Consider the following 72,089-nt stretch of genomic DNA (forward strand, 5'->3'; position numbering starts at 1 on the left):
CTCGATTTTTGTTTTGCGTTATTACAGTGAGAGCATCACAATCTCATCCTCAGCATGGCATCACACCATCCTCATTTTAGCTATTTTCTTGGAGCTCTATAGTTTGTTGATGTCTTCCTCTGGTTTTCTTTGATTTACCTATTTCAAGCTATATTATCCATTGTGGTTAGTGGATTAAACACTGGATCTGCAGGCTCTCTAGCCTCAGATCGGTGTCAATCATTCATTTTTTTCTTCTCCAAATGGTCAATACATTGTTATCGTTGCAAAATTTGTGGCTTCCCTTGCCTGCGAGAGAGAGAGGAAAACGTTTATGTGAGTCAAACTTGACCAAAATTTTGAAAATTGTTTTAAAATACTCGCCTCTGTTTTTGAAAATAGCGGAAAAATTTATGGGATGGGGCTCGACCTGTCGACACGAGGTTCGACCGTTCCTGCCGCCTTTAACAGGGGTAATCGAACCAAGGACCAAAAGTATGCTTGACTTAGTTAAATCATCAAAATCGTGTTCTATCCTAGATGCATAGAGAATTCAAGCATGTGCTATGAAATTTTGTAAAATGTAGGTTGGAAAACATGATGTATGCTCAGAAAATGCTTTGGAGTTGAAAAGTATTTCTCAGAAAAAAGATGGAAATCAACTTCTCAGAAAATTCTGATAAAAGGATTTGAAATCTCGAAAAAGTTTATAAAGATTTGGGAAAATCATGAATAGATGAAAATCCTGGGAAAGTAGAAACGATTCTTGAGAAAACACTTGAAGAGGAACTATTTGTCAAACTTGAAAACTTTCTTTGTAAAATGACTAAAATTCATTGGAAAACTCTTTGGAGAAGGAAATCAAAACTCGAGAAACTGAAATCCTGAGAATATTAACCTTGAAATATTTGAAAATCGATTTTGATTCTTGAGAAAGATGAGAAACTCCTTTTGAAAATGAATCTTAAGAAAAGAATATTTTCCAGGGAAAATCATGGGAAACTTGATTTGGAAAATCCAACTTCGAAAATTTTCAGAGTTTTTTGAGGACTCGATTTCCGTGGAATGAAATTTTCTTGAGAAAAAGCAGGTGATTTCGTGATGCAAATGACTCGAATGGATGAATGCCCTTTTCAGAAAAATATGCAATTTTAGGATTAAACTAAGTAGAATTATCGCATATTCCGACCATGGCCGTAAATATGTTTATAATTTACTTAGTTAACTCTAAAATATTTTGTAATCATTGAAGACATGCAGTGAAATTTTGGAAGATAGCCTAAGGGTGTAGGCTCGGTGTGACTAATAGAAAGATGTTGAATCTGGGTCTCGTCCATATTCCGACTAGGACCGTAAATATGGACTCCACCGAGTTCATCAACTCCCTAAGAGTTGGTGCACGTGCCATTCGTGTTCATCCATAGTGCTTTTGAAATAAAATGCATGAATCACATAGTCAGGATATTACAGAAATCAAACTACATGATATGCATCCTAATCTAAGTAGTAAAAGTAAATATTATTCCAAATTTGATTATTACATATCTGACACAAAGCAAAATAAATGAATAAAAAAAAAGAATACAGAGTTAAAAGAATCAGCATCCTCCAGATTTTCCTGCAAAAGTGGGTTAATACGAGGAGTGGACATACAAGATACCCAAGGAAATATATATACATATATATATATATATTTATGTATATATTTACATGAAGATATATATACATATATATATATGTTTCTATAATTGCAAATCTAAAAAAAATTCAATTTGCACCTATGTTGCACAAATGAGATATATACTAGAATATTGGATGACTGGAAGCATGAGGATATGCTATGGAATGCCATAATATGCAACAATGTTTGATGATATACAGAGTCAATGAGATAGACACACATATGAGAAATGACAATATCTACAGGTGATGAATGTAACATACATGCACATACATGTAGTAAGTTAGGCATATATACAGGGATGGGTAACGGATGGTTGATATATAATCCCATGGATGCTGTTGCATTTCTAAACAACGTAAGGTATGGTTGTTGATGCTGATATCAAATGCTCATTATACCACAACATGATCTAAATTTATGATATAGTGACTTACAGGGAGGGAAACATGATATGAAAATCAAATTACAATATGAACGAATACAGGTGATATGAAAATCAAATTACAATATGCTATGAGTGGTTAATATCATAGACTTTATATGAGGCTCTTTGATGTGTGTGGAGACCATCTATACAGTAGGTGAAGTAGTAGCCTATGCCATTTATAACATAACAGGTGCAGAGAACCAACTGTGGAATGAAATGAACATGGGCGGTGGCAAAACTAATGCAAATGGACATAGTAATGAGTTGAAACAAATGAGTGTGACAACATGTGGAGGGCCTACATTGATACAACTATCAGCTACTGTAGGGTGTGCAAACGACTTCAAATGAAACACCAACCATCGACATAAACATGCGGGTAATGTAGAAGTTTTGTGGAGTTTAACTGACTTTTAACCTTGCAGCCATGTGCTAGCTTTTAGCAACTTGGGGGTCATATTGTCAACAAGAGCATGCCCTCTTGCTTTTACAAGTTTTGGCAACAAATATAGATAAGGTACATGCTACTGATGGTACAGAAATGAAACGGCAATGCATATGTATGATAAGAGAGTTACAACAATAAAATAAAATGTGTACATTGTGATATACCAATATTGAAATGACAGTAAGCATAGGGAATGAAAGGAGTCATGCAGCAATGAATGCTATTATTTACCATGGGAGACCGGGTGGCTGATGAATAATAGGGAATATTCAGGTAGATAAGCAGTGAAATGAAAATAAGTTGATCACTATGGCACATACAGGTAATGGAATGGGATCACAATAGTATGTAGGGATTACCTGTAATGGGTAAAATTGATGCATGTGATAAGAAATAACAGACTGATGCTGAAGATGTTTTACATGCAAACTAGCTAACAATTGACATATAGCAAAAATCAGCAATAATGAAATCTGGATACTCAAAATCGATGTTACTGATCATATATGGCGACTGCATGACCGCATCATTTTACTATTCAGCATTTTCATACAGACAATGGTTATAATCACCAGCTGCATGGTTTCTTCGGCTGCAAATATGATGTCCTCCTAAATAACAAAGCTCGCCAAGGAAATTATGCCATATAAATTTATGGATCGAAAGATATCAAAGTAGAAAATAGAATAAAACACCCTGTATAGTGTGGACACCCCAAATTTTTCAAAAGTTTGTAAATATTCCCTTTTTGCCCTTTATCTTCATTTTCTGGGTAATTGAGTCACTTTTAAATATAAATCCCATATTATTTCTCAAGTTTTCTGAAATTAAATTCATTTTGGGTATTTGACTCAAATTTGGATCCGGATCCAGATAAAAGATCCGAATCTGAGCTTCATTGTCCAATATTTAAAATCAAATTCTCGAAATTTCCAAACTACCCTCTTGAAAAGCTCAGACAGTTCGTCCGACATTCGTTTGGATCCATCACATTGTATTTCTCGATTCGAGTGTCAAAACTCGAACATTTTCTCAAAACCTGGGGCCAAACCCCTTCTTCTGAAGAAATTTCCCCAAATTGGTCAGAAATTCTCAGAAAAATACTCTTGTAAATATTTCTCAAAAAAATACAAAAAAATTAATGTTTAATCTTTATTTTCTCGCAAAATCTTAGATTTTTATTTCAAAAAGTACAAAAAAAATGGAAAATGCAAATAGAAAAAAAAAACAAAAAAATTGGTTTTTAAAAATCACTTTTAAAAACCATTCTTTTGCAAAAACCTTTTGAAAACCACCCTTTTGAAAAATCAGTTTTTTTTTTTTTTTGAGAAAACTTCTTTTGCAAAAATTTATTAGGAAGCGCCCTCTTTGCAAAAACTTGAAAGTAAAAGGGCCCCCTTTGAACCTGTTTTTGGGGTTTCTTTGAGGACCCTTGAGGAGAAAAGGGGATGGCCTCTTCTCTCGACCTCTCTCGCCCGAACCTTCCATGGCCATGTGCGACCTCCCTCCAACAGCCGATTCTCCATCTCTCGTCCATCGTTAACAAACCCTCCATGAACCCTCCGATCACCCATGGCCTCCCTCAGTCCATCGATCATTAACCACCACCTACTCGATCTTTCTGGTCACTCTATAAATACCAGGCAGCAAGAAAGCAAAGGGATCGAATGACATTCGCTGGTCCCCCTTCCTCTTGTCTAATCCCCTTTCTCTCAATCGACTTTCATCTTCCTTCAGCGGAAGAAGCCCTCCAGGATAAGCACGAAGCCTTAGCTCCCCTTTTCAGACCTCCCCCTCCAGAAGGACTCCAGCCGATCCCTGCAGAATCAAGCACATCCGGTGGTGCTGGATTGTTGATGGCAACCTCAGTCCGTCCCGTGCGAAAGTAACGGGACCCTCATCATAGGAAATCAGTGATCCATCTCCCTCCATTGAACTTCTCGGGGTTCAGTCTCTATTTTCGTTCAAAATCGTGGTGATCCGTTTGGGTAAATACTCCTTTTCCTTCGATCATTTCCTTTTCGGTTTCCTTTTACTCTTTTTAGATCCCTGTTAACGCACTATTGAGTTCGTTTTGGGTTGCTCATAGCAACAATCAAAACCCTCTCGTGCAACATTGAAGGGAATCCTCCAAGTTCCCACATCTTTCCCTCATTCAATGTATTTTATTTCTATTTTAGTCCATAGTCGTCTACTTCATTTCATTTTATAGATTGTGTTTCATAGTCATTTACTGCATTTCGTTAGTTCCAGTAAAATTCGACTATCCTTTGCTTCATGTTATGGGGTTAGAGTTGTTTTTTTTTTTCATGAACTCGTTTTATGTGTAAGATCCTATCTGGATTACTGTAAGTAGATTGCAGTATAGTTTAGACTAGATTGTGCAAAGTTCGATTTGTACCGGATCCCACGTCAAATCTGCTAAGATCATTCGGCTAGATCAATCTGGAGTATCGATCTGTTACATTTTCTTTTATCGATTGTTACATTTTCTTTCTAATACTATGATTTCTCATTTTACTCTGTTTCATAGAATTCAGATGCCTCTCTACACGCCATTGGTCGCGTTCTTCTTTTCCTTTTTCTCTCTCTATCAGGATACTATTTAAATCTGATCGATTACTTGAATATTAATGGATTGTACATAAGCTTGGGAAGGTCTTGGATAGTTAACCTGATCATCGGATCTCTTCTGAACACTGACCATCGTTGATTGGTTATTTTACTATTAAGTTTCTGCAGCTTCCGTGAATTCCTGGTATTTAAGTATTACCTGAAGTCAATAGAGATTCCTTCAAAAGGGAATCTAGTGATCAACAACCTCGAAACTGTCCAATAAGCTGCTCGAGAGGGACTAACCATGGATCTGGATTGATTCCTGTCAGTTGATTCCCCTTTCGTGAAGGTTGAATACAGGCAACTAAATTTTTTATTTTATTTTATTTTGAATTTGCCTCCACTCTTCTGTTCCGCAATTTGAATTTATGTTAGTATGCTATCTATCTTGTTATATTTATTACAATCGTGAGAATGTTCTTTGCTAGTTGGACGAATCACAGGGAAGCCAACACCTTGGTTTGCGTCATGTCTTCATGTATTAAGTGTTCCGAAATTATGTCATTACCAGATAAGGCTGTCTCTAAGGCTCAGTGGTTTTGCATACCTCAAGATATTAAAGCTTACACCAAAATTTCATGGTCCTCATTTGTTTACTTTGATATCGTTTATATTTTTTATCGCATCTACATATCTTTATTTCTTTTTTTTTTAAGTTTCATCATCATTTCATCAAGCATTTTATTTTAGGCAATCACTTCTTGTATCGTTTCCTTTTGCTCTGAAGATTTATACTCTGGAAGGTAAAAGGATCAAGCACAGTTCATACCTGTTGTTTGTTGCACTCATTTCCTTATCACAATACCATGAATCTGCTCCCATTATTGTCAGTGAATTTCTGCTCCCACAGGATTCATAGGTGATTGGTTTCTTACGTTCTTTGTTAAAGCATGATCAGTATACAGGAACTACCCTCCTTGTCATCGTACATATATCAGTTGTAGAGGAAATGCCCAAGACAACCTTTTTTTTTTCTTTTGACTCCATGCGACAGAGAGTCAAGGAAGTCACCATGCTTCAGCTCGCGCAGGAGATGATTCAAACCCGGTCTGCTTCCCATAGGTCATAAATCCTGCTAAATGAGGAAAACATGCATTACTTGACAGCTAGCACCCATCTTCCCAGCAATGCTTTTTGTTGATGCCTGCTATAAAACATTATCTCTTGTTTGCCCACCCACTTTTCCTGTGTCATCTCACCTCCACTATTCATTACACAGCACATTGCACCTAGTGAATATTGTTGTTCAACATTTGCCTTCCCTGTGCATTGCATCCATCTCACGCATCCAAACACCTCACAACTGCAACAATTAAAGTGCATTATACACAGCAGTACTTGTATATTGTCATTGTCAACTGCTACCCATTGCCTATAATCAGTTTCAACTCCACTATCTTTGCCTTATAGCAGCCCCTGTTGTTGCTACATTCACTTTAGCTCTTACCATGGAATGCCGATCATGATATCTTTGTACATAGGCATGCCATTCCAGCGTAAGACATTGCTTCATCTTCATAATATTGTTGCAATACTTGCAGCAGTGCTCCCTGCTCCAATTTGCCATCCGAGTACTCTCCTGCTGTGGTAACGTTACCATCTTAATCGAGGTAGCTGGTTCATTGTATGTGTATCATAGGTACTCTCACTGCATAAATCTCCATTTCAGCTTGGTTCATCTACACCAACACCCATCATTTCATTGACATCTCACTTACTGCGTTTTTTTTTTCACAACATTTTCACTTGCATATTGCTGTGTACAATTTTTTTTTATTATTATGTTCTCTGTTGTATGGCACCACTTTCATGTCATCCTTATGCCATGTGTGCTCACTGTAGCCTTATCACCTACACATTGCATATTGTCTATATGTTGCTGTTCATTGCAGCAGTTTTATTCCTTGTTTATCATACACATATTGTCATATGCATCCTCCTAACGTGGTACAGATGAAGCATTCTATATTATGTATATACATTCTTTGAGCATACTACATTCACATAACTCCATGAGTATTCCTCATTTGATATAGGACCTGTCCTGTATACTTGTTATTTGATATAGGTACATCGTTTCATACAAGCATGATGCTTAAGTGCATGTACACTTGCAATTTCCATAATAATGAAAATGCAGTGATATTCATAAATACATCTATTTTTAATATAGATATCTCATCTAAATCATAGGCAGATAAAACTTTGATATAACACATCCCTCCATTCCATTTCCCTTCTTCTTTTACACTAACTTCGTTTTTTTGCAGGAAATATCGAGAAATCGTTGCGATTTCTTCAGATTCAGGATTTTGTCATTTCCAAATTTGTAATAGCTAGATGTAATGAGAATTTACATTTCCGGCTTTAGATAGAATGAATGAGCATTGTAAATATCATGAATTACTTGTTCTTCATGCATTTTTCTTTTGTTTCTCAAATTCTCACAAATGGAAACACGAATGACACGTGCACCATTTCATAAGAGGTAATAAATCCTAAGTTGATGATTTACATCAATGGCCATAGTCAGGATGTAAACAAAACTTAGGATCTTTATCTTTTATAAAATAACACTAGATCCACACCGGATCTCTTTTCAAAATTTATCATATTTTCCTTAAATATTTTCTCCTTTTATCAGAATTTAACTTAAAATTAACTCAAAATATATACCAATGGCCATAGTCAGGGTATATTGAGGGTTCATTTCATTTTAAATTCTATAAAAGCGCCAAATGTGTTTCATTCCTCACCTGAATTTAAATATAGATTATTATATAATACATTCAATGACCATAGTCAAGGATGTATTATATCTTCAATCTTATTTTAATTCATTTAAAGAATGAAATAGCTTTTCAAAACCCAATTTCAAAAATTTAAATTCATTCATCATTTAGGATAGAATTGCATCATATTTTCAAAATTCTTTTTCAAAAACCCAAGTGATCGTGAATATCCTTCTTCAAACTTCTATCCCAATTCATCAAGTCTATCCCATTTTCAAAGTCCAATTCGACTTTGAATTCATCTTATATTCAAAACTCAACTTAAAATTCCATTTTAAAGTTCAATTTAACTTTGAAGTTTCTGATTCATCTTCAAAATCAAATCAAGTTTATCTTCTTATATTCAAATTCAAAATCATAAGTTTGAGATTGATTTTGAATCTCAAAACTTGACCCTTCCTAAATTTTTAATTCAATCTGGGTTTTCAAAACCCAATTCCACATTTGGATCTTAGACCGCGGATCCAATTCCATTCTAGGATCCAGAACCCAATTCTACTTTGGATCTCAGGCTTCAGATCCAAATCTATTTTTAGGGTCCAGAGTCCAACTCTACATTGGATCACAGACTTCAGATCTGATTCCATTCATAGGATTCAGAATCCAATTCTACTTTGGATCTTAGGCTTCAGATCCAAATCCATTTTAGGATCCATAACTCAATTTCCATCTTGGATCTTAGACTTCGGATCCAATTCCATTCTAGGATCCAGAACCCAATTCCACATTTGGATCTCAGACTGCGGATCCAATTCCATTCTAGGATCCAGAACCCAATTCTACATTTAGACCTCAGACTTCAGATCCAAAATCCATTTTTAGGATCCAGAATCCGATTCATATCTTGAATCTCAGACTTAAACCCATTCTTTAAAAGGATCCAAAATCCAGTTCCAAGTCTGGATTTCAAATCCAAGTCAATTTCCAGATCTCATTTAAACTCCCTAAATCCATTTCTATTCTTAAATACCATTTGATTTTCCCAGGTTCATTCTAAAATTCAAATTCAATATCACTTCAAAATTTCATCTTCTTCTCCTAAATCCATGATTAAATTCAAAGTCCATTTCTGACTTTGAAACTTCATTTCCTTTTATTTCAAAACTTTAAATCATTCTTTCTCCAAGTCAAGATTTATTCTTCCAAACTCCGATTTACTTCAAAAACTTAGAACTTCTCTGATCTATCTCAAGTTCTAAGTTAGATTCAACTATTTCTTCACTCCCTTATCAAAGTTCATCTCAGAATAACTTGGAAATTTCCAAATCAATTTTCGAAAAGAGCATACATCCTTGCATTGCACAAGCATGATTCTTTGTGCATTTAGATCTTTAGGATAAATTCTTAGGTAATATTTAGGCAAAGCAAAAGGCATAGATTCGACCCTTGGTTCGATTACCTCTGGTAAAGGCGCTAGGAACGGTCGAACCTCGTATCGACGAGCGAATCCCGTCTCTCCATTTTTCCTGCATATTTTTCAAAACGGAGGCGAGTTAAATTTCTAAATCTTTTTCAAATCAAGATCAAGTGAGACCGCGCAAAAGAGTTCCTCTTCTCTCTTTCTTTCTTTTCTCTTCTCTTTCTTTTCTTTCTTTTATTTTCCTCCCTTCAAAAAGGAGGAGAATAGAGGTTAGAAAAGGAAAAGAGAAGAGGGAGAAACCAACAAGAGTATAGGAAAAATTTTGCGATGATCACATATAGCCATAATAAATCCATAATCTGTTTTTAGCTAATATTTACAGCAACCTAATAGATCGAAAACATAATGTTGCCACTGCCCTCAAATGGCCTCACTAGTCTCATCATCAGCAACACACTAAGAATCTACATGATGGATTCGCAACTGATGAGGGGATACTGATCTTCTTTCCAATGATCACTGTATATTTACTAAAAACAAAGATAGATGAAGGCAGGACATTGAATGTCTGGCATGGCACTTCATTATAAAACAAAATGGAGGAATACAGAGAGATCATCAATATGCTCTATATGGATATGACTATTACGTGAACTGAGACATAAAACGAGTCAAGATAATCACCTAAATTAACATTAATGAGATAGAGTTCAGAATGTAAGACATGATATTGTAAGGTGCTGGAATCAGCTGGTAGCAATGGTGTTCTTCCAGATGATGACCCATCGTCATCTGGAATTTCAGAGTAACATTTAATACTTCAAATTGATATTGAAGCTCAAAAGAAAAAGCATTGAAGCCCAGAACAGGTTACTAAGATCTCTTACACACGACCACTTATGAAACATGAAGCATGAAGCATGAACCGTGTTAGTATATAACATAGAACCTGAAAGCACCGAAAATGTATGAAATCATAAAAAAGAAAAACGATGCCAGGCGAGATAGAATGTTAACATAGTGGAAAGGGGTAATGAATTTACATGTGGTGTCTTTGTTAATGACACCCTTTGTTGTACGATGAGTCCTACTGGACTATCATTTAACCCATGATATGCAGATGTTATTGCCAAATGCGTATGGACCTAGGGAGACCCCTAACATACAGAAGAAATGGAATGAATGTTATGAAGAACACCTGAAAAATGAAGACAGTCACACGAAAATGGATGGATTATCGTTAATGACACAAAAGTTTTTATTCACTGCATTTTGCAGAAGATGACATAAAATAAGATCCTCCTTTTTACTCTTTTTTTTTGGTAAAGTGATACTCTTGGACGAGAATGCAATCAACGGTACACCAAGTAAGGCAACTTGGACATGAAACTGAAAAAAAAAACACGAATTTGCATATGAAACCTTACTCCTCAATGTTATGATGCTGAAACATGGCTGATGGAATCTTTAGGGAAACAACAATTTAATCAAAACACGGTTATTCACGTGAATCGACAACACCATTGCGAGGTGTGATCGATTCCTAATATATGGAAATGAATAGAGACGCAGGCCACATCATTAAATGTAATGGATCCGCAACATGTATGGTATGAACATGATGCATATTTCACCTAAAAATGAAAGTAAAGAGTTTGTACCTTGTTTCAGCAGGAGTTGAGAGGATCCCTTCCTTTTGAGGGTTCTGCTGAAGGTTGATCGTGTAGATTGAAGCTCCTAAATGCCAGCCGCTAGAAGTTTGTCTCTTTGAAAGGCAATGAAAAGACAGAGGGCTAATAATCGTAATGCCAAGAGGAAGGAAAAGATAGATTAGGGAAGAAGAAAGGGGGTTTGAGAGATGGAAGGAGAGGCAATTGGGGGTCGGCTTCCTGCTAGCCGAGAGGAGAAGGGGCGAAAAGGGAGAAATGGTTGATGGAGTAAAAAAAAGGAAATCGCAGATCGGGCTCCTTCTTCCCTCCTCCCTTAAAAAAATTGCAGATTGGGGCCTTTTAATAAACGACCTCCCCTTCCTCCACAAAATCCGATCTTTTTCCCCCTTCTTCAACCGGTTTTGATAACCTTTTAAAACAAATTTTTTAAATATTTTGAAAGGCTCGCCGTTTTGAGAGGGGGACGGCTTCTTTTCTTATGAAGACTTTTGAATTCATTTCACCTAAAACTTAGGTAAAGTGAATTTTTTGGTAGGGTTTTACGGTGGCTCCATTTGGGGCTGAAAAGTAATAAAAAAAAAACAAAATGAGTAAACCGAGTTTTTAAGGTGGTCCCACCTCAACTGGATTTGAAAACTCTTTGAAGTAAAAAAAAATGTTTTTCTTTGCAGAAAACTCTAGTGGGGTGCCACCTATGTGTGGGACCACTGACTATTTTGTAAAATAAATAAATGAAAATTGAAAGGAGGGTTTTATAAATTGGTGCCACCTCTGGATGGGCGCTGTTTTGAAAATGAGAGAAATTACTTGAGGATTTGAGTGTGACACCGCTTCAAGGCAGGTCCCACATCATTTTATTTAAAGTAAAATCACAATAAATTCTTTTTGGTATTTTTATAATTGTAGGCTAGTTTAGAAAATACGAAGTAAAAATTGGTTTGATTTCAAAGATTTAGAAGAAAGTGGTCCTTCGGGGCAAAATTTAGAAAGATGCAGAGATTTCATAAAGAAATTCAGAGTCTTTTTGCAAAAGTTTTAAATAAAGTCCTCTAAATTTGAAATTGTGTCCCCCTTTTTCCAACTGACGAGATTTGAAAATCAATATCAAAACTATCCAGATTGTTTTCCTGAGAAAACTTTTGTAATTCGAAGTCCTGGGGGTTAAGACAAGGGAAACCGACTATTTTGAAAAACCCAGGGATTTGAAATCACTTTTAAAATATTTAAAACTCGAATCTGGATCGATAATTTTGAAAATCAGGAGTTCTAGATCTCAAAATGACATGTTGTGCAGTGAAATGATATGAAATGCTCATGCGATGATATGCAAAGACATATCTCATGAAATGTCATTCTGAATCAGGAATTGGAAATTCTAGTTTCTTGTCAAAAATAGGATTTTGAAAATTTGCAGCTTGAAGATATTTTTGAGTCTAAATAGAGAAATTTTGAGACTTAAGAATGGAATTTAGGACTTTTTGCAAGGTTCAATCTCAGAAAAAGACCATTTTGCCCTTTAGTGATCTCAAGGAACCAAAATGTGATGATTGGTGGAAGTGTCAGGAAAGTGAATGAAAATTTGGGGTGTTTACATACGTCCAAAGCCTCGGGAGGTTCTCTTCCTCTTTCCCAGAAGATCGAGAACCTCGCCCATGGCATAGTCAAGATGCTGAAATTCGGATATTGCTCAAACCGATGGTGTATAGGCAAGCATGGCTCGCCATAACATGACCTTGAAATGAAAGATGAAGAGGACTTTTTCTTTATATATTTCTGTTATATGGGTCCAAATGATTTGTTGGAGTGATCAACGAGGCATCAAATGTGAAAAGGGTGGTGACGACAATTACTAAATGCAGAAAACCTTTAGCAGGCTTACCTGATCATTACAGAATCTGTTTTCCTAACTACGCCATTTTAGATCCATGCCTTTTAACGAATGCAGGTTATGGTTCAGGTTGCATTTTGATCTTACACATTAAATGGAATGATGAGGGCCTTTCTTGAGCTCATAAGGAACCATGATATTCCTGGATATTGTGTCTGATTCTGTTAAATTATCATGGCATGTGCCTCCATTACATATACTCTCAAATCAGTTCCAATAGATAAAGGAGTTCGTCAAATAAATTATTTCAAGATGGTCATGGACGGCAGTGTTGTGGATTGGCATGGAGATCTAGCTATTGAATGTGATCTACAGTCTTCGTTCCCTGTGGAAAGAGGTACAAACATGATCGCTTGTGCAAGTTTGAACAACAGAGGTGCTGGTAAGTTAGTATTCGGTTGAATAGCTCAGAAAATGTTCAGATAGCTCTTATTGGTTTACTCCCAGTGTAAAAAAAAAATGTCATCAAGAACATGTTAGTCAATTCCGAGTTCACACAGTAGGATTTTGAAGGAATATATTTGTGTAGCAGCCATTTAATAATTGGAACTAGATATATCAAAAGCTTGTTCATTTTGATCAGCATCAAACGTGAGTGAAATAAGCTATTGATTTGTTCCTTTAGTTTGAAACATTTGCATTATTCATTATTTACTTTCTGTACTGGCTTTCTGAAATTTTCTAGAAGTTTTGTCCATTGGAGGTTGGTTAGGATAGGTTCTTTTTGTTTTTCCTGTTTATAGTGTTTGTCCAGGACATTTCTAATCAATATAGAAAAAAGGTTTTTGTACTTCATATCATGGTGACCAAGCAAATCTTTTTTTTTAGCAGGGTTTTCTTTTTTTCTCCAAAATTGCAGAGAATTGGAACATATCGTTAATGTAGTATCATTTGATAGCTTGTTGTTACACCATCTGGTCCTTTTTCAAATGAAGTTTCACTGGATATAAAGTCTGGGGAAAGTGATAAATCTAAAACATCTGATTTTGCTTGAACTGCCACATCATAGGTTTACTTAATGATGCTAAAGGAAACCGTGTTTCTTTAGTTGGGTCTTGGGCTTGTCTATAGTTATAACATGCTTGATTACGTTAACCATCTTCAGTTCTTAGCCATAGTCATTGATAGAAATAGAGGGAGTCATCCAGGTACCAGAGTTACCTTGATAAGTTAGCTGTTGTTGCTATCTAAAATACTTGTCATTGAGAAGACAAGAACATCAAACCCATATATGAGTTGAGATGGGGACTTCGTCAGAGAGGTGATGTGTCTATGGGTGGCCATATCAACTACTTACTGTGATGGCCAGGCCATCCTGTGGTGATGATGGGGAGTTGTTGGATAGTGTTTTCGATATGAACACTGATGGAGTCCATGGGTATGTCTTTCTGGGACAAAAGGAATTTGCATAATGTAATCTACATTACAAAGCTTTGTACAGGTGATGTTGATTTTTCCTGTTTTGGAAAATTTTGGTATATGTATCTAGTGGTAATATGTTGTAGTAGGTATACATACTCCAAATTGGCATATTAATAGTCATGATGCACTACATTGTTTTCCCTAACATTTTTTTTATGAGATACAAACAAAATTCGTGTATGATGCTTATATTAATATGCAAACTTCACATTTTTCAGGTCTTTAGGTTGCTTTCATGGTTTCATTTATGGATATTTTACATGAATTTCCTCTTTATATTGCTCACTGTTGTGTTTTCACAGTGGTTCACAATGAACCACTGTGTCCCCTTTTCTTCTATGGTAGTTCAGCAAAAAACTGCCATAGCTGCTGTGTTTTCACAGTGGTTCACAATGAACCACTGTGTCCCCTTTTCTTCTATGGTAGTGCAAAGAACTACCATAGTTGTGTTTTCAGAGTGGTTCATCCCCTTTTCTTCTTTGGTAGTTCAACAAAGAACTACCATAGCTGTTGTGTTTTCATAGTGGTTCACAATGAACCACTGTGTCCCCTTTTCTTCTATGGTAGTTCAGCAAAGAACTACCATAGCTGTTGTGTTTTCACAGTGGTTCACAATGAACCGCTGTGTTCCCTTTCTTCTATGGTATTTCATCAAGAACTACCATAGCTGCCATGTTTCACAGTGGTTCACAATGAACCACCGTGTCTCTTCCTTTCTATGGCGGTTCATCAGGAACTACCACATTTCATGATGGTTCACCTTGGACCATCCTGGCTCTTGCTTTCATCCATTGCATATACCCTCTCACATATAGGTTTTTGTTTGCCTATGGTATTGCCTATATATATATACATGTATATATGCATACTTCCTCATAAACACAGAATATGCTAAGTGCATCTTTCATTTAGCATGAGTATAGCATCTTAAGTTATAATTAACCATCTACATTTGCATTCATAGCCTAATTTCTTGCACTTCCTTTTATCTTGGCATTGTGCTAACTCCCTTCTTTTGCAATAATATGTGAAAAGTCGAACTAGAAGCTTTTGATATTTTAATTTTCATTGTTGTAATAAGCTAGACATTAATGAAAAACTCTACATTTCCAGCCTTAGATAGAATGAATGAGCATGTAATTATCATTTGTTTCATCATTTTCCTTTATTTCTGAAAATTCACAAATGGGAACACGAATGGCGCGTGCACCATTTTATAAAAGGTAATTAAATCCTAAGTTGATGATTTGCATCAATGGTCATAGTCAGGATGTGAACAAAACTTAGGATTTTCATGTTTTATAGAATAACACTGAGTCCACACTGGATCCTTTTAAAAAAATCATCATACTTTTCTAAATATTTTCCTTTTTTATCAGAGCTTAGTTTAAAATTAATTCAATATATATATATATATATATATATATATATATATATATATATCAATGGCCATAGTCAGGATATATTGAGAGTTAATTTCATTTTAAACTCTATAAAAGCATCAAAATATGTTTTATTCTTCACCTGAATTCAAATATGATTATTATATAATACATTCAATGACCATAGTCAAGGATGTATTATATTTTCAATCTTATTTCAATTCATTTAAAGAATGAAATATGCTTTTCAAATCCGATTTCAAAATCTTTAAATTCATTCATCATTTAGGACAGAATTGCATCATATTTTCAAAATTCTTTTTCAAAAATCTAAGTGAGTTCCTTCAAATATCTTCTTCACTTCTCAAATCAACTTTCAACTCCTGTAAATTCAAATACCATCTTCATATTCTAAATTTAAATCCAAAGTCCAATTTGACTTTGGAATTTCAAATTCATTTCTATATTCAAAATTTAAGTTCCAAACCAAATTCAAATTCAAATCAACATCTCAAAATTCAAGGTTCAATTTAACTTTGAAATTTTCGATTCATCTTCTGATTTCAAATTCAAAATCAAGTTTATTTTCTTATCTTCAAATTTAAAATCAAAGTTTGAGATTGATTTTGAATCTCAAAATTCGATTTTTCCTAAGTTTTAAATTCAATCTAGGTTTTCAAAAACCCAGATCCATATTGAAAAGTCCCATTTGGGCTTTCTGATTAGAATCCAATTTCACTTTGGATCCAGATTTCCAAAATCTACTCTTCATTTTGGATCTCAGACTTTAGATCCAACTCCATTTAGGAATCCAGATTTTCAGAACTCAACTTCATTTTGGATCCCAGACTTTGGACCCAGTTTCAATTAGGATCCTAGAATTCAACTTCATTTTGGATCCCAGACTTCTGATCCAATTCCATTTAGGATCCTAGAATTCAACTTTTTTTTGGATCCCAGGCTTCAAATCCAATTTCATTTAGGATTCCAGAATTCAACTTCATTTTGGATCTCAGACTTTAGATCCAAATTCCATTTCGGATCTCAGCCTTCAGATCCAAATCCATTTAGGATGCCAGATCTCAAATCCAAGTCTATCTCGACTTCCAAATTCCAGAAACCAATTTCACTTTCAAATCACATATGACCATCTTAAATCCAATTCTATCTTCAAACTCCATTTGGATTTCTCGAATCCCATTCTGATTTCAAAACTTCGAATCTGGAAATTCAATTTCATTTCAAATATTCATTTCCTCTACTAAATCCAGGTTCAAAAATTCAAAGTTCAAAGTCCATTTCTGACTTTGAAACTTCCTTTTCTTTTCCTTTTATCTCAACTTCAAATCATTCTTTTCAAAAACAAGATTTATTCTCCTAAAATCTGATTATTTCAAAGACTTAGAAACTTCAAATCTCCTTCCTGATCTACCTCAAAGTTCTAAGTTAAATTCAACTATTGAGAAATCATTTATTCATTCCATCATCACATTTTCACTTGGAAAGTCTCAGATTTCCAAATCATTCTTTTCAAAAGAGCATACATCTTTGCATTCACACAAGCATGATTTTTTGTGCATCTAGACTTAGAATAAATTCTTAGATGATATTTTAGCAAAGCAAAAAGGCATAAATTCGAGCCTTGGTTCAATTACCCATGGTAAAGGCGCCAGGAACGGTCAAATCTCGTACCGACGAGCGAATCCCGTCTCTCCATTTTCCCACAAATTTTCAATACGGAGGCGAGTAATTTTAAAACACTTTCAAAATTTTGGTTAGATGAGACCCTGCAAAAGAGTTCCTCTCTCTTATTTTTCTTTTCTCATTCTCTTTTCTTTTCTGTCTTTTATTCTCCTTCAAAAAAGGGAAATAGAGGTTAGAAAGGCAAAGAGAAGGAAAAGAGGAACGAGAGGGAAAATTTTGCGATGATCACATGGGGCAACCTATCAAAGAGCAATGACAGTTAATTTTCATAACCAAATGCACAAGAGCATGGATGCCTATGTGGATGACATCCTGGTCAAATCAAAAGGAGGAGAGGATCATCTCGATGCTCTCAGCCAAGTTTTTGAAAGACTCATTCTGTACAAGTTGAGACTCAATCCACAGAAGTGCGTCTTCGGGGTAGAGTCAGGCAAGTTGCTTGGATTTATGATCAGCAAGAAAGCCATAGAGGTGGATCCTACCAAGGCAAAGGCAATCATTGATATGCCGCCTCCCACCAATCTAAAAGAACTGTGAAGCCTTCATGGTCGCATTTAGTCGATTCAGCGCTTTATCTCCAATTTGACCATGAGATGCGAGCCCTTCAATCACTTGTTAAGAAAAGAAGTGAAGTTTGAGTGGGGACCAGAATGTCAGCTTTCATTTGGGCGCATCAAGCAGTATCTCCTTAATCCGCCTATTCTGAAGCCACCAGAACTGGGGAAGCCACTTCTTTTATATATTTCTGTCAATCAGAATGCTTGTGGTGGATTTCTTGCGCAGTATGAGGAAGGCAGCCGGATAGAGCATGCCATCTACTACGTAAGCAAGACTTTCATCGACTATGAGAAGAGATATTCTCAGATGGAAAAGACATGTCTAACCTTAGTATGGATGTGTCAGAAGCTGAGACATTATCTGTTGGCGTCAGAAATCAAAATTCGGTCAATGCTCAATCCTCTCAAGTACATCCTTGAGCAGCCATTTCTTACCGAACGAGTTGCAAAATGGCAAGTCCTAATGCAGTACAACTTGGAGTATGTATCTCAAAAGTCAGTCAAAGGACAGTCTATCGCAGATCAGCTGACAGATTTTCCATTAACAGAAGAGATCAAGGCGGAAGATGATTTTTCCGATGATCGCATCTGCAATATTCAGGAGTCCCCAGTTTGGACCCTTTTCTTTGATGGAGCCAGAAACATGTCTTGTATAGGGATTGGGATCTTGCTAATCACTCCTGAAAAGGAGATGATCCCTTATTCCCTCAAGCTTAGCTTCTAATGTACTCACAACATGACCGAGTATGAAGCTCTAATGCAAGGCCTCAAGATTCTGCAAGACTTCAATGTCAAGAGAGTACATGCTTTTGGTGATTCTTTGTTTGTTGTCAATCAAGTTAATGCTGAGTGGCAAGTCAAGGATTCAAAATTGATTCCCTATCAGAAGATTGCCTTAGCTCTCATAGGCAACTTTGAAGAATTTCAGCTCAGTCATGCCAAGAGGGAATATAATCATATAGTCGATGGCCTTGCCTGTTTGGGTTCCATTTTGTCTTTTAAAGACAGTGAATCTTGTCGTTCCTTTGAGATCGGCAGACTTGATCAACCTGCCTTCATTTCAGCTGAGCAGGTAAACCAAGCCACTCAGAAAGAGAAGCCTTGGTACCAAGACATCAAAAACTTTATTGAAACTGGTGAATGTCCACCGGAAATGTCAAGAAAGGAGCAATGTGCAATCCAGCGCATGTCCGCCCGCTATTTCATCCTTGCCAATACTCTTTACCGTCGTGGGTTCAGTTCTGAGTACGTCAGATGCTTAGATAAGGATGAAGCCATGGAAGTTGTCCGAGAGGCACACGAAGGAATTTGTGGTGGCCACGTCGGCTACCAAACACTCGTCAAGCAGATTATTCGGGCAGGATATTATTGAAAAACCATGCATCAAGATTGTCATAGATTTGTGAGAAAGTGCATCAAATGCCAAATGCACGCATCTTTCATTCATGTGTCAGCCGCATATTTGCAGTTTGTAGTTTCTCCTTGGCCTTTTTCGATGTGGGCCTTCGACGTAGTGGGTTCAATCACTCCTTCGGCATCTAATGGCCACAAATACTTTCTCGTAGCTACAGAATACTTCACAAAATGGGTCGAGGTTGTAACTCTGTGAACAGTAGAAGGCATGTGGTTTCTTTTATTCATAAGAATCTTCTTTGCCGCTTCGGCGTCCCACATGATATTGTTTCAGACAATGGAAACCATTTCAAAAATAAAAGGATGAAGACCTTCTGTTCAAAGTTTAGTATTCATCATCATTTCTCGACTCCGTATTATCCTCAAGGGAATGGCCAGGCAGAAGCCACCAACAAGATTTTGATCCGCATTCTGGAAAGAACTGTGGAAAGAGGCTGTGATTGGCACGAGAAGATGCACGATGCACTTTGGGCGTACCGAACCACCATTCAGACTCCAACCAATGCTACTCCATCAGAGCTTGTTTATGGGACTGAGGTGGTATTACCTCTCCACGTTCAGAAGCCCGCGTTTAAATTTGTGTCGCTCATAGAACTCTCGCTTGATCAGTATCAACAACATAGATTGGTACAACTCGACCTGTTAGACGAGAAAAGACTCAAGGCAGCAGAGCACGCTCAAGCTTATCGCCAGAGGATAGCTCGGCACTATGGCAAATCAGTTATTGAAAGAAGATTTAGAGTTAATGATCTTGTGCTCAGATCGACAGCTCATCTCAAGCATCGACCACGGGGCAAGTGGTCACCCAATTGGGAAGGCCCTTATGTGGTTAAGGAAGCATTGCCTCGCAATTCATACAGTCTGATCAACGTAGATGGAGTGAAACTGCCAGACTCTATCAATGCTCTGCACCTAAATAGATTTTATACTTAAAATGCTTGTTCTAGCCTTTTGTACTCTTCAAAGAGCCTTTCAATGAAATAATGATTTTCTATCAATTCTCATATTTTCTCCATGATACTGGGGCATTTTATTTTGATCTACACTTGTCTTCCTTCATCATGTACAGGCAGGATTGGACAAACTCTTTTTCTAAAAATCTTATCAAATTTTCAGTTAATCTTGTTATCTTTATTAATTGCATTCATTTCATTTTCCAATTTAATCAAATTTTCATCAATTTATGATCTATTTTATCAATTTTTGTCAAGTTTTATCAAGTTTTCATCAATTTTATTAAATTTTATCAATCTTTCAACCCTTTCAGGTTAAGGGATAGACCTGATGCCTCTTTTTCAAAGAGGTATTCTTTTATTCGTTTACCCTTTCAGGTAAAGGGATAAACCTGACTCTCGTTCTTCGAGGTGTTCCCATTCTGGATAAGGGCTAATCCTGAGACCCCTCATAGGAGCGATATTGCTACCTATGAGGATTCTTTTGCAAAACAATTTTCGTCAATCTTTCTCTACTTTGTAATTTTTTATCAATTTCTCCTTATTATTTTTTCTCAAAAACTCCATTCTTTTTCCCTTTTAGGTTAAGGGATAAACCTGAACCTCGTCCCGCGAGGACCTTCTTCCTTCAGGATAAGGGATAATCCTGAAGTCTTTTCTCATCGATTTTCTTCTTAATTTTCTACCATTTTTTTTTATTTTATCAATTTTGTTGATTCTTTATTAATTTTTTTTTTATCAATTCTTTTATTCTTTATCAATTTTTATTGACTCTTGTCGTTTATTCTATTCCCCTTCAGGATGAGGGATAATCCTGAAACCATTATAAATAAAATTCAAATCTTAGGCCATCTTGGGTCAAGGATGTTGAATCACTTTCTCATTTTCGTCATAATCGTCGGAATCTATTCGTGCCTTTTGTCAATCATTCTAGAATATGACTCCCAGTTTGGAGTTATTTCCTTTCCATCTAAGTTCCGACTCAGGTTTTTGTTTTATTTTTATTTTTCTTTTTAAAGGTCTGAGTTTTGACTTTGGTCTCATATATATTCTTATTTCCGGAGTTGCGAGTTCTGACTCGAGCTTCCTTTTTGATTCGATGTTCACATTGGACCAATTGTTACGTCGAGAAATTCGAGTTCTCAAACTTGATTTTCTCATTCATTCTTTTATTTTTGAAAAAACGGGTTCTGACTCAGGTTTTCTCCTTTTGTATATATTCTTATTTTCGAAGCTTCAAGTTCTGACTCGGGCTTCCTTTTTTATCCGATGTTCGCATTGGACCGATTGTTACGTCGAGAAATTCGAGTTCTCAAACTCGGTTTTCTCATTCATTCTTTTATTTTTGAAAAACCGGGTTCCGACTCGGGTTTTCGCCTTTTATATATATTCTTATTTCTAGAGTTGCGAGTTCCGACTCAGGCTTCCTTTTTTATCCGATATTCGCATTGGATCGATTGTTACGTCGAGAAGTTTGAGTTCTCAAACTCGGTTTTCTCATTCATTCTTTTATTTTTGCAAAATCGGGTTCCGACTCGGGTTTTTTCCTTTTGTATATATTCATATTTTCGGAGCTTCGAGTTCCAACTCGGGCTTCCTTTTTTATCCGAAGTTCACATTGGACCAATTGTTACGTCGAGAAATTCGAGTTCTCAAACTTGGTTTTTTCATTCATTCTTTTAGTTTTGAAAAAATGGGTTCCAACTCGGCTTTTCTCCTTCTGTATATATTCTTATTTTCAGAGCTTCGAGTTCCGACTCGGGCTTCTTTCTTCTTTTTTGATTCGATGTTCGCATTGGACCGATTGTTATGTCAAGAAATTTGAGTTCTCAAACTCGGTTTTCTCATTCATTCTTTTATTTTTGAAAAACTGGGTTCTGACTCGGGTCTTCTCCTTTTTGTATATATATTCTTATTTTCGAAGTTTCGAGTTCCGACTTGGGCTTCCTTTTGGTTCCAATGTTCGCATTGGACCAATTGTTACGTCGAGAAGTTCGAGTTCTCAAACTCAGTTTTCTCATTCATTCTTTTATTTTTAAAAAACCGGGTTCTGACTCAAGTTTTCTCCTTTTTATATATATATTCTTATTTTCAAAGTTTCGAGTTTCGACTCGAACTTCCTTTTAGATCCGATGTTCGTATTGGACCAATTGTTACGTCGAGAATTAGAGTTTTCAAACTCCATTTTCTCATTCATTCTTTTATTTTTGAAAAATCGGGTTCCGACTCGAGCTTCCTTTTTGATCCGATGTTCGTATTGGACCGATTGTTACGTCGAGAAATTCGAGTTCTCAAACTCAGTTTTCTCATTCATTCTTTTATTTTTGAAAAAACGGGTTCTGACTTGGGTTTTCTCCTTTTTGTATATATATTCTTATTTCTGAAGTTTTGAGTTCCGACTCGGGCTTCCTTTTGGTTTCGATGTTCACATTGGACCAATTGTTACGTCGAGAAGTTTGAGTTCTCAAACTCGGTTTTCTCATTCATTCTTTTATTTTTTAAAAACCGGGTTCTGACTTGGGTTTTCTCCTTTTTGTATATATATTCTTATTTCTGAAGTTTTGAGTTCCGACTCGGGCTTCCTTTTGGTTTCGATGTTCGCATTGGACCAATTATTACGTCGAGAATTTGAGTTTTCAAACTCGATTTTCTCATTCATTTCTTTTATTTTGAAAAACCGGGTTCCGACTCGGGTTTTCCGCTTTTATATATATATATTCTTATTTCTGGAGTTTCGAGTTCCGATGTTCGCATTGGACCGATTGTTATGTCGAGAATTTGAGTTTTTAAACCTGATTACTTCATTCATTCTTTTATTTTGAAAAACCGGGTTCCGACTCGGGTTTTCTCCTTTTGTATATATTCTTATTTTTGGAGTTTTGAGTTCTGACTCGGGCTTCCTTTCTAATCTGATGTTTGCATTGGACCAATTATTATGTCAAAAATTCGAGTTCTCAAACTCGATTTTCTCATTCATCTTTCATTTTTGAAAAAATCGAGTTCCAAAACTCGGGTTTTCCATTTTTATCATTATTTTAAATATCCGGGTTCCGACTTGGGTTTCTTCTTTTGTTGTCGTTTGAAGCTCCAAGTTCCGACTCGGACCTCCTATCAGATCCAACGCTCGTGTTGGAACCGATTGTTCCTTTGAAAAATCAGATTTTCAAACTCGGGTTTTCCATTTTATCTTTGTTTTAAAAATCCGGGTTCCAACTCGGGTTTTTCCCCTTTACCTTCCATTTTCGCGATTTCGAGTTCCGACTCGGATTTCCCCTTTTGATCCAATGCTCGTATCGGACCAAAGTTTTTTCTTACATTCCCTTTCAGGTTAAGGGACAAACCTGAACTTCTCCTTCAGGATAAGGGATAATCCTGAAACACCGACAATCATTCTCGCTTCAATTTCCAAACATCTTAGGTGTGTCGGCCTCTTCTTCAAAACCCAGTGCTCATACTGGTGTGTTTTTCAAAATCCAGTGCTCGTACTGGTGTGCATTTTCAAGAATCCGGTGCTCGTACGGGGGCATTTTCAAAATCCAGTGCTCGTACTGGTGTGCATTTTCAAGAACTCGGTGCTTGTACTGGGGCATTTTCAGAATCTAGTGCTCGTACTGGTTTTTTTTCAAAATCCAATGCTCGTACTAGTGTGTTTTTTAAAACCCAGTGCTCGTACTGGTACATCTTCAAAACCCAATGCTCGTACTGGTACATCTAGCGCTCGTGCCAGTGTTTGGCTGACTGATCAATTGGCCCTCCAGGTTTTGTCTTTGTACTAACCAATCATCAGCAATTCAAGCTTTAAATCTCAATTTCAACCTTCGGGTTTCCATTTTGTCAAAAATCAATCTTTTCTCTTGCGAAGGACCCTCTTCAGGGAGAGTTCGAGGGAGCTCGTTCATTTCGCATGCAACCATCTTTCGTTCACAAGGACCCTCTTCCAGGGAGAGTTTGAAGAGACTCGTTTTCTTTGCGAATAGTTTGTAAAACAACAACCAACTTTACACAAAAGAACCCTTTTTCTAGGAAGAGCTTCGACGGAAGCTCATTTCTTTTGTGGTCTCTGTTTTTCTCATCTTTGGCCAACCCCTTAACAGAGGACCCTCTTCTAGGGAGAGTGTGATGGACTCGTTCCTCTGTGATACTTTTTCAACTTTGTTTTCGACCGCCTTTTCATAAGAGAAGCCTAGAGATAGAGAGTTTTGACGAAAACTTAATTTCTCTTCGAAAGTTCCGTTTTGCAAACACCTCCTCTTCGGGGAAGAGAGGAGTATTTTCAACTTCCCATTCAGGTAAGGGCTAAGCCTGAGTCTCTCTTTTTGGGAAAAAGAGAGGAGAATTTTGTCATGGATGTGTCGATTCGATGTCAAGCAATTACTTTCATTAAGGATTCCAAGAATATCTTTCCAATTTTCTATCAAAAACCATTGTTGATCTCAAAGCTTTCATCGCATAAAGAATTACCTCAAACTACCTTTAGTATTATTTTCAAAAGGACAAGACTTTTGCGGAAAAAGAGCAGAATTCAAGCTTTTTCTGTTGGTCAACCAAGATGATGAAGAAAAATCTTCGATATGACCAACAAAGAAAAAATTCGATGATGTTGAAAAGCCATAAGTGAACTGATACTGACCATATCTATGGCACATTCTTAAAGATCATTCTTTTGGCAGTAAGACAGTGGAAATATCCTGGGCAGTAAAAAGAACCTACCCAATCCATATCTCCTCAGTCATTTGAGCTGCAATCAAATATCTGCAAAAGGGATCTCTCAATTGTCGTCAAGACGAAGATGAATATGCAAGCTAGATCTTCGGGGCCAAAGAAGATTTGGATCATCTTCGAGATGAAGGTGTTTGTGACGGATTCTTCCAGGGAACGTTCAGATCACCGCCAAGATGAAGGCGACTGCAATGAACCTCCCGACAAACCATAAAAGATATTTGATTTCTGCTATCATCTAGAGATTTCAACCCAAGAAACAATATCATCAGTATAATACCTAAGAAAAAAAGAAGGATCGGAGCATCACCAAGATGAAGGAGTTTGTGACGTACCCTTCCCCGAAAAAGAGAGAAAAGTCAGGACATCTCTAAAATGAAGGATGATGTAATAAGAATCCCAAGAAAGCTCCATGACTCAAAAGAGTGCAAAAAGATCATCATGGGAAAAGCCCTAGGATATCAAACTGCTCGAAACTGTCAGGAATCATCTTTATCTGTCAAATTCTTTTATCAATATCTTTTCACTTAATTGCTTTTATGAAGCTAAGAATATTTCCTCACTTTTAATATCAAAGAAATTGATATCTTCCTTGAAAAAACTCAACAACAATGAATTTGAATTTGATTCTTGATTCTATGGAGTTAGCCCAATTGGAGTTAGTACTCTAGGTAGAAAGATGTGATATTTTCACACATAAGCACAATTCAATCATTCTGAATCAACTACAATTTTGGCATCTTATTGGCAATATTTTCTCGTTATCTCAACATGAAGTAAGAACTTGATGTTCGTTTTGATGTATCCTTACGTCATCCCTTGCTAGGACTGAAAAGTCCTTTCCTTCTGTCTGATCTGAGCGCTCTTAGATCTGCACACTTTCCCGTGTTCCCCACTATCCCGCCATAGACAGTCCTCGCTCAGGATAAGGGTTAAACCCGAAATTTCTGCAAAAGGTTTATTATTTTCAAAAGCTATTTCAGTCTCAGCAATGAGGCGCCCAAGATCAACCCCTTTTCAAGATTTAGGGACCCCCATTTTCATCATTTTGCAAACCCCTCTTGGACTTTGTTGTGCGAAGTCTAGAGGTCCCATCACAGTTTCCTCGCTCTTCAAGGATTCTGTATCCATTCAGGCTAAGGATTAAACCTGTTACCTCGCTCCTCAAGGTATCGCCCAAACCTTCTGCGAGAGGTCATCTGTTTTTAAAAGCTGATTTAGTCTCAGCAATGAGACGCCCAAGATCATCTCTTTTCCAAAGCTTTAAGGAACCCCTTGTTTTTCTCTTCTCGCAAACCCCTTTCGGATTTGTTTGTCCAAAACTCCGAAGGTCCCATCATGGTTTCTTCATCCGAGGATTTCGTATGGTCGTCCATTTCAGGTTAAGGGTTAAGCATTAGCATCGCTCCACGGGGTACTTTCCATTCAGGTTAGGGTTAAACCTGAGTCTCATTTCGACTAGATATCATTTCTAGTCCCATCACGGTTTCTTCATCCGAGGAGTCTGTACGGTTCCCCCCACTCAGGTCAAGGGCAAAACCTAAATCTTGTTTAGACGATGTATTTCTTTTTGTCCCATCACGGTTTCTTCGTTCGAGGATTTCGTATAATCGTCCCTTTCAGGATAAGGGTTAAGCCTGAACCTTGCTCATCGAGGTATTGTCCCTTTCAGGTTAAAGGTTAAGCCTGAACCTCACTCCACGCGGTATCTTTCGTTCAGGTTTGGGTTAAAACCTGAGCCTCGTTTCAACGAGGCAATCCTCCCAGTCCTATCATGGTTTCCCCCATCAGGGAATCCATGCTTTGCATATCCATCCAGAAAGGATCATACTCGAGCTTTATCTCATGAGGCATTTTTCTCAAAAATGTCCCATCAAGGTATTTGTATATTTCTTTTCACAATCAAGTTAGGGTAGAACCTGAAAATTCCTCTTGGTATATCTTCGTCCCATCCAGGTTAAGGGCTAAACCTGACTCATTCCAAAAAGTCGATATTGTCTCACCCCTGAGACTTGATCAAAATTCTTATCTTCTGCTATTTTGGGACCTTTATCCAAAGTCCCATCACGATTTCCTCATTTCTATTATTCAGTCATCTCATTTTCGAGGATTTCGTCCCCCCAAAACCATTCAAGATAAGGTGCTAAGCCTGAGAAAATCATATCTTTCTAAATAAATTCTTCCATACCCAGTTCAGATCCGCTGACTCGGGCATTTTTCAAAATTTGGAGTGTTTTTCTTTGCCACTAAGCTTGGCTTACAACCGGCTTAGTAGCAAAGAGGGCCATCTGTGAACGCCCCAAATTTTTCAAAATCTTATAAAAATTCCCTTTTTGCCTCTGACCCCCATTTTCTGAGTAAATCGAGTCATTCTCACTCAAAATTCTAGTTTATTTCTCAAATTTACTGGAATTAAATCAATTTTCTATATCTGACTCGATTTCGAATCCGGATCCAATATCAAAATCCAAATCTGAGCCTCGTTGTTCAGTTTTTAAATTAAAATTACAAAAATACCAAAAATAGTTTTTTAATGGCTCAGATAGTTCATCCGGTATCCGTTTGGATCCATTGTCGCATATTCCTCGATTCGAGGTCAAAAACTTGAATATCTCCTCAAATTCCGGATCAAAACCTGTTTTCTGAAGAATTTTCCAAAGAATAACCTTTAATTCTCAGAAAACCTTTCTTTGGTAAATATTTCCAAATTTTACAAAAATATGTCAAAAATCTTTTGTTTTCTCATAAATTTTAGGGTTTTATTTCAAAAAATACAAAAAATACAAAAAATGCCAAAGAAAACAACAAAAAAACCAAAAAAATCAGAAAATATATAAAAAACGAGTAGTTTAAACTCTTTGAAACTTGTTTTGCTAAAAACCTCTTTAGAAAACCGTTTTATAAAAAACTTTTATTAGGGAACCCCCTTTTTGGAAAATTGAGGAAGGTTGCAACAGCCTTCTCCCGTTCGCGAGCAGCTTCTTCCTCTCACACTCCCTCCCTCTCCCGATCCCCCCCCTTCTGGAGAGTTCCCTTCTTCCTCAACCCTCCGATCAACTCCTCTTCTCCTCATCAACCCTTGATCCGCAACCATTTTTCTTTCAGACTCTTCTTCCCCCTCTTTAAAACTTGGCAAAGGGGAAGCCCTCGATCCATCCGGTCTCCGCTCATCCATTACATCCAACAAGCATCTATTTGCACCGATCCCCTTCTTCAACTTCTTCTTCTCCCTCATTACCCTGCTTCCTACTCTTTAGTGGAAAAAGATCTCCATGGTAAAAGAGTAAACCTCAGCCGCCTCATTCAGAGCTCCTGCAAACCGCGACTGAAGGAACAATCCTCCAAAGTTCTACCCAGGGTACACGAAGAAGAAGCCTTCCTTCTCATTTCTTCAAATACACGAAAGAGCATCATATCATAAATTGTGTACAAGGCATCGTAATTCTATTCTGAATTGAAGATCAACAAACCAGGTAAATACCCTCCCTCACCTCTCGTTCACTTCTATTTTATTTTTTATTTTTTTTCTTTCTTTTCTTCTTTCTTTCTTCTTTTCTGGCTCTTTTCTCTGTTTCTTTCATCTTAAGCACCTGTGTAGGGTCGATTTGCTTATGGCAAGATCGGCCCACCCATGTGCAAAATCGATGGAACTCGCAAATTCCAACATTCCTCTGTTATCTTTGCAATTTCATGCAATTTACACGATTTGATAAGAGTTAGATATCTTTAGATGATATAAGTTTTTCTCGTTGCCTTCCTAATTAGCATCTGTGATGTTACCTACACTGCATTTTTTGGCATATTCCACCTCTACCGTGTGTTCGATGCTATTTACCTATATGAATTAACATATGCACATCATCTAGTCCGCTTACCCCTGGCAGCAAAATACAAGCCAATTCATTCTTGAATTAATGGCGATATCGGTTTGCCATCTGGGTGTGTAGTACTAAGGTTCATTGTGTTTGTAAGTATATATGGTTAAATTTGCATGTCATGGCATTGTTACTATGAGTTTTCTCATACTCATTCCCCATATGCCTTATTCCCACCTCTGCATCTCATTTGGGTGATTAGCTTACCTGTATTTTATTTTATTTTGTTTATTCCATATGCCTCGTTACCTCATGTCATTTTCTTCCTCACTATCTAGTTCACTCTAGTTTTGCTCCATAGTGATCTCATTTTCCCTTTCCTTCATTTTACTGCCCATAAAGGCATGCTCGTAGTATCAATCTGCTTACTAGCAGCCTTGATGCTACATAATGCAACAACATCACTGCCTCCATTTCAGCAAGTTCTGCAAGTGAGGCTATATCCGATGGCATCTCATCCATTTCTTTTTTTTATTATTATTCTTACTTTGCATATTACATGTAATTGCTCATTACATTTTCTTCTTAGTTTGATTTCCTGTTCACCTGATTTTCGACAAGTATTTTCCCCTTAATCGCATGTTATGGTTTGCCATGACCATCTTTTGTTTTATTGCATCCCCACAATGTCTGATGCCTGTTTCCAATTTGGTTTGTTGTTTCTATTTGGATAGCGTCATTTGTTGATCTGCATCATCCTGTTCCACCAGTCTGATCGATATCCATCTCCTCTGTGCTTGGTCAAAACATCATTTCATCAACTTCTTCCCTATTTGTTTACACCTATACCATCTCACCCTTCTCAAGTCTGAAGGGGAAGCCAGGAGGTTGTGATAATACCGATGGATCCTTCGGTTCATATTGGTGGCATCAATATAAATGTTTTTTTTTAAGGGCAGCCCTGCCCAAATCTTGACACAACCTGCCATCCTTGATCTCCAGCTCGTTGTTTTTGTATCATGTATAGCATCATAGATATTGTCATTCATTCCCAGCATTAGCATTAGCAACGACACTGTAACATATTTTGCTATCTCATTCACGATTTTCTTCTGCAAGCTCATACATGTTTGTGATTAAATCATTCTGAGCATCATAAGATTGCATCGGATTCCCTTTTAGATCATAGGCTATGTTCGATTTTCTCATTGATTCTCAATTTGTTATTTGTATCTTAATTTTCTTCTAAGTTTTAATTTCCCATTGGCATTTTGATCTTTCTATTCATGTTTGATTGCCTTTGATTTTTTTTCCCTGATTAGTGTCATCATTATCTGTTTCTGCATCTCATGACATTGGCATTAGCATTATTATCTCCTGTCCCATTCATTCATTAGCTACATGTTGCCATCAATATTCACTTGCCATTTGGGAGATTCTGGTTTTTTTTTACTCGTGGGGTAAGCCACCAATGTGCTGGCCTTTGTCCTAATCTGAAATACATACTGAACCTATATTCAGTTCGGTTCCTGGGCAGCAGAAAGAAATCTTTCATAGATCCATGGTAAAATCAACATTTTTATAGGCTTTCCGCTACTTAGTTGGTCCATCTGGTTACAAGATTGACATGAATAGGCATCATGAGGATAATAGATCACCTTCAGCACATTTGGCAGAATGTGGAGCTTTAGTTCGTGCTGGACTGTGTGAAAATGTTCCTTGGCAATTGGTTGATTCACATTGTAGCAGTAAAGGAAGCTGGAAAGTTGAGCCTCAGAATTTACAACAATAATACAAGATATTTTGAGCTCTCTTTTCATTCGGTTGACTTCCAGCCCATACTGTATACCATCCCCTGCATCCTAACGTGTTCTGAGCATCTGATTTATTTGTCTTTTGGTTACCATATCATACCTGCCCCATTTGTCATTGTCTCCCTATCACTGTCTAACTTCTTAATATATAGTTGCATCACAGTAGTATGCCTATCTCCTGCATAGTCATCTCATCATTTCCAGCATCGATCCACGCCACTCTTGCTGTCCATCATGCCCACTGCTGCTCCTGCAACTTAGCATATCCACTTGCACATAATCACCTTCTATTTTATTATGTTGCTGCAAGATAGATGCTCATTGTTAATGTCACTAAGATCCCCTTTATGATATTGTTGTGTAAAGACCCCTGTTATTTGCTGTTTGGGGAATATTAATTTCCTGCTGCCAGAAAGAAAGTCCATCTATCTAAGAATTTCAAAGGCTGTGATCCACAGGGTAAAACTATCTTGCTGACATTGATATTCACTATTTTTTTTTTGCTGAATTCCATCTTTTCAGATCTTATTAGAATTAATTAGTCCAGATACATCAGGTAAGGCCACTGAAGTTCCTCTGATGATTCTACTGATAGCCTTCATCAGTATATGTTGAAATCAGTCTATGAAGGTTGATTCGTTTTGTAATAATTTAAAATACATATAACATAAAATCATCTCCTTGTATTATGTTTTGATATGCAGATAAATTGATCATGTTGTTGTACCCTGCCTGAATATATCTTCTGATTTTTGACAAAAAGACATCTCCTATACATATTAGTTCTTACATAATATTTTTTACTTTCTTATATTTCTGTATCTTGTTTTATGCTAACCTTGTTTTACAGGGGTATATGAGAAATGTTGATTCCCTCTTCTAAATTAGAACTTCATTTTTAAATTTCTATTTGTAATAGTTAGGTATTAATGAGAACTTACATTTTCTGCACTAGATTAGAATGTATGAGCATGCATTTTCATAGAATTACTTGTTTTCATATCATTTTTCCCTTATTTTCTCAAAAATTCACAAATGGGCGCACGAATGGCATGTGCACCGTTTTATAAGAGGTGAGTAAATTCTAAGTTGATGATTTGCATCAATGGCCATAGTCAGGATGTGAACAAAACTTAGGATTTTCATCTCTTATGGAATAACACTGGATCCACACTGGATCCTTTTTCAAAATCAACATATTTTTAAATATTTTTTCTTTTATCAGGGCTTAACTTAAAATCAACTCAAAATATATATCAATGGCCATAGTCAGGATATATTGAGAGTTAATTTTATTTTAAACTCTATAGAAGCAAAAAAATATATTTTATTCTTCACCTGAATTCAAATATGATTATTATATAATACATCCAATGACCATAGTCAGGGATGTTTTATATCTTCAATCTTATTTTAATTCACTTAAAGAATGAAATATGCTTTTCAAATCCAATTTTAAACTCTTTAAATTCATTCATCATATAGGGTAGAATTGCATCATATTTTCAAAATTCTTTTTAAAAAATCCAAGTGATCTTGAATATCAAATCTTCAATTTTTATTTCAATTCATTCTTCTATCTTATTTCAAAGATTCAAATCTCAATTTCAAAGTCCAATTTGACTTTGAAATTTCAAATTCAATTTTATATTCAAAATTCCATCTCCAAATTCAAATCAAATTTCAAAGTTTAATTTAAACTTTGAAATTCCTTATTCATCTTCTCAATTCAAACTTCAAAATCAAACTTATTCTTTATCTTCAAAGTTATACCTAAAGATTGAGTCTTGATTCTCAATTCAAAATCAAAGTTTTTGAGATTGATTCTGAGCCTCAAAATTCGATTTTTTCTAAGTTTTAAATTCAATCTGAGTTTTCAAAAACCCAGATCCCTCTTCAAAAGTCTCATTTCGGATCTTCGAAAGATCTAAATTCCACCTTGGGTTCTAAATTTAGAACCCAATTCCATATTGGATTCAAATTTTCAAAAACCAATCTCATCCCAGAATCCGGATCCAAATTCCATTTAGGATTCCAGATTTCGAATCCAACTCAATCTTGGATCTCAGACTTCGGATCCAAATTCCATTTAGGATTCCAGATTTTGAATCCAACTCAATCTTGGATCTCAGACTTCGGATCCAAATTCCATTTAGGATTCCAGATTTCGAATCCAACTCAATCTTGGATCTCAGACATCGGATCCAAATTCCATTTAGAATTCTAGATTTCGGATCCAATCCCATCTCAGATCTCAGACTTCAGATCCAGTTCCATCTAGGATTTCAGACTTCGGATCCAATTCCATTTAGGATTCCAGATTTCAAAACCAATTTCATTTTTCAAATCACGTCTGGATTTCTTAAATCCAATTCTATTTTCAAATCCCATTTGGATTTCTCAAATCCAAATTCCATCCTGATTTCAAACTTTAAATCTGGAATTCCATTCCATTTCAAATTTCATCTCTACTTCAAAATCCAGATTCAAAATTCAAAATTCAAAATCCATTTTGACTTTGAAACTTCATTTTCTTTTTCTATCTCAGCTTTAAAATTTTCTTTTTCTTCATTAAAATCAAGATTTATTTCTCCAACTTTGATTATTTTAAAACTTAGAACTCCAAATATCTTCCCAAGATCTATCTCAAAGTTCTAAGTTAGATTCAACTTTCAAAAAACCATTTCTTCACTCCATTATCAAGTTCATCTCAGAAACACTTGAAAATTTTCCAAATCATTTTCTCAAAAGAGCATACATCTTTGCATTCACACAAGCATGATTCTTTGTGCATTTAGACTTAGAATAAATTCTTAGATGATATTTTAGCAAAGCAAAAAGGCATAAATTCGATCCTTGGTTTGATTACCCCTGGTAAAGGCGCTAGGAACGGTCCAACCTCGTATCGACGAGCGAATCCCGTCTCTCTATTTGTCCCGCAGATTTTTCAAAACGGAGGTGAGTAATTTTTCTAAAAAAAATTCAAAATTAAGGTCAGGTGAGACCTTGCAAAAGAGTTCCTCTCTCTTCTTCCTTTTCTCATTCACTCTTCTTTTCTATCTTTTATTCCCCTTCAAACAGGGAATAGAGGCTAGAAAGGCAAAGAGAAAGGAAAAAGAGGAACGAGAGGAAAAATTTTGCATGATCACAGTGGATCTTTTGCTAGTTCCCAGAACTGAGCTGTTGGGATCAGTTGGAGGAAAAAACCCAAGCATCAAAAATCGTAGGCTTCATAGCCTCATCAACTTGGTTTTGTATGCGCTGTAGTGTGCATAAGGATGAGAGAGGCAGACCAGTATATTTAGCATGCTGTGAAGAAAGTTGCAGCAACAGTGGATAATGTGATGAGATGGACAACAAAGTGTTGCAAACCTCTCCTTCATCAAACCATTGTTCTCCATCCCATGCGTTAATAAAAGGAAAAAAAAACTGAATTATTGTTCTCACAATATGTCGATTCTTTTATTTTGCTTATCAGACTAAGGAAACCAACCCAAAAATCTGTTGTGGCCAATCCAAAATTCATCAAGGTTTCTGCTAGAATCATAATTGATGATTATTTTAGCAGGCCCAGCAACCATCATTGCAGACTGACTCCTTGTTACTAGGGTTTGAACATGGATATAATGGGTCAATTGCATTAGACAGTAATGTGAGCATATGAATGTAACGATGTTACAGGAGTGAATTCAGTGTGTGTGTGTGTGCCCATCATGAGTGCGAGAGACAAGAAGGGTATTACTGTAAATCAAAACCCAGAAATATCACTAGGGTAAACAGGAAAATGGAATATATACCAACAAGTCAAAAGAAAAAAAAAGAAATACATAATAATAATAAAAAGAAGAAGCTTAAAACAGAGAGAACACAGACTATGCTCAAAATGGGTTTGATGCTGAAGGCCTGGATCCTTTTCCTTGAATAACCATTGAGATGGGAATGGCTCTTGATTTTAGAATCATGTTATTTTGGAAAGTAGTTAGGGACCAAAATACTTTTTAACTTTGCTTTGCAGGTATCTTGAATTTCTTTTAGAGTCAGGCTACTGAAGATAAAGTTATCATCGTTGATGCCATCCTCATCACCTATTCTGGCCATCTTTACCGTGCTTATCACAGGATCCCCTTTGAAAAAGGTGGATCTCTCTTTTTTATGATGAAACATGTTGGGAACCAGGGATATCATTCTCCTGCTAATCGATTTCCACAACTTGCACAACAATTTCTCCTACTATCACTATTGCAATTTAACAAAGAAGATGCAAATGGACCCTCAGATAATGGAATCGCAAGATAAATCTGCAACTAGTGCAGCAGGATAAATCCTCTTTGGGAAAGAGATTGATCGATCTGTGTGGCTCTGATTGTGAGATCGCGGAGGAGGATGAAGAGGAAGGCTGATCCAGAGAGCGAATGAATGCAAAGTAGGGGACAGAACAAGTGTTTATCCCAGGATGAGATATGAACTCAGACCGTAACGACATTCAGGAAAAGGAAATCTATATTATGCCTAGGTGCTAACCTATAAGATAGTAAGAGTTCGAGAAACACAAGAGTGTGGGTTTATCCTATGGAGAAATGTAAATCCACACTGTAATGGCTTGTATATCGTGATAACCCATCTCATATCAAATAAAAGGGGAAAGCATGATCATATGAATAGAGAACATGATTGTGAATCAGAACAGAGCACCTTTCTTAACATGAGGAAAATATATAAATCTAACCACACCAAAATAGACATTGTATCAAACATTGGAAAATTACCATATCAAATTCTATTTATTAGCCTATCGTGAATTGATTTTCACAGAGACTTAACTCATACCAGGGATCACTACCCAACAGTTGAGATTTTTGTAAGATAAATGACAATACCAAGAAGAGGAAAAGAACATAGCATCGATGAGACTGATGTAACAAAGAAATGCAGATATACATCTGAGGCAACAAAAACTCTTAATAAGCCATACCCAAAATCATATCAGACATCGTAAATCAAAAATGAAATGAAGAATGATTGAACCTATTGGAGCCAAACATAATTTTAAGTAAATTAAACGCAGTAAATGGCAATGAGTGGAATCCGATATCTGAGATGGCAAATTAGAGGCTAAAAGGGGGGGGGGGGGTCAAGAGATCAAACGCGAGAGATAATCATGACCAAACAGAAAATAAAAATGGTAGAAACCGAAAAACAACATATCAATCATTTTTCATAGTAGAATTATGCATCCGATATCAATAGAAAATTGAAATCACTAGAAGAAGTAAGCAAATCGTGAATTGAAATGCAATAAAGCAGCAAAATATACATAAAACAGAGAAGATAAATGTTGGAACGAGATTTTTCCTTTGCTGTTGCACGAAAGGCAGATTGGTTTGCTATAGGCAAATCAATGTTGCCATGATGCTTCAAATGGGGCAGAGACGAGAAGAAAAAAGAAAAAGGAAAATGGGAAATCGAGAAAGAAAGACAGGAAAAGCAAAATAAAAAAAAAAACAAAAGGGAGAGGAGGTTCTTACCTTGTTACTGCAGGGGACCAGATCTCTTTTAAGCGATTGCAGAGAAATCACCTTGGGAGACCACTCTTCAGCTCCTGCAGTGGGAGCCTTAGAGAGAGAGAGAGAGAGAATGGCGCAAATGGATGGGTTTAATCGATCTTGCTCTTTTTGGTTGCTTTGTTTATATAGAGAGGGAGGAAGAATCGAGAAGCAGGCGGTTGGGGAATGGAAGGCTGAGATGAGAGCAACCGATTGATGGGTCTTTTTCCCTCCAATCCCGTGCGAGGGCTTTCTCGGGAGGAAGCCGTTGGGCATTTTCTCCAAGGGTCCCTCTACTTTATTAAAATTTTACCAAACGGTGGTTGCTTTTAAAAAGGTTGTTCAAAAAGGTGTTTTTAGCAAAACAGATTTTGAAAAGGGGTTAAACTATTTATTTTTGTATTTTCTACAAAAAAAATGTTCTTTTCTTGTTTTTTTTTGTAATTTTGAAATACGAGAAAATAAAGGATTTTTGACATATTTTTGTAAAAATTGAAAATATTTACAAAAGAAAGGTTTTTCAAGAGCTCAAGGCTATTCTCTAAAAACATTCTTAAGAAAATGAGTTTTTGATCTAGAATTTGATGAAATTTTTGAGTTTTGGACCTCGAATTGAGAAATATAGAGCAGTGGATCCAAACGGATGCCGGATAGACTGTCTGAGTCATTCAAAAACTATTTTTGGTGTTTTTGTAATTTTAATTTGAAAATTGGACAACGGAGCTCAGATTGGGATTTTGATATTGGATCCGGATCCGAAACTGGGTCAGATATAGAAAATTGATTTGATTTCAGTATATTTGAGAAATAAATTGGAATTTTGAGCGAGAATGACTCGATTTACTCAGAAAATGGGGGCTAGGGACAAAGATGGAGTATTTATAAAATTTTGAAAAATTTGGGGTGTTCACAATCCTATAAACACCCCAAATTTTCACTCACCTCTCCGACATTTCCACCAAGCATCATCATCCAGCCTCTGAAATCGCCGAAGGGCAATGTAAACACCCCAAATTTTCACCCTTATCCAGTGTTTATATATTTCATGTGTCATTGCATATCATTGCATGCATTCGGCATACCATTTTATTGCATTGCATAGCATTGCATGTCATTACATATCATTTTCGAGATCCAGCTGTAAACACCCCAAATTTTCACTCACCTCCCCGACATTTTCACCAAACATCATCATTCAGCCTTTGAAATCGCCGGAGGGCAAAATGGTCATTTTCTGAGTTCAAACCTTGTAAAAGTCCAAATTTCATCTGGAACTCTCAAAGTCTCCCTATTTTAGCTCAGATGTTCAAAATTTTATTCCTGACAGGAGACAGGCATCTCCAAGTCTTGGTTCAAGATTATATTGCATAAGACATGTCATTGTCTAGCATTGCATGAGCATTTCATATCACTGCACTTCACAGCATGTCATTTCGAGGTCCAAAACTCTCGATTTCAAAATTTTCAATCCAGATTAGAATTTCAACTCTTTTCAAAATTGATTTCAAAACCCTGGGTCTTCAAAATTATCAGTTCTTCCCATTTTACCCCCAGGGCTCTGAATTTTAAAATATTTCCTCAGAAAAATGATCTGGATAGTTTTAATATGGATTTCAGCCACCTTATCTCAGATTTTGCCCTTTTGACAATTTCAAATATCTTCCTTTTACAAAATTGCCCTACAGGGGCCAACTCTTTCCAAAAATTCCTGTTTTACCAATTACCCCAGATTTTATGAAAATTCCAAAAAGAGGTTGTTGTCTTGTTCTTATTTCAATAAAGAAGCAATGTGGGACCCACACTGAGGTGGTGTCACATAGACTTTTCTTTTGAAAAACCTGAACTTTGAAAAACCCAAAAAAATAGGAACCTTGTCCCCTAGATTGGTGCCACTTGTCCTTTCTCTCTCCTCCCATTTACCTGCCATGTGTCAGCATAGGGTTCACCTAGAGTTGGCGCCACATGTCACCTTCTCTCTTCTGCCATCCTTTGACACGTGTCAGTGTGGGGCCACCTTAAGATGCCGCCACATGTCATTAGTCATCCTCTTCATTTTATGCCACGTGTCAATGTCTACCATCTTCATCCTGTGCCATGTGTCATTCCAAGGTCACCATGAGATGCCACGTGTCATGTGTTGTCCTGTTCAGAAAAAGTAAAACTTGTCTCCCCTGAGGTGGCACCATTTGAATTATGTCTCCTGCAAGTGACACATGTCACTCTCTCCTTTCCTCAGGAAAAGCAAGCGACACGTGTCAATCTCTGCTCCTTTCAGAAAAAGCAGAGGACACATGTCTCCCTCCTATTTTTCTCAGAAAAGTAGATGACACATGTCATCTCCAGCTTCCTTTAGAAAAAGTAGAAGACACATGTCACTCCCTGCTTTTCTCAGAAAAAGCAAGTGACACATGTCACCCTCTGCTCTTCTCAGAAAAAGCAAGGGACACGTGTCTCTCTCTGCTTTCTTCAGAAAAAGCAAGTGACACATGTCACTTTCTGCCTCCTTCAGAGAAAGCTAGAATTCAAATGTTCAAACTCCAGTCTAAGGTGGCGCAAATCCTGAACTTCACCTTTTCTATTTTGTGTGAGATGGTGCCACGTGTCCCTTTTCCTCCCTCTTGCCACATGTCATTGTAGGAGCCACCCTGAGGTGGTGCCACATGGCAGTCTCTCCTTTCCTCTAGAAAAAGCAGAAATTTAAATTTCAAACTCTCTCTGAGGTGGCACCATCTGAATCCTCTGCCTTTCCTTCTGACACATGTCAATGAAGATGCTCTGAGATGGCGCCACATGTCAGTCTCTCCTTTCATCAGAAAAAGTAGAATTCAAACCCCTCTGAGGTGGCGTCTTCTGCTTCCTCTGCTCCTACCTTCTGACACATGGCAATGTGGATGCTCTGAGATGGCGCCACATGGAAGTCTCTCCTCCTTCCAGAATAAAGCAGAATTTGAATTTCAAACTCCAAGACAACACCCTCTGAGATGGCGCCACATAGAGGGCTCAGATTAAGCTTCTTTGAATTTCAAAATTTTCCAAAAATCTCTATAAATACAAGGCCCCATGCCCAGCCTAGAGGAGCTTCTTTTGGATTTAGCATTTTCACTCTAAGAGCCCTGTTTGAGAATTGAACTTCAAAATTCCATTTTCATTCTTTCTTGGTTTCCTCTGGATTCACGCCCCTCTGGAGCCCATTATCAAGGTAGCCACTCATTTTGGGAGTTCCAAAACCGCTGGAGAACACAAGGTAAGCCTCCATTCCTATTGATTTCACTATGATAATTCTTTTGGTTTGATTCGTGTTGTCGTTTGAAGAAAGAGCTCATCCGAGGGATGGATTGAGCTATTCTCATAAAATGACATATATAAAAATACATAATTATACTTCCTTGATGATTTTTAACATGCATGTAGTTAGCTAGATTTAATTTGCATTTTATTTCATTCATTTAGTACATTTCATGAATTAATTAGGATTAATTTAGCATTTATTTCAATTCTGCTTATTTTCAGTAGGTCTCTGTTTTTATCAGTCAGTCCACACGTCATTTCATGCATTTATTTTTTATTAACAATTCCAAAAAAATCATGAATTGCGCCCTTAGGTGTACCTAAAATGTTGCCAAAAATTCGGAGGCATTTGAATTTGTTTACTGCGGTAAACATTCAAAATGGCAAGTAGGGTTTTGTCACCCTGGATGCGTTTTGAAAATCATTTGCCGACTTTGAAAATCGAGATATCCCTCCTGGGAGATCCGATTTTCGATCCGAAAAATGTTATGAATTCGGGAGAATGTCTAGTTTTTAATACGATTTTTGTAGATTTTTCTGATTTTTTTTAATGTCTGAAACAAATCCGAGAGTTCGGGACACGTGTCAGAGCCTAATTTGGGCCTCTGAGATCGTGGATCGACTTAGGGCTATGGTTTCTCTTTGTGTGTTGCTCCAAATCCAAAACTATAAAAAGTGAAAATTGTATCCAAGATGTCTTCTGTTTGCATCTAAAAGCCTGTGATTTTTAGAATAGTGTTGATACCTGCTTCAGATTTTTTTTGTCAGTACCCTGTTTTGCTACATTTGTCTGTTCTGTTAGTTTTGGCAGGAATAGTTATATTTTTCTCTGTGTTTATGTTGATCAAATGCCAAAGTCATAAACATGAAAGTTGTTCATGTAGATGTCTTGCATAGATTTGATTAATTTCATAAATTTCCATGGCTGCTTTATATTTGTTTGGCATTTTACATCAGATTAGGGTGATTTTTACCTCTATCAGAACTAAATCCCTGTTATTGAACTCACCATGGCTCAAATACCGAGGCTGTAAAAACCAAAAATGTTCCATTTTGTGTCTTTTAGCAGTATGAAAAATATCAGAAGTTTTCATGGTGTAAATTTTTCATTATCATGTTAAGCATTGCATTTGGTTCGGATCCATAGGCAAAATCCACCATTTTAGGACTTTCTTTGAATTGTAGCATTTAAATTATATCATTTCGTGATTTTTAGCATTCTAGGCTATTTATCAGAGTAAGTAGATGCTTCATACCGAATTTGGTGCAATTTGGAATCCATTTGAGGTTCGGATTAGCCACAATACCAAAACAGGGTCCCGCAGGACCTGGATCCAAGTGAAAAACAAGCGAAATTCATTATTTTGAGTAAATTGCAAAATGCCAAATTCTGATTTTACAGTCCTAATGTGTTTAGCAGCATGTCATACTGCATTTCATCATCATTGAATTCAATTTGAATTTCGAAATCCCAATTTTACTAAGTTTTCCTTCAAAAAACCCTGATTTTAAAGGTGTAACTTTAATTTTAGGGGTATTTTGGTCATTTTGACCCTAATTCCGAATTTCAAACTGTTTTCCACTGAATTCCCTGCATTTACATCATTTCAAATATCAAGGAAGCATGATCATAGGGTTTATATCCAATTAAATCCAATAATTTCATAATATTATTGGAAAATTTTGGAAAAACCCACATATTTGAGCTAACCTTATTTCAAGTTTGGCAGGGACATTCAAAAGAAGGAGCTGAAGTCTGCAAATTTCTTTTATTTCCTTTATTTAGTGATGTAATAATGTAAATTTTGGAATAAGAGAGTTAATTTCCTGCTTAGACTAGGATGCATATCATATAGTTTAAATTTATGCAATATCCTGCTTATATGATTCATGCATTGTTATTTCAAAAGCACTATGGATGTTCACGAATGGCACGTGCACCAACTCTTAGGGAGTTAATGAACTCGGTGGAATCCATATTTACGGCCCTAGTCGGAATATGGACGAGACCCAGATCCATCATCTTTCTACTAGTCACATTGAGCCTGCACTCTTAGGCTATCTTAAAATGCACATCATATTTCCAAAGTTTTCAAAATCATGTGCATTAAATCAAATAAACTCTGAACATATTCATGGCCACAGTCAGAATATGTGAAGGATTTACATTGACTTAATACACATTTTTCCAACAAAGTTCTTGGAAAATCTTTCAAAATGCTCTCATTCACTCATATCATTTGCATCATGAAATCATTGGTTTTCCCATGACTTTCTTAAGAAAACTTCATTCTCAAAAAATCGATTTCTCAAGAAACTCTATGGATTTTCCAAAATCAGTTTTCCCAAGTCAAGTTTTTCCACAGTTTTCCCTGGAAAATGTTATTTTCTTAAGACTTTCAAAAAGAGTTTTCCAACCTTTCTCCAAGATCCAAATCGATTTCCAAGTATTTCAAGGGTAAAATTCCCAGGATTTCAATTTCCCAAGTTTGAATTTCCTTCTCTTATAAGTTTTCCTATGAATTTTCCATCATTTTTCTAAGAAAACTCTCAAAATCCAAGTTTTCCTAAGAAGTGTTTCCCTTTTCAAAGGTTCACCTTTTTCTCAAGAATCACTTCCATTTTCCCAGGATTTTCAATCATTCATGATTTTCCCAAGTCTTTTTTTCAAATCTTTTCATCTGAGTTTCCTGAGAAATTGACCTTTTTCCTGAGAAATGTTTTCAACTCCAGAGTTTTCCAAGCATACATCATAGTTTTCCAACTTATATTTTACCAAGTCTCATAGCACATGCCTGAATTCTCTGTGCATTTAGGATAGAACATGATTTTGATGATTTAACTAAGTCAAGCCCAATTTTGGTCCTTGGTTCGATTACCCCTGTTAAAGGCGGCAGGAACGGTCGAACCTCGTACCGATAGGTCGAGCCCCATCCCATGGATTTTCCCGCAATTTTAAAAAACGGAGGCGAGTATTTCAAAACAATTCCCAAAATCCGGTCAAGTTTGAATCGCGAAAGCGTTCCTCTCTCTCTCTTCCGCAAGGAAGGGAAGACGGGGAAAAAATTTCGCGACGATAACACCAGCACTCCTGTTTTCAAAATATTTAATCCAGATTCGGGTTTTAAAACTTTTCTTTCAAAATCAATTTTAAAATCTGGGTTTTTAATCAGCATTCTGTCATTTGCCAACCCCCAAAACCTTATATTTTGAAATGTTTTCTCAGAAAATAATCTGGATTTGTTTTAAACTCAATTTTCAACCGATTTCAATTCTCAGATGAGACCCATTTAGGTGGTGTCGCTTCTAGATTCCTTTACTTGTCAAAAATCTCCAAAAAATTCAGAGTCCTAGTTGGATCAGGACTCTTTTTCCAGAGTCTAGTCGGATCAGAACTCTACTTTTCACTACCTTTTTACCTGTTTTCGGAGAAAACCTTTCAAAATCTTCTGTTTTGGCCAAAATTTCAAAGTCTTAGTTGGATCAGGACTCTTCTTCAAGAGTCCAGTCGGATCAGGACTCTTCTTCAGAGTTTTAATCGGATTAGGACTCTAATCTTTTATAGCTATTTTATCCATTTTCAATCAAATCTTTCAAAATGAGTCAGAAACTCAGAGTTTTAGTCAAAACAGGACTCTGTTCAGAGAGTCCTAGTTGGATCAGGACTCTGATCCTGATTTCAATTTTGAGAGAATCTTTCAAAATTCTTTCCATCTATCAAAATTGTTACACTTTTATCAAAGAATTTCAAAATCCTGAGGTTTTATCCCAGAGTCCTGATCAAATCAGGACTCTACCCAAGAGTCCTGATCGAATCAGAACTCTATTCAAAATTGGTTTTCATACTTCATTTTCACTGGTTTTCAAAAGCTTTGCTTAAATTTCATCATTTACTGACCAGAAAACCAAACTTTCTTAGAGTTCTGATCGAATCAGGACTCTTTCTCAGAGTCCTAATCAGATCAGGACTCTGAACTAAAACATCCATTTCATCCTGTTTTTAACTGTTTTTTAAAATTCTCTCATTTATTTTCTCAAAAAATATAAAAAAAAAATTTAGAGTTTCAGTCCGATCAGGACTCTGTCCCAGAGTCCTAATCCAGTTAAGAGTCTGTTCTAGAGTCTGTTTTTACTTCTATTTTCATTTGTTTTTCAAAAATTAGGTCATTTAATAGAGTCCAGTTAATTCAGGACTCTATTTCAGAGTTCTGATTGAGTTAGGAGTCTAACTCTGACTGTATTTTCTGACTTGTTTCACCATTTTTGATGAAATCTTTTCAAAAACTCCTTCATTTGGCTTTTTAAATCCAAAATCTTAGAGTCTTAAAATTTTAGAACTCTAACCCGGAGTTCCAGTTCGCTTGAAACTCTACTTTCAAAACTTTGAATTTCAACTATTGATTTTAACCCCTTTTCAAGGCTATTTTCAAAGTTTATTTCAAATTTCTCAAAACCTGATGTGGGCCCACCCAGTTGGTGCCATATCCAGAGGAGTTCTAATCCAGTTGGAACTCTATGCCATTTCAAAACTTTTAATTTCAGGATTACTTTTGAAGATCTTTTGAAAATTCTCTCAATTTCAAGCTTTAAAATCGTTTTTGAAAATTCAAGTGGGGTCCACTTGAGGTGGTGCCACATTTGAGAAAGTCAGGGTTAGACTAGGGTTAGTCAGTATCTTGGTTGATTTTAGAAAATTAGAAGAGTCCAAATCCCTTTTGAAAATGCATTTTAAAATTTAGTTTTAAATCATTGTTTTTTAAGGTTTTAGTTAAAACTTTAAAAACCAAATGTGGAAAATGCCAAGTGGCGCCACATTTGGGGGTCTTTAGGTTTAGTTAGGACTTAAATTAGGTGTTAATTAGATTAATTAGGTTAGGGGTATAATAGTAACTCCACCCAAAAATCGCCCACTCTTTAGAGTCCAAAATTTTCAAAATTCTCAATTTTTAAACCTAAAAAAATTCTATAAATAGATGCCATAGGGGGGACGATTTTTCCATTCACCCTCTTTAGAGATTCTTGGAGCTTCTCTCTCCTCTCCAGCCCTTCCTTCATTGCAGCAACCTCAAGGTAATTATTTTTTTAATTTTTAGTTTTTTATTCAATGTTTTTAATGCTTTTAAATCAATTTTAGCCATTGGCTCCATCTATTCCATGGATTAAACCATGGATTCAAGTCCAAGAACCTCAAGAGAGGTCCAATAAGATGATATAACATTGTTTCACTGTTTTTACAGGGATTCTAATTCGTTAGAATCAATTAGTGCATCGATTTTCATATTATTAACCAATAAAACATGAGATTTACTCTTTTAATGGGTTAAATCCATGGTTTTAAAGGTAAAATCAAATTCCAGTCATGGATTCCCTGTATTTTATTTATTTTTTTTCTTATTTATGTTTATTATACGTTTTTCAGCATAGAAATCAATTTTATTTTATTGTTTTGGTATTTTTCTTATTGTTTTCATTAATTAATGCATTGTTTATTAGGTTTCATTAGATTTCTGTGTTTTTAAGCATGGATTAGCAAAGAATATGTTATTTCATATTGAAGCATTCACTGTAAATTTTTTATTTTTTAATATGTGATACATGGATATGTAAGTAAACTACTGTAAAAAATTCGTGTGTTTTGGGATTCGGGAACTCTGTCAGAAAAATCAGACATTAAACCGTGATTTTCAATCTTTAAAATCGTTGTTAAAATTCAAGAGGTAACTTGCAGTTGTGATATTTCTCTCATCTGATATCCGATTTGAGATCCGTAAAGTGCAGTGGATTCCTATTAATGTGACATATTTACTGTGAAATGTTTATAATTTTTAGTTTTTATTTAGTATTTTTCCTCTGTCAGAGAATCAGATTTAAAATTTAAAACTCGTTAGGGTTTACCAAAACCCTAATCTGACTTGTAATGATCGTAGATCTCAAACCACAGATCCGATTCATAATCTGTAAAATAGGATTTTTATTATTTTTCTGTCTACTGTTCAATGATGAAATTTTCAAAATTTTTTATTAAGTTTGCTTATTATTTCTGTATTTTCAATCCGAAGTAGCTGTTTTAACCCCTGTTAGATTTGTTATATTTTAGTTCAGATTGCCAGAAGGGTTTCTCCCTTACCGAAGATGCTTTTTCCGATCTGTAAAAAGTGAAATTTCTGTTTTTTGTCTAGTTAGTCTATGTAAAATTTAAGAATTTTTTATGGTGAATTGTTTCCTGATTTGGGTCTAACATTGAAACTGGTCTGTGAACTTGGGTAAAAATAGTTTATTTTAGGTTGTTAATGCAAATTTTGAATTAAAATATTGTCAAAAATATATTATTGCAATTCCAATCTGATTTTAGGGTTATAATAAGTGTATGTGCCAATTTTTATGAGATTTTCAATTCATTGGATGTTTGAATAGATCAAATTGCAAAACAGGGTACCTGAAAGATCCAAAAACACTGCCAAAATCATGATATTTGTAATATTTCTTGATTTTTGTGTATAATTTAATATTTTTAGGGTTGGTTCATGTCTAGAATCATATTAGGGTGTTTCATGTTTGATTTTATGTTTATTTCAATCATAAATCCCAAGTTTTTACCAAAATCTATTTCAGAAAACCCTGATTTCAAGGCCATAGTCTTGCTATCAGGGGTAATTTGGTCATTTGACCTAACTTTCGAAATTCTAAACCCTAATTTTCATGTTTTTAACCATGTCATATCATACTTAGTTCAATTTATCATTATTTGCATTTCAAAAGTTGCATTTTACAAAATATCTTTATGAAAACCTTGATTTCAAGGCCATAGTCTTGCTATTAGGGGTATTTTGGTCATTTTGACCCCAATTTCGAATTTTCAAATCTCATATTTATTATTTATTTATTTTTATGTCATATTTTATTAAGTTTATATCAAGGAATCATGGAAAAAGGCTTATATCTAGCAAAATCCTGTAATTTCTAGATATTACTGGATAAACCTAGAAAAGCCGACATTTCTTCACTAACAAGTTTTCTAGTTTTGCAAAGATATTGAAGACTTTATTTTTCTGTATTTAAATTTGATTAGTGATGTAAATTATAATTAATTTTGGAATAAGAATTTCAATTCCTGCATAGAATAGGATGCATCGCATATAGTTTTAAACTTTGATATATAAATGCTATGTATGCCAATTCATGCATATTTTTACCAATTCACTATGGTCTACACGAATGGCATGTGCACTAGCTCTTATGGAGTTGACAAACTTGGTGGAATTTGTATTTATGGTCATAGTCAGAATACAAATGATATTCAGATTTATAATCTTCATATTAGCCACATTCAGCCTACACTCTTAGGCTAACTTCAAAATGCACTGCATTTCTCAAAAATACAAAAAGGATTTTCTCAATTCCTCAAAATCAAGTTTCTCAAGTCCATATTCATTCATTTCATTCATTTGCAAGTTCAAATTCCAAATCAGAAAAATTAATTTTCTCAAAAATTTTCTAAGTCTTATTCAGAAATCAATTTTCTCAAAACTCTAAGTTTTCAAATGATATTTCAAGTATTTTTCAAAGTTCAAAATTCAAATTTCCAAGTTATAGCTTTAATGACAAAGTTTGAATTCAAAGAAATCAAGTTTTTCCAAATTTAGAAATTTCTCAGAAATCGATTTTCCTAAAACACTTGAATTCTTCATAAATCGATTTTCACTTTTCCTCAGAAATATTCTCTCACAAAGATCACGATTTTCCAAAGGACATCTTTTCCAAGAATTCTCCAAATATTTTCCAATATTCAAATCAAACATCATGTTTTCAAATATGCATTTTCAGAACTTCATAGCACATGCCTGATTATTTGTGCATTTAGGAAATAGAATATGATTTAGACAAGTTGAGCAAAGTTAAGCATACAATTGATCCTTGGTTCAATTACCCCTGGTAAAGGCGCCAGGAATGATTGAACCTCGTACCGACAGGCGAGTCCTGTTCTTCGGAATTATCCCGCATTTTAAAACGGAGGTGAGTTATTTTCAAAATCTTTTTCAAAGGTCAGTTTGACTTGCAAAAGTAAAAATTTTGCGATGATAATAGGTTTGGCGACCGTGATGAGACTTGTCTTCGCCTGATCAATTGTGTGCTTGACTTAGTTCAAATTGTCAAAATTGTGTTCCATGGAATGTCAGCTTTTATTTCATGATATCATGTGAACCTAGGAGCCTAGACTTGAACCCAGCTGACATGGATTGCATATAGACTAAGTATGGTTTGGTCGGACCATATTTATGAATAAATTTTCATGTTCACATAGACTTAGGTCTAATACAACCCTCCTCAATCTAGGTTTGATTGAAAACAATGTTTGCTTCTTCAAAAATTTTAAAATCTCTACTTCTTTAGGTTTTAGAGCCTTCTGATTTTCTTGCATGTGCTCATATTTTCAAAAACCACCCACCTATCTTTACCCGGTCTTCATGTTGCTGGGCTTTCTTCCAAAACCATAGTTCAGGACAAAGCCTCACAACTGGGCCACCTATTTGGGTGAAAACCCCCCTGCCACGTACCAAGGGCCATAGTCCAACGTATATCGGCAAGCGCTCAAAGATGTTGAAAAACTTGAACCTAGAACCAGAGAAATTGATTTTATGCCACGTACATCGAGCCTTGGCTTGAGTACATGATTGAACACACATGATCTGAACCTTAGAGTTAGGATTAAGGTCCTACAGCTATTTGAAAACTTGTGCATCTAGAGTCAGCTTTTAGGGAATGTTGTATGTGCATACTTGTTTGTACAGGATGTGATTGAATGTCAATTTCTTTTATTACATTTTTTCATAAGTTTTCTAAAATACTGGACGATTTTCAAAAATCTCTAATTTTTTTATCTGTTTTCATATACTGTCTAGAATTCCTGATTTATTCAAACCCTGGACGATTTTTCAAATTCTCCTTTATTTTCCTCAAAACTCCAGGTGATTTTCCATCCTTCCTTCTGGATCTCGAATTTCCTGCATCGTTTTTTTATCCTGCCTGCAATTTTTCAAAATTCCTATATTTTTCTAAGTCTTGTTCCAATTTTCCATGTTTTCCAGTCGGATGGCATCCAGTCAACTTGATTCGATCTTTCTTGAGGGTCACATCTCCTACGAGGTGCGACAAGGTCTTCCTGAACATCGAGTCCTCATCACCGGATCCTTCCTTCCCCGGTGGTATTATTCATGGCTCAAGAACTTTTCTCATATGTTTTCGGACCATTTGTACGATTATGGATTGGAACTCGCATTCGCAGTGGGAAAGCAAACAGTTAATGGCAATTTGATCCACGCACTGGAAGAGCGGTGGAATCCGAGCACTAGTACTTCTGGTTCCCATGGGGGGAAATGACTTTGTTGATGGACGAATTCTCAGAGATTATGGGATTACCTGTACCAATTGGTCAGCCTGAAGATCCATTGGAGAAGCAGTTTTTTATTCATGTCAAGGGTCGGGATCCCCGAGACGCTTTAGCTCACATGACAGGATGCAAGTCTTGGCCATTGATAGAGGAGAATGGAAGCGAATATGTGGATCTGCTCGAAATCTACAAACAGTATGGGACATTTGTGGAAGTCAGTTCCTTATCTCGAACAGATCGAGAAAGAATCCATCATGCGATGGTCTTATGTACTGTGGAATTAGCTCTCTTTCCAGATGGACGGAATTACATGGATATCAGGATAGTTCAACTTCTGCGAAGGTGGGGAAGTCGACAGACCAGCCGCCTCTCCATAGCCATGCCTGCACTTGCTTTTTCTTTACCGAGGGTTAACCCGTTTCACACTCGAAGAATCAATTCTATTTGAAGGGTGCACCTATGCATTGCAATCTTGGTTCCTCCGGCATGTGCCAGCTCGAGCCAGTTCATTCAGATACAATGGTGAAAAGCTTCTTCCAGTTGCTTGATACTGATTCTTGATCGATAACCTTCAGGAGGAAGAAGTCGTATGAAACTACTTTGATCATCAGGAATGACCTCTTAGATATACTTACGCATACGGCAAGCGGTTTAGGCTACTTGGCCCATTCTTCTGCGCATACTACCATCCAGAGCGGTGTGTCAGGCAGTTCTCTTAGAGACAAAAGCGCATAAAAATTCGCCCACTATCAGGGATCTTGCCAGAGTTCGATCTCACATCAGATCAGTGGTCCGGAGCATACCATTCTATCAGACATGGCTGGGATTCTTTAGTCACTCTCACTATTTTTCCTGGTCCTAGAGTGTCCTCTGATTATCAAGAGTGGTGGAAAATTGTTCGACCCCCTCCCCTTTGTCAAGTTTATTATTAATAAAATCAAAATTCCTTTAAATTTCATCCTATCTTGGTTTGACGACCTCGCCTAGGTAACAAGGCATATTTTTCAGTTGTTTATTTTTTTTGCAAAGGAATGACAACGCAATTGTCGTAATCCCAGCGACGACTCAATCCCTAGTAATGGGATGCTCTTTCAATTGTCTACCAAAATTCTCAATAAATATTTTCCCCAATCAGAATTTCTTTCAAAAGCCTAACCATCAATTCTGCCCTGCAAAGAACGTTAGTGACATTCAAGAGAGCACTTACATCCTTACATGGTTCAGACGAGGTCCGGAAAGAAGACTGCACCAATCCAGCTTATCAGTTCTCTGTCAGCTTCAGTACAAGAAATGGCCTCTTCACAATCTGCTGGAAACAGAAGTCAGCAAGCTAATGATGACATCGACCCATAGATGTATTCGTTGTTCCAAAGAATGCTGAGCAAGTTATTGTCTAAGGAAATAGGGGCTGGTTCAGGAAAAGCCCACAATAAGAAAAAGGTTAAAAGCCGAACAACGAAGAAGAGTGTGAAGATCACCCGAAAGCAGAATCATCGCGAAGAAACATCTGATGAATCAGCAGAAGATACTGATGATGAATATGAAACTCACTAGGCATTTAGAAGGTCTACTCAAAAGCAGGAGTCAGCTTATAAATTTGGGAGTCAGTCAGTCAATGACCCTACTCAGCCACAACTCTGAGATGTGATAAAAATAGTCAAGGATCTGCAGGCCCGTGACAAGGGTAAAAGGGTCTTTATGAGCGAAGACTTTTATGACAGACTGGATGGGGATGATGATCTTGACAATCTCCCCAAGAAATTTATCAAATTTGATGGTTCGAGTGACCCAAAAGCACACCTCGCCCTTTTCTTTGCAGAATGTTCCAAGTTCAGGAGGAATAACCGAGCCTTATTTCTTTGTTTCCCTCGCAGTCTGGAGGGTATTGCAGCAAAATGCTATTCAGAGCATATTAATCCCATAGAGCTGAAAGAGTTTGATAAAGTGGTCAATTTGTTTGTTGAACGTTTTTTATTCAACGCCGAAGCCCTCCTGACTCTCAGCCACCTCTGCAGTCTGAAGCAGAAAGAAAATGAAAAAGCCAGGGATTTTATTCATAGATGGAGATCTGCTTGTAACAAGATGCAAGATCCAATATCAGAAGGACACGCACTATCCTTAATCCTGAGTAACTTCTCGCAACCCCTAAGGGGATTAATTTCCACCTCTCCATCAAAAACCTTCATAGAACTGACAGAACGAGCCGAATGGCTCGAGTTGAGTATAGAAAATGGCTCTTATGAGGGATTCATGTTCAGTAAGAACAACGGTTAGCAAGAATCAAAGAAGAAAACCCACTTCACATACTCTGCCAATAACAGCAAGAACCAAAATAAAGGAAATGGGAAAGATCACAGCTATGGTTCTAGAGGGTCAAATCCCACCAAAAGTGATCAGAAAGGCAAATTGATCCCTCAGTATGACAAACAACCACAGCAGATTCTTGATCAAGGGTCTAAATCTCAAGAAAAGTCAAAGCGTGAAGGGTGGAGTTATAATCGCAAATTTACTCCTCTAGATCAGTCTCTTGAAATAGTCCTAGAATATATGCTCACCAGTGACATGATTAAACTCCCAAGGGTAGCCGATCCACCAGCAGTTATGGGTAAAATGAAAGACAGATTATGCAAGTTCCACCGAACAGTGGGACATGACACTGAGAACTGTTTCATTCTAAAAAATATTATACAAGATTATATTGATAAAAACCTGTTGGTGGAAGGGGCCGAAGATGAGAAAATGGAAATACTAAATCAGTCGTTCTTCCAGCATTCAACTGCAGTGATATCTGGTCATCCTTTTCAGCCACAAGATCATATCCAACCATGTCCTAGCAGTGATATCGATGTACAACATCAGGTGTTAGTGTTGCATAAGGTTCAGTCCAATTCCCAGAAGATGGACCTCGTTTCAGCTCTCAGTAAGCTGAAAGATTCAAAAGAGCCTGCTGAGGTGTCTCTAGAAGTAGCCAAAAGAATGCCATGGTTTCCCAAGGGCTTTATCAAACTTGTTTCAGAAAAAGGGAAAGCATTAGAAAAACAGGTCGATACAGTGCAAAGACCAATCACTACCCTCTCTAATATCCCTATTCTTGAGTTGTCGCGTGCCTCTCCCAAGCATCAGCAAGTCCTGGATGATTTATTGCAGAAAATCAAGGTCAATCCAGGCACCACACCTGAAGACATGGCTCAGATAGTTAATCAGGCCATGACCAATGCTCCCATAACCTTCTTAGATGAGGATCTGCCCAAGCCTCACGCGTTTCATAACAATGCTTTGTACATTGTAGTGCAAACTTGGGGAATGATTGTACCCCATGTGCTCGTAGATGGGGGCAGTAGCCTTAACATTTGCCCTGAAATGACTGCCAAGGCTCTGGGCATAAAAGAAGAAGAATACATGCCGGATCCAATCACCAATTATGGATTTGATAATCACGAACAAACAGCAAAGGGCAAAATCTTTTTGGAAATATTCATCAACTACTCTGTTCACACGGTGCTTTTCTATGCTGTCAATGTGCCGCCAACGTATAATCTTCTATTGGGAAGAACCTGGATTCACAATGCCAATGCGGTGCCATCCACCCTGCACCAGTGTATTAAGTGATCTAAAGGTGGCATGATCACTAGTGTCCTGGGGGAGGATCCAGAAGAGAGGCTGCCTCAGCCTATGATTCCTCGACCGACCTATACTACTGATATCCCTAGCATCAGGGAGAGCGAAGAAGTTGTTCTTAGCGAAAGTCTGGAAATGTTAAAGTTAGAGGCAGCACCAGAAGCAAAGCATACTACAACAATGGTCCAATGGCAAGGGCCACATTTCTTCAAAATCGGGAGTCGTCTCGATTACAGCACCTTCAAGGACCATCTTCTTTTCCCGCAGTTTGTAAGAGCTAAGAAAGGGTTTGACCTGTTACTAAAGCATGGTTATTAGCCTTTCAAAGGTTTGGGCAAAAACGAAGATGGCTGACTAGAGCCAGTGGTCCCGGACCATCATCCGCGCAAAGCAGGATTGGGGTTCATAGGCAAAGGATCTCACAAAAATATTGTCTTCATTAAGGGGATTCATTGAAAGCTTCCACCGTCTGTCTTTCTCCTTTTTCATTCAGTTAATTTCTGCAGTTTATAGGGACAAGGTCCCATTTCAGTTTATGTCAAATGTCATTATTTCAAATCCTCAATAAAGCTATCAATTTTCTCGTCTATCTGGATGCCATCTTTCTCTTACTCCTTTGCAATTTGTCTTCAAAATTCATTGTTCTTATCCTTTTCCATTTCATGCAACTTATGCCATAATGAATGAACTTTTTCTGAAAGCTACTCCTTTTAAAAAAAATTCAGAATGTCTTCCCAATCAATAAGGAGATTAGTCATCAATTTGTCAATCACATCGAAACCTGCAAAGATTTATCGGGTCATGGCAAGAGCGGAGGACAGTAAGGTCACAAAGCAACCAGAAGAAATGGCAGAATTCAATTCAGCGCTTCCAGAATTGCCAGAATTTGCAGCGATTCAGAAACAGGATAAGCCATCGACCATAGTTCAGGATCCAACTGAAGACATCAATATTGGTTCAGAGGATAATCCTAAAATTCTCAAGATCGGCTCCTGTCTAAGCACAGATGAAAAGGAAAAGCTCATCAATTTTCTCAAGCAATATCAAGAAGTGTTCGCATGGACTTATGAGAATATGCCAGAGTTAGATCCTAAATTGGTGGGACATCGCCTCATTTTGAAGCCTGATGCGAAACCAATTAAGCAAAAGTTAAGGAAGATGGATCCTCGAATGGAGCAGTAGGTCAAGGAAGGACTTGAGGATTTACTTAAAGCAGGGTTCATTCGAGCAATAGATTATCCGGATTGGTTGGCAAATATCATAGCAGTTCCCAAGAAGAATGGTAAAGTTCGAATATGTATCGACTTTCGTGATCTCAATAAGGCTACTCCTAAGGATGATTATCCGCTCCCAAATATTGATCTCTTGGTCGATAGCACGGCTGGTCATGCCATGTTCTCTTTTATGGATGGATACTCTGGATATAATAAAATCAAACTGGCCGCTCGTGACCAATCCAAAACATCATTCACTACACCATGGGGCACTTTCTCTTACACAGTCATGTCGTTTGGGCTCAAGAATGCCGGAGCAACCTATCAACGCGCAATGGCTGCCATACTCCATGACCAGATGCACAAGACCATGGATGCATACGTGGATGATATCCTAGTCAAATCCAAGGAAGAAGAAGACCATATCGATGCTTTAAGTCAGGTCTTTAAGCGACTTATTCTTTATAAGCTAAGACTCAACCCTCAGAAGTGTGTCTTCGGAGTTGGATCAGGCAAGTTGTTAGGCTTCTTGGTCAGCAAAAAGGGAATAAAAATGGATCCCGCCAAAGCAAAGGCCATCATTGATATGTCACCCCCGACTACTCTCAAAGAATTGCGTAGTCTTCAGGGACGTATGCAATCAATTCGGAGATTCATGTCCAATCTTGCCATGAGATGTGAGCCTTTCAATCATTTGCTTAGAAAAGGAGTGAAGTTTGAGTGGGGACCGGAATGTCAGCAATCGTTTGATCGTATCAATAAGTACCTTCTTAACCCACCTGTTCTGAAGCCACCAGAAATGGGAAAGCCTCTTTTGTTGTACGTTTCAATTAACCAAGCTGCTTGTGGTGGATTTTTGGCACAGTACGAGGAAGGCAGTCTGATTGAGCATGCCATCTACTATGTAAGCAAGACTTTTATTGATTACGAGAATAAGTACTGGTTGATATTTTGAAATGGTATTTTTAAAACAATAATTTTCAATAAAAACTTTGGAGAATCGTCAACCAAAAGTATAAAAACCGACTTTCCACAAAGTGGTAAGTACGGGTCGAATCCTCAGGGAACAGGAATTACTCAGAATATTTCTCAAAATTTAATTTATTAATTCTAAATTTCAATTTACAATTACACAGCTAATTAAAATACAATTAATCACTAAAAGGATTGAAAAAAAAAACGGTCCACTCTTCAGTTGCACGCCAGGGGTATTTTGGTCCTTTCGCCAATTAGACAATCTTCGCACTTTAACAATGAACCCTGGAAAAACGAATACGCTTTTTAACCTAAAACAAAGGAAAATGAAAAGTTAGTAATTTACTCTAATAATGCAAACTAAAAATGAAACTAAATCTAATTTTCACGAATTAGTAAAACAAATTCTAATTATGAGAAAGTAATTAAATAAAATATTAAACTAATTCAAAAATCAGCTAAACTAATTCTAACAATGCTGTATGATGCATATGCAGCTCCTAAGATGCAGAAAATACTGAAAACAGTCCTAAAATGCCGAAACTAAAGAAATTACAAATATGCCCCTAACTAGTGTAAAATAGAATTCTGACAGCTTGTCGAAAAACCACTGTTTGACAGAGCAAACAAGGTCCGATTTTCCCAAAATTTGTTCTTTTCTATAACTAACAGATTAAATAATCTGACAGTTTTTACAGAATGAAAAAAAGATATCTGGAACTCTAGATATAAGCGTTTCAAAACTGTGAAAATTCAGGATATCGAAAGTCCCAAAATTTAAAAACCAGAAAAAGCGGTTTTCACAAAACGCTTAAAAATCAAACCAAATCAACTCGGATCAAGCTGAAATTTGGTCTGTAGTCAGCTAACACGTCAATAAAGTGAATAAAAGAATTTTGTTTTAAAAACTCAGAATTTTTGCACATGAAATAATGACAGTACGATAGGGCAAAAATCAGGTTTTTCTTTGAGTGCACTATTCACTAAATAACTCTATTTTGAACACTAGGAATGCAAAATAACCCTAATGCAATCTAAATGAAACTAATTGACAGTTTATATGTTGATATTGAATGCACTATTACTAAATGAATGAAAGAATAACCGCAAATTGCAATTTATGACTAACACTAAGCTAAATAATGATGCAAATGCAACTAAGCTAATCAAAGAGATACAAATCTAATTAACCAAGTTAAATACTAACTAACTACTATTGGAATAATCACAATACACAAATCACACACAAAAAACAAATACAACTTGCGCACACACACTTCTACAATATAACTAGATCAAATAACTAAAATAGTTAGTCTAAAATCAATATGAGTTACAATTAAATGAAATGAAGCTACTAATGACCAAAGGCTGCGGTTTTAGTATAGGACTAGGGTTAGGTTCATTAGGTTGACTCGGTTGACTCAACTAGACTCGGTCTTGACTTAACTAGGCTCGACTCAAACTAGGTCTTGACTTAGCTAACTAGGTCAACTAATTACAACACAAATAATTTATCTATTATGCTGGAAATCCTAAAATACCGAAAATACCAAATTATCTAAACACTATTCTAATGAACAAAGCATGAAAAATTCAAACGACTAAATCTATTTCTAAAACTAGCTAACTACAAGAAACAAGAAATCACGAACACAAGAACACAAACTGAACTAAATATCAAACATGCAGCCGGCTGAATAATCACTACAATTACGAACACACGAAAACTTGATTCTTATATTTTTCTCAAAAACAATGAAACACTAAAAACACTAAAAACTCAAAAACGATATTTAGGAAGAAACTAATACTATGAACTTTGAATTAAACAACCTTACAAGACTGTTATCTACCAGACAAACAGCAAACTACACGGATTACTCGATCTAAACATACACACCTAACAAAAAGAAATTGCGAATTCAAAGATGGTTTGAAAAATAAATCACACGACACCATAGACTCAAATCAACATGGAACTTCAGCAAACTCCACTTAAGTATGATGTAAATGAAGTCTGCTACACCTGCTTTTCTACACAAAACGATCAAAGACTAAAACTACAAATGAACCAAGATCGGCTAGAATGGATCTAGCCGATTTATTGATTTTCAATGAAAAACGTTCTTTGATCCAGACCCAACGCCCAAAAGAAATCAAAATGAACTTTTTAAAACAATTTTTTTAGTAGAACAGAACCATAAACACACTGGATAGACTTGAAGAATCGGCTAGATGAGGATCTAGCCGATTTTCATGATTTGGGTGAAAAAAATGTTGAAATCAAGATTCAAACGAATTAAACAATAAAATAAACCTAATCTAACGTGCTAGTCTGTGCATGGGGTCTATTCTAAGGTTGAACAAAAAAAAAAATAAGAAACACACAGAAAAATAATAAAATAAAATCAACACACACAATTCAGTTTTAGCTAGAAGAAAAGGGAGAAGAAGACCTACCTCTCGGGCGATTCGACGATCGTGGGGAAGAAGAAGAGGAGACAGTGGCTTGGTCTTGACGTCCCGAACGGTTCGAGAATGCTGGAACTTCACCAAGAACAGAACTTTTGCAGCTGTAACACGTTGGAGATCCATCGAGGATGGAATGGGCGCCGATTCGCAATCGGAGGGCTCAGAAAACCGGATGGAGGTAGGGTCGGCTCACCTTGATGTGTGTTTCGCACTACGAATCAAGATTAGTAGTCTCCACCTCTGCTACACCTGCAAAAACACAGAAAATGATGAAAAACGCAGCAAGGAATAGGAAGAAATGACAAGAATCGAAAAGAGAGATCAAAAAATGCTTGGATTGCAAGCATGAACCGAATCTTCAATGGCCAATGGAATGGAATAGAAGAGGAGACGGTGTTGGAGCTAGAGGCACTGTAGGGGACATCAAATCCAAAGCCAAAGACGCCTAGGGTTTGCTGGAATCTTTTATTTATACTTTTGATAGTTTTCAGAAAGAAGGTTATAAAAAAATAATTTTCTATGCGCCACTTTCAGGGGGGGTTTCTGCAAAACTTTTTGAAATGGATATGGATATACGTGTGGGTTGGATTTTGGGCTTTCTAAAGGTTGATCCAAAGTCCAAAAAACCTAATTGGGTCGGATATGGATCCCGATCTACCTCGAAATTTGTGCCCGAACACTGAAATAGCCATAACTCTTTCATTTTAACTCTGATTTCTCTGAAATTCGAACCATAACCCCTTACTAACAAAATGCATCTAAACATGGGTTTAAAACCTTAAACTCATTACAAAATGCATGAAAAACTTGTTAACATGATGTTCATTTCATTCATCATCAAATACCCCCATGCTTGAATGTTTGTTAGTCTCTTAACAAACCCTAATTATGCTATGCAACAAAGACAAGAAATGCTAAACATGAATGCATAAAACTAACTCACTTTCATAGGAATCACGGTTGCATTTAGCTTATGCAACAAGCCCTTTAAACCCCTGGCCTACACCAGTGGACGAGTAAGGTCTCGTGAGGGTTTGCAGAGATGCTACCCACAAACATCAATGAAATGCCAGGATGATTTTAAAAAATATTAGGCAATTAAGAAAACAGTTGGAACAAATATTTCATATAATGGACATTCTCAAAACAAGTTTAAAAATCTCATGCCACCACATTAAAAATTCTTTTTCCTTCACTTTTCTAACATTGTAGCTATTTTATGATTTTTCTCAGACAGTCAAGTATTCTCATGTTTTACTCATTTATCCTCACTTGTATATTTCTGCACAGTAATACAGACATATGCCTAAGCAATGAAATTTTTCTCATTCAACACATTCTTTTTCTTTTATTTTTTTACCCTTTTTCAATTTTTTTTCTCTTGAGCATTCTTCTCACATGAGCACTATTTCGAATAGTCAGTTTTTGTGACCCATGTAGCGAGCTTTGGGTCAGTGACTTCCAAGTCGGCCGGCCTTAGGGCACTAGATACGAAGTATCCCTCTGACTTAATTGCTCGAGTTACTAGACCTTCTATTCTAATAGTTTACGTATAGTCTTCCTCTCGTCATATGCAATGTCTCTATCTCTTAGGCTTTCTATGCAGTCCATGTAACAAGCTTTCGAACCGGTGGCTCCCAAACCAGCTGGCTTTGGGGCACCAGGTGTAAAACACCCTTCAGATTCTACTTATTTGAACTACAAAGGCCACAGATATCAACTAGACAAGAAGATGATCTCCTTCGTTATCCTTTTCATCAAGAGACTCAAACACTTCATCTCGTGTCTGAGTTCCACTACTAGGATTCACGAAGACATCAACAACTAAACGTAGCTCTATTCTTTTAAGCTCATTTTTCAAAAACATCTTTCCATTGCTTATTTCTTTCACAAAACATACTGTGCATACTTATACTAAAGTGATTCAAAATTTTCTCACAATCAAATACTATCTTTTCTTTGAATTTTCTCATAAATATCTACTCTATTTGAATCAGTTCAGAAAAAAAATTACATGGGGCTTAAAAATTTCTAAACTGTTAGATTATGCCAAAAACAATCATATATGCTACAACTTGTTCTCAAATGCCTACCTTAGTTACCAGACATAAAAAAAAAATTTAGTGTGCATCTAAACCACCCCCCCATGCTTGAATGACACTATCCCTAGTGGCATACAAAATAAGTAAAAATGCAATGCAAATGCATACTAAAAGACAATAAGAATATGGGAGAAAGGATAGATACAACCTGATCTGCTCTGAGCTTCTGAAGTTGAATTTCATCTGATCTTTGAATTCTTTGAAAGCTCTGCTCTGTACCTAATAACTGATACACTAAGTGTTAGATTCATCCTGCATGCATCAAAACTCATGTCAGCATATATGAAATGCAATACTGAATAAAGAAAAATACTGAAATGAAAAACAACTAGTGTACATATGATACATCCCTCTGGTTGAATCCTCATGCCTTCGTGAGATGCACTATCTCACACTCACCATCTTGCAAGAAATCTGAAATGAAGGGCTTCAGTCTTTGCCCATTAACCTTGAATGTACCTTGGGTCATAGGATCGAATAATGTAACTGCTTCATGTGGAAACACTTCTTTCACGATGTATGGTCCTGTCCATCTCGATCTCAACTTCCTTGGGAATAAATGCAGACGAGAATTGTATAGCCACACTTTTTACTCTGGCTCAAACACTTTTCTCACAATGTACTTATCATGGAACGCTTTCGTGCGAGCTTTGTATAATTTGGCATTCTCATACGCATCATTCCTGAGTTCCTCTAATTCTGAGAGCTGCAGTGCTCTCTCTTTGCCAGCCTGGGTGAGGTCAAAATTCAACTTCTTGATAGCCCAATACGCTCTATGCTCTAGCTCGACAGGAAGATGACATGCTTTCCCGAATACAAGGCGATATGAGGACATGCCAATGGGAGTCTTAAATGCAGTTCTATATGCCCAAAGTGCATCATCTAAGCGCTGGGACCAATCCTTGCGGTCCGGGTGAATTGTCTTTTTTAAAATCCGCTTAATCTCCCTATTCGAAACCTCAACCTGTCCACTAGTCTGCGGATGATACGGAGTGGTGAATCTATGATTGACAGAATATCTTCTCAGCAGAGAAGCTATCTGTACATTCCTAAAATGCTTGCCACCTTCGCTAATCATCGCACGTGGCACACCAAAACGACTGAAAATGTTGTGCTTAATGAACTTAAGCACTACTCTATGATCATTGGTCTTGGTTGCCACAGCCTCGACCCACTTAGACACATAATCAACCGCCACAAGAATGTATAAATTTCTGAATGAAGGCGGGAATGGTACCATGAAATCAATGCCCCAAACATCAAAAATCTCGACTATCAAAATCGGAAGCAAGGGCATCATGTCCCTCTTGGACATGTTCCCAATCTGCTGACATCGAAGACATTGCCTACAGAACTCATGAGCATCCCTGTGGAGTGTGGGCCAATAAAATCCTGACTGCAAAACCTTTGCAGCCGTCTTCCTACTGCTAAAATTCCCTCTACGGGCTAATGAATGGGAAAAACTATGAATGGACTGGTACTCCTCCTCCGAAACACATCTCCTAATGATCTGGTCTGCACAGTATTTGAACAACTCTGGTTCATCCCAATAATAGTGCCTCACCTGAGATAGGAATCTCTCACGCTCATTCTTGTTCCAATGCTCAGGGATCTGTCTCGAAACCAGATAGTTCACAATATCTGCAAACCAGGGTAACTGCGATGTACTGACTGACATGATCTGCTCATTGGGGAAAGAATCACTGATCGGCCTCTGATCCTGCATGGTCTCCACGATCAGTCTGGAAAGATGGTCTGCTACTACATTCTCGCTTCCCTTCTTATCTCGAATCTCGAGATCAAACTCCTGTAGTAGTAGAACCCAATGAATCAGTCTCGGTTTGGTGTCTTTCTTATTCAACAGATACTTCAATGCAGCATGGTCAGAATAGACAACCACTTTCGAACCGAGTAAATAGGACCTAAACTTGTCCAATGCGAAAACTACAGCAAGTAGCTCCTTCTCTGTCGTAGTATAATTCATCTGAGCATCAGACAGAGTTCTACTTGTGTAGTAAATCACATAGGGCTTCCTATCAATGCGTTGTCCTAAAATAGCCCCCATAGTATAATCAGATGCATCGCACATAATCTCAAATGGGAGAGTCCAATCCGGAGGTCTCAAAATGGGCGCAGTAATCAAGACCTCTTTTAGAATCTCAAAGGCCTTCATACAATCCTCACTAAAAACAAAGGGCTGGTCTTTTTCTAATAAAGTACATAGCGGTCGAGAGATTTTACTGAAATCTTTTATGAACCGCCTATAAAAGCCTGCATGCCCTAAAAATGACCGAATCTGCCTCACAGAGGTGGGTGGAGTTAAACGGGAAATGGATTCCACCTTCGCTCTGTCAACCTCAATGCCTCGCTTGGACACAATGTGTCCAAGCACAATCCCCTCCTGGACCATAAAATGACTCTTTTCCCAACTCAGGACAAGATTTGTCTCCGCACACCTACTCAGTACTCGAGTAAGTTTTTGGAGGCAATCTTCAAATGAAGAGCCATACACTGAAAAGTTGTCCATGAAAACCTCCATCACATCATCTATCATGTCCGAGAAGATAGCAAGCATACACCTTTGAAAAGTTGTCGGGGCATTGCAGAGCCCGAACGACATACGTCTGAATGCGAAGGTGCCATAAGGACATGTAAATGTTGTCTTCTCCTGGTCGTCAGGATGGATAGCTACCTGATTGTATCCTGAATACCCATCTAAAAAGCAGTAGTAGCTTTGTCCTGCGAGTCTCTCTAAGATCTGATCAATGAATGACAATGAAAAATGATCTTTCCTAGTTGCCACATTCAGCTTCCGATAACCGATACAGACTCGCCATCTTGTAGTGGTCCTCATCGGAATTCTCTCACCCTTCTCATTCTCCACAACAGTGAGTCCTGACTTTTTTGGAACAACCTGAATCGGACTGACCCACTGGCTATCAGAAATAGGATAAATGATTCTGGCATCCAACCACTTCACCACCTCGTTCTTCACCACTTCCTTCATGTTGGGATTTAGCCTTCTCTGCATATCTCTCACAGGCTTAACTTCCTCATCGCAATGAATTCTATGCATGCAGAATGAAGGATCAATCCCCTTCAAATCAGCAACTCCCCAGCCAATCGCTGCCTTGTGCTCTCGCAAAATAGTCAACAATCTCTGCTCCTGCTCCTCAGTGAGCAGGGACGAGATGATCAGAGGCAGAGTCTTATCATCTCCGAGGTAAGCATACTTGAGTGAATCCGGTAAGGGTTTCAACTCGAGTTTCGGAGGTGATTCGATCGAAGATTTGACGGGGGTCTCCGCAAGTGGTGGGAGATGCTCAATGACAGCTCCCCAAGGTGGTTTCTTTGACGCCACTCTAGACACATCTACGCTATCTATACAACTATTCTTCTCTATGTGGTACAATTCTAAAGAATCCTCAGTAATATACAACTCGGGCTGCTCAACCACTAACTCATGTGCAATATCTACATGAAAGCAGTCCATGTCTCCCGCTGGTCTCATCGCGGCATTGAAAATATTCAGCTTGACCTTCCTATTGCCGAATGAGAGATCCATGGCTCCGGTCCTACAGTTGATACAAGCATTGGCAGTCGCCAAGAATGGTCTGCCCAAAATGATCAGAGTCTGGTGATGGCTATCTACTCCTTCCATATCCAGAATGATGAAATCGACGGGGAAATAAAAGTCATCCACCTTAACTAGCACGTCCTCCAAGACACCTCTCGATACCTTGACAGAACGATCTGCCAACTGAAGTGTAATAGTAGTCGATCTCATCTCTCCTAGCCTGAAAGAATCAAAGAAATACACAGGCAGAATGTTCATGCTTGCTCCAAGATCGAGCAATGCGCGTTCTATCCGGATGTTCCCTATGGTACAAGCAATGATTGGGGCTCCAAGGTCCTTGAGCTTTGGTGGGGTCTGATGCTGAAGTACTAAACTCACCTGCTCAGTAAGATGGACCCTGTTAGGAACTCTCTCTCTAGATTTCTGCTTCTGCGTACATAGCTCCTTCAGGAATTTGGCATATGCTGGCCCCTGCTGAATCGCATCGAGCAAAGGCAAGTTGATTTGGACATGCTTGAAGATGTCAAGCATGTCCTGGATCTTCGCACCCTGCTTCCCTCTAAATCCGGGAGACTCTAATGCTTTGGGATAGGGTGGTGGGGGAATATAATCGGATGGTTCCTCCTCTTTGTGAGAAGGTTCACTCCTATCCTTCTTCTGTACTGAAGACAAAGATGATGAAGGTGAAGAAGATGATGGTGGGGATGGTGATGATGGTTGAGCCGACGAAGGTGAAACAATGGTCGTTCGCTCCTCGATCTTCTTGCTACTCTCTCTCTCTGCTATCGACGTGATACTCACGTCCACTCCTCAGGGCCATAACAGATTTGGCTTGTTGCTGTGTCTCAATATGAAACAGGCCTCCAGTCATCTGGTCCTTGCCCTTCGGATTCATGACAGCCTGGCTCGGCAATGTACCCTCGGGTCTCCTACTGATCGCCTCTGCTAACTATCCCATTTGCGACTCTGACTTCGCAATGGACTGCGTATGTGAGCTCAATATCTGGCTACACTTCTCGAAGGCATTCTGATTAGAGGTTTTCACCTCTTGGAATGCCTGGAGAAGTCTCTCCTCAAAAGAGGTCTGCTGGGCAGACTCCTGCTGAATCGGGGGAGGAAATGAAGTAGGAGTAGCTTAGTCTCGAAAATGTCTACGAAAAAGATGGCGGTCGAGCTGGCTGGGAGGAAGTAGGCATCTGCATGGAAGACTGTGGATTCTTCCATGAAAAATTGGGGTGGTTACGCCAACCCGGATTATATGTAGATGAGAATGGGTTGTTCGGCGGTCTGACGTAACCCTGAGCTGCCTGAACTTGTTCTTGAACGAATTCAGGGTACTGAGCTGTCGAAGGGCACTCAGTGATATCGTGTGCCAGACTGGCACATAGAGTACACACCTATTGTGTAGTGGGTGGTCCTAAGAGAAGCTGGTTCAGCTTCTGAGCAATCATATCTACCTTGCACTGTAGTGCAGTAGATGGACCAATCTCAAGAACACCAGCTTTCTTCTGAATGTTGGGTGCGGCTCTATCCGAATGAGAGCTCGAAGCATGGTGGAGAGAATTCTCGGCCAATGTATCAAATAACCTCCATGCTTCATCCTCGCTCTTCAGCATGAATGTCTCTCCGCATGAAGAGTCGATCATCTGACGATTCTTGTCAGACAATCCATCATAGAAGCTCTGCACTAGTTGCCATTTTGGCACCTGATGATGGGGACATTTCCTGAGGAGATCCTTCATTCTCTCCCAGGTCTCATGAAAGTGCTCACCATCTAGCTTTGAAAAGCTAGTGATGGCTCGACGATATTAGTTCGTACGACCAATGGGAAAGTATTTTCGAAGAAACTCTTGCTGTAACTGATCCCAAGACTCTATTTCTACAAAATCTAAGGACTTTAGCCAATACTTGGCTTTGTCCTTCAATGAAAAAGGGAATAGAGTCAACCTCAAAGCATCATCATCGAAATTCTGTATCATTACAGTAGAACAGATTTCGAGGAATTCATCTAAATGCCGGTAGGGATCCTCGTGACTAAGGCCATAAAAAGATGGGAGCATCTGAATAATGTTGGCCTTAATCTCATAATGAGGCGCTCCTACATCTGGTCTCCGAATGCAGGATGCCTGGACATAATCTGTGGGAATGAAGTATTCCCGCAGAGGACGTGGACGAACTGGGGGTGGAGGTGGAGAATCCATGTCAGCCATTGTTGTCGAACTTCGATGAGAATGTAAAATTCTCTCTAGGTTGTCAACAAGTGGATGTAATGGTGTTCCTAGACCTCGTCGCCCCTGCATACACTGGTACTAAGACCAGATGTAAGCACATGACCTAAATCTAAATCTAAACTAACACAGGTACTAAAATGCAAATAACACAAATAACAACAACTAAGAAACAACTATGCTAACTATCTATGTCAGAATTATATAACTAAATAAATAAACTAACAAAGTAAACTATTCTAAAATACTGAAAAGATAAATACAGGAAACCACAAACTAAGTTTTTCTAAAACCCACCTGTCTAATCGCTCCTTGAAGAATGAATATAAAGTAAATCCTAGAAAAAACAGTACATGAATCCTAAATTTATTAACTATGTTAATCTTATATTCACTTACTAATCCTACTAACTAGAAAATAAAACAACTAAGTAACTAATTAAAACAGATTAATAAATCAAACTCTAAGAAATAAAATAAGTAATTCGTCGTTCCCCAGCAATGACGCCAAAATTTGGTTGATATTTTGAAATGGTATTTTTAAAACAATAATTTTCAATAAAAACTTTGGAAAATCGTCAACCAAAAGTATAAAAACCGACTTTCCACAAAGTGGTAAGTACGGGTCGAATCCTTAGGGAACAGGAATTACTTAGAATATTTCTCAAAATTTAATTTATTAATTCTAAATTTCAATCTACAATTACACAGCTAATTAAAATACAATTAATCACTAAAAGGATTGAAAAAAAAAAACAGTACACTCTTCAGTTGCACGCTAGGGGTATTTTGGTCCTTTCACCAATTAGACAATCTTCGCACTTGAACAATGAACCCTGGAAAAAAGAATATGCTTTTCAACCTAAAACAAAGGAAAATGAAAAGTTAGTAATTTACTCTAATAATGCAAACTAAAAATGAAACTAAATCTAATTTTCACGAATTAGTAAAACAAATTCTAATTATGAGAAAATAATTAAATAAAATATTAAACTAATTCAAAAATCAGATAAACTAATTCTAACAATGTTGTATGATGCATATGCAGCTCCTAAAATGCAGAAAATACTGAAAACAGAACTAAAATGCCGAAACTAAAGAAATTACAAATATGCCCCTAACTAGTGTAAAATAGAATTCTGACAGCTTGTCAAAAAACCACTGTTTGACAAGGCAAACGAGGTTTGATTTTCCCGAAATTTGTTCTGTTCTGTAACTAACAGATTAAATAATCTGACAGTTTTTACAGAATGAAAAAAAGATATCTGGAACTCTAGATATAAGCGTTTCAAAACTGTGAAAATTCAGGATATCGAAAGTCCCAAAATTTAAAAACCAGAAAAAGCGGTTTTCACAAAACGCTTAAAAATCAAACCAAATTAACTCGGATCAAGCTGAAATTTGGTCTGTAGTCAGCTAACACGTCAATAAAGTGAATAGAAATTTTTTTTTTAAAAAACTCAGAATTTTTGCACATGAAATAATGACAGTACGATAGGGCAAAAATCAGGTTTTTCTTTGAGTGCACTATTCACTAAATAACTCTATTTTGAACAGTAGGAATGCAAAATAACCCTAATGCAATCTAAATGAAACTAATTGACAGTGTATATGCTGCTATTGAATGCACTATTACTAAATGAATGAAAGAATAACCGCAAATTGCAATTTATGACTAACACTAAGCTAAATAATGATGCAAATGCAACTAAGCTAATCAAAGAGATACAAATCTAATTAACCAAGTTAAATACTAACTAACTACTATTGGAATAATCATAATACACAAATCACACACAAGAAACAAATACAACTTGCGCACACACACTTCTACAATATAACTAGATCAAATAACTAAAATAGTTAGTCTAAAATCAATATGAGTTACAATTAAATGAAATGAAGCTACTAACGACCAAAGGCTGCGGTTTTAGTATAGGACTAGGGTTAGGTTCATTAGGTTGACTCGGTTGACTCAACTAGACTCGGTCTTGACTTAACTAGGCTCGACTCAAACTAGGTCTTGACTTAGCTAACTAGGTCAACTAATTACAACACAAATAATTTATCTATTATGCTGGAAATCCTAAAATACCGAAAATACCAAATTATCTAAACACTATTCTAATGAACAAAGCATTAAAAATTCAAACGACTAAATCTATTTCTAAAACTAGCTAACTACAAGAAACAAGAAATCACGAACACAAGAACACAAACTGAACTAAATATCAAACATGCAGCCGGCTAAATAATCACTACAATTACGAACACACGAAAACTTGATTCTTATATTTTTCTCAAAAACAATGAAACACTAAAAACACTAAAAACTCAAAAACGATATTTAGGAAGAAACTAATACTATGAACTTTGAATTAAACAACCTTACAAGACTATTATCTACCACACAAATAGCAAACTACACGGACTACTCGATCTAAACATACACACCTAACAAAAAGAAACTGCGAATTCAAAGATGGTTTGAAAAATAAATCACACGACACCATAGACTCAAATCAACATGGAACTTCAGCAAACTCCACTTAAGTATGATGTAAATGAAGTCTTCTACACCCGCTTTTCTGCACAAAACGATCAAAGACTAAAACTACAAATGAACCAAGATCGGCTAGAGTGGATCTAGCCGATTTATTGATTTTCAATGAAAAACGTTCTTTGATCCAGACCCAACGCCCAAAATAAATCAAAATGAATTTTTTAAAACAATTTTTTTAGTAGAACAGAACCACAAACACACTGGATAGACTTCAAGAATCGACTAGATGAGGATCTAGCCGATTTTCACGATTTGGGTGAAAAAAATGTTGAAAATCAAGATTCAAATGAATCAAACAATGAAATAAACCTAATCTAACGTGCTCGTCTGTGCACGGGGTCTATTCTAAGGTTGAACAAAAAGAAAAACAAGAAACACACAGAAAAATAATAAAATAAAATCAACACACACAATTCAGTTTTAGCTAGAAGAGAAGGGAGAAGAAGACCTACCTCTTGGGCGATCCGACGATCATGGGGAAGAAGAAGAGCAGACAGTGGCTTGGTCTTGAAGTCCCGAACGGTTCGAGAATGCTGGAACTTCACCAAGAACAGAACTTTTGCAGCTGTAACACATTGGAGATCCACCGAGGATGGAATGGGCGCCAATTCGCAATCGGAGGGCTCAGAAAACCGGATGGAGGTAGGGCCGGCTCACCTTGATGTGTGTTTTGCACTACGAATCAAGGTTAGTAGTCTCCACCTCTGCTACTGCTGCAAAAACACAGAAAATGATGAAAAATGCAGCAAGGAATAGGAAGAAATGATAAGAATCGAAAAGAGAGATCAGAAAATGCTTGGATTGCAAGCATGAACCGAATCTTCAATGGCCAATGGAATGGAATGGAAGAGGAGACGGTGCTGGAGCTAGAGGCACTGTAGGGGGCATCAAATCCAAAGCCAAAGATGCCTAGGGTTTGCTGGAATCTTTTATTTATACTTTTGATAGTTTTCAGAAAGAAGGTTATAAAAAAATAATTTTCTATGCGCCACTTTCTGGGGTTTTTTTTGCAAAACTTTTTGATATGGATATGGATATGCATGTGGGTTGGATTTTGGGCTTTCTAAAGGTTGATTCAAAGTCCAAATAACCTAATTGGGTCGGATATGGATCTCATCCACCTCGAAATTCGTGCCCGAACACTGAAATAGCCATAACTCTCTCATTTTAACTCCGATTTCTCTGAAATTCGAACCATAACCCCTTACTAACAAAATGCATCTAAACATGGGTTTAAAACCTTAAAATCATTACAAAATGCATGAAAAACTTGTTAACATGATGTGCATTTCATGCATAATCAAGTACTCCCAGATAGAGAAGACATGTCTAGCACTGGTTTGGATGTGTCAAAAGTTAATGCATTACTTGTTAGCATCAGAGGTCAAGATTCTCTCAAAACTTAATCCTCTCAAATACATTCTCGAACAACCATTTCTCAGTGAACGGATTGCCAAGTGGCAAGTCTTTTTGATGCAGTATGACTTGAAATATGTTTCTCAACAATCTATCAAAGGCCAAGCAATTGCAGACCAATTGGCAAATTTTCCTCTAGCAGAAGATGTTAATGCTGAGGATAATTTCCCGATGAGTGGATCTTCAATGTTGAGCAGTCTCCAGTTTGGAACTTATTCTTCGATGGTTTCAAGAATATGGCCGGCATAGGAATCGACATCTTACTGATCACACCAGAGAAAGAGATGATCTCCTTTTCTCTAAAACTAGATTTTCAATGTACCCATAATATGGCTGAGTATGAAGCTTTAATACAAGGTATGAGAATTTTGCAAGACTTCAATGTCAAGAGAGTACACGCTTTCGGTGATTCATTGCTCGTTGTCAGCCAAGTCAAAGCTGAATGGCAGGTAAAAGACTAGAAGTTGCTTCCTTATCAAAAGATTGTTCTATTCCTCATCAATAATTTTGATGAATTTCAGCTTTTCTATATCAAAAGAGAGTTTAATAAAATAGCCGACAGTTTGACCAGCCTAGGCTCCATTATGTCCTTCAGAAGCGGAGAATTCTGTCGTTCTTTTGAAATTGGCAGACTTGATCAACCTGCTTTCATTCCAGTAATGCAAGTTAACCAGGCGAAACAGAAAAGGAAACCTTGGTACCAAGATATTAAAGATTTTATTGAAACTGGTGAGCTTCCACCGGAATTATCAAAGAAGGAGCAAAAAGCAATTCAGCATATGTCGGCCTGTTATTTTATTCTCGCTAATGTTCTTTATCGTCGTGGGTTCAGTTCTGAATATTCTAGGTGCTTAGATGAAGAAGAAGCCAAAGAAGTCGTGCGAGAAGCGCATGAAGGCATTTGCGGTGGTCATGTTGGCTACCAAACCCTTGTTAAGCAAATCATTCAAGCAGGATATTATTGGAAAACCATGCAGCAAGATTGTTATCGCTTTGTAAAGAAGTGTGTTTCGTGTCAGGTGCATGCACCTTCCATTCATGCGCCAGCTACGTATTTGCAATCAGTCGTGTCTCCATGGCCATTCTCTATATGGGCTTTCGACGTCGTGGGACCCATCACTCTTTCTGCTTCCAATAGTCATAAATATTTTCTTGCCGCAATAAAGTACTTCACCAAATGGGTTGAAACTGTCACTCTGCGTACGGTAGAAGGTCGACATGTGGTCTCGTTCATTCATAAGAACAATCTTTGTCGTTTTGGTATACCGCATGACATTGTGTCAGATAATGGTACTCATTTCAAGAATGAGAGAATGAAGATCTTTTGTTCGAAATTCAGAATTCATCATCATTTTTCAGCTCCTTATTATCCCCAAGGGAACGGCCAAGCAGAAGCGACAAATAAAAGTTTGATCCGCATCTTGGAAAGAACTGTTGAGACGAACCATGATTGGCACGAGAAAATCCATGATGCACTCTGGGCATATCGTACCACCATTCGAACCCCGACCAATGCAACTCCTTCAGAACTTGTTTATGGGACCGAAGTGGTGCTACCTCTTCATGTTCAAAAACCCGCTCTTAAATTTGCATCTCTTTTAGAGCTACCACTTGATCAGTATCAGCAACAGAGATTGGTACAACTAGATCTACTCGATGAGAAAAGACTTAAAGCAGCAGAGCATGCCCAGTCTTATCGTCAGAGGATAGCAAGGCAATACACCAAGTCAGTCATCGAAAGAAGATTCCAAGTTAATGACCTGGTCCTTAGATCAACGACCCTTCTCAAGCATCATCCACGTGGCAAATGGTCACCAAATTGGGAAGGACCTTACGTGGTGAAAGAAGCACTACCACGTAATTCATATCGTCTGATTAATGCAGACGGAGTAAAATTACCCGATCCTATCAATGCCCAACATTTGAAAAAATTCTATACTTAGAAAAATTCCATTCTATCCTCTGTATTCTTCAATAAATTTTCCCCAATAAATGACTGACTATGTCCTTATCAGAATACTTATTTTCTTCCCAGAATATACTGAGGCATTTTTGTTATAAACTCATCTTCCATTCAAATACCCTGTGTGTAGGCATGATCAAATAAAATCTTTTATCATTTGCCTATTCGCATTCATCCGCATGTATTCATGTGATAATTGCATTCATTCATTTTGCATCCGCATGCATACATTTTGCATCTGCATCAAATTCACATTCAGGATAAGGGATAAATCCTGAGACCCGTGGCATTTGTCCAGGTCATTGGAAGGGTGAAGATCGAAAATCCTTTACTACGATCAACCAGCAATCTTTCAAAACTCAGTGCTCGTACTGGCAAATTTTTTTTTTAAAAAAAAAAAACTCCAGTGCTCATACTGGTATCCTTCAAAAATCCAGTGCTCGTACTGATTCAGTGCTCGTACTGGTAGCCTTTTAAAAATCCAGTGCCCGTACTGGTAATCTTTGGAAATCCAGTGCTCGTACTGGTAACCTTTTGAAATCCAGCGCTCGTACTGGTAGCCTTCAAAAATCTAGTGCTCGTACTGGTAACCTTTTGGAATCCAGCGCTCGTACTGGTAGCCTTCAAAAATCCAGTGCTCGTACTGGTAACCTTTTGAAATCCAGTGCGCGTACTGTTAGTCTTTTAAAATCCAGTGCTCGTACTGGTAATCCTTGGAAACATAGTGCTCCCACTGGTAGTCTTCTAAAATCCAGTGCTCGTACTGGTAGTCCTTTAAAATCCAGTGCTCGTATTGGTACTTTGTCAAAGTTCGGTCTTCATACTGGTCGCAACACAAATCTCACATTGAGATTCAGACTCAATCTCCAGATCTGCAAACCAAACGATCTTTATTTGACCCTTGGGTCACTCCATTTTGTTGATCTGACCTTCGGGGCAACAAGTTTGTTAGACCTCTGGTCATCCATTTTACCAAGCAAACCTTTGGGTTATCAAATCCTATCAATATCGATCATATTTGTCCGACCTTTGAGTCGTATCCTGCAATCATAGTCTTTCAAGATTCGACCATTTATGTCAAATTCGTTTGCCAATTA

Source organism: Nuphar pumila, chromosome 9 (genome assembly GCF_984573655.1).
Source record: "Nuphar pumila chromosome 9, dmNupPumi1.hap1.1, whole genome shotgun sequence".
In the NCBI taxonomy this organism is placed as follows: Eukaryota; Viridiplantae; Streptophyta; class Magnoliopsida; order Nymphaeales; family Nymphaeaceae; genus Nuphar; species Nuphar pumila.